At 50.2% G+C, this 60,948-nt stretch overlaps 7 protein-coding genes and 1 long non-coding RNA gene across 10 annotated transcripts; 3 read left to right on the forward strand and 5 right to left on the reverse strand.

Annotated features, from left to right (window-relative positions):
- The first annotated feature begins 7,403 nt into the window (after nt 1-7,403).
- LOC100837587 (malate dehydrogenase [NADP], chloroplastic) lies at nt 7,404-11,597 on the forward strand. The gene is made up of 14 exons (XM_003573165.3): nt 7,404-7,648; nt 7,778-7,886; nt 9,045-9,131; nt 9,195-9,279; nt 9,461-9,642; nt 9,946-10,016; nt 10,101-10,191; nt 10,292-10,366; nt 10,480-10,581; nt 10,670-10,792; nt 10,877-10,945; nt 11,035-11,103; nt 11,196-11,249; nt 11,356-11,597. Exons 1-14 carry the CDS (start codon nt 7,497-7,499, stop codon nt 11,407-11,409), a joined length of 1,323 nt encoding a protein of 440 aa, XP_003573213.1. The 5' UTR covers nt 7,404-7,496; the 3' UTR covers nt 11,410-11,597.
- A 43-nt stretch (nt 11,598-11,640) lies between these two features.
- Nucleotides 11,641-16,154, reverse strand: LOC100837899 (NAC domain-containing protein 53). The gene is made up of 5 exons (XM_003573166.4): nt 15,509-16,154; nt 15,055-15,261; nt 12,962-13,693; nt 12,743-12,866; nt 11,641-12,391 (listed from the first exon to the last, which is right to left on the reverse strand). Exons 1-5 carry the CDS (start codon nt 16,004-16,006, stop codon nt 11,991-11,993), a joined length of 1,962 nt encoding a protein of 653 aa, XP_003573214.1. The 5' UTR covers nt 16,007-16,154; the 3' UTR covers nt 11,641-11,990.
- A 7,901-nt stretch (nt 16,155-24,055) lies between these two features.
- Nucleotides 24,056-25,633, reverse strand: LOC112268506 (protein SENSITIVE TO PROTON RHIZOTOXICITY 2-like). The gene is given in 3 exon segments (XM_024460450.1): nt 24,056-24,388; nt 24,390-25,419; nt 25,505-25,633. Coding segments are annotated over 2 exon segments (870 nt in total). The 5' UTR covers nt 25,164-25,419; nt 25,505-25,633; the 3' UTR covers nt 24,056-24,292.
- LOC104583514 lies at nt 25,448-29,581 on the reverse strand. Of its 2 annotated transcripts, XM_024460452.1 has the most exons (4): nt 29,138-29,581; nt 28,663-28,813; nt 26,753-26,815; nt 25,448-25,665 (listed from the first exon to the last, which is right to left on the reverse strand). In XM_024460452.1, exons 1-4 carry the CDS (start codon nt 29,164-29,166, stop codon nt 25,633-25,635), a joined length of 276 nt encoding a protein of 91 aa, XP_024316220.1. In that variant the 5' UTR covers nt 29,167-29,581; the 3' UTR covers nt 25,448-25,632. The 2 variants fall into 2 exon arrangements, with proteins under 2 accessions (XP_024316220.1, XP_024316219.1); XM_024460451.1 differs by lacking the exons at nt 25,448-25,665; nt 26,753-26,815 and having other exon boundaries at nt 28,572-28,813.
- A 352-nt stretch (nt 29,582-29,933) lies between these two features.
- Nucleotides 29,934-31,776, reverse strand: LOC100828501 (protein SENSITIVE TO PROTON RHIZOTOXICITY 2). Its single transcript, XM_003571216.2, has one exon. It carries the CDS (start codon nt 31,483-31,485, stop codon nt 30,322-30,324), a length of 1,164 nt encoding a protein of 387 aa, XP_003571264.1. The 5' UTR covers nt 31,486-31,776; the 3' UTR covers nt 29,934-30,321.
- Nucleotides 31,777-33,004: 1,228 nt separating this feature from the next.
- On the reverse strand, nt 33,005-34,699 carry LOC100828801 (BAHD acyltransferase DCR). The gene has a single exon (XM_003571217.4). It carries the CDS (start codon nt 34,617-34,619, stop codon nt 33,267-33,269), a length of 1,353 nt encoding a protein of 450 aa, XP_003571265.3. The 5' UTR covers nt 34,620-34,699; the 3' UTR covers nt 33,005-33,266.
- A 6,708-nt stretch (nt 34,700-41,407) lies between these two features.
- LOC100838400 lies at nt 41,408-42,519 on the forward strand. 2 transcript variants are annotated; one of them, XR_002964272.1, is made up of 2 exons: nt 41,408-42,088; nt 42,204-42,519. It is a non-coding gene; the product is annotated as an uncharacterized LOC100838400 (long non-coding RNA). The 2 variants fall into 2 exon arrangements; XR_731324.3 differs by having other exon boundaries at nt 41,409-42,088; nt 42,288-42,519.
- Nucleotides 42,520-46,151: 3,632 nt separating this feature from the next.
- Nucleotides 46,152-47,728, forward strand: LOC104584008 (calponin homology domain-containing protein DDB_G0272472-like). Its single transcript, XM_010238085.1, has 2 exons — nt 46,152-46,799; nt 46,841-47,728. The coding sequence occupies exons 1-2, from the start codon at nt 46,152-46,154 to the stop codon at nt 47,726-47,728; spliced, it is 1,536 nt and encodes a 511-aa protein (XP_010236387.1).
- Nucleotides 47,729-60,948: the final 13,220 nt, after the last annotated feature.

Genomic DNA, 60,948 nt, shown 5'->3' on the forward strand with positions numbered 1-60,948 from the left:
CTGCTAGGTACAGCAACAACGACTCGCCTGGTTTGGGGGCGACGAGGACCGGCGGCGACTTCAGGTACCTTTTCAAGTCCTGGAACGCCGCTTCCGCCTCAGGAGTCTAATTAATTGGACCCTTCTTCTTCATCACCTTGAAGAAAGGCAGGGCTCGCTCGCCCAGCCTTGAGATGAAATGCCCGAGCACCGCAACGCATCCGTTGAGGCGCTGGACGTCCCTAACCTTGCGGGGTGCCTCCATCTTTTCGATCACTTCGATCTTCTGTGGGTTGGCTTCGATTCCCCGGTGAGAGACCAAGAAGCCCAGCAAGTGTCCCGAGTCCACACCGAACGTGCACTTCTCGGGGTTAAGCTTGAGCTTGATCCTGCGAAGGTTGTCAAACGTCTCCTGCAGGTCGCCGACGAGCGAGTCCCTACGCCACGACTTGACGACGATATCGTCCATGTAGGCCTCGATGTTCCTACCTAGCTGGGACCCCAGACATTCGTGTAGGGCGCGCTGAAATGTCGAGTCCGCGTTCTTCAACCCGAAAGGCATGCATGTATAACGGTAGCAGCCAACCGGGGTGATCAACGTTGTTTTCTCCTCATCTTCGACTGCCATCTTGATCTGATGGTAGCCGGAGAAGACATCCAGAAAGCACAAACACTCACAACCCGCTGTAGAATCTACTATTTGGTCGATACGGGGTATAGGGAAGGGGTCCTTTGGACATGCACGGTTAAGATCGGTAAAATCTACACACATGTGCAATTTATTTCCAGCTTTAGCGACTACAACAGGGTTTAATAACTAAGTAGGGTACAACACTTCCCTGATCGCCCCGGCGTTCTTGAGCTTCTCCACTTCCTGCTGGATGAAGTCCTTGCGTTCTTGCGCTTGCAGTCGAACCTTCTACTTGACGGGCCGCACGTCCGGCCGCACCGCCAGCCGATGCTCGATCACCTCCCTAGGGACTCCAGAAAGATCTGACGGCTCCCAAGCGAACACGTCAGAATTCTTTCGGAGCAAGGCGACGAGGGCGCTTTCCTATTTGTCGCCGAGGCTCGCACCGATGGAGACGGTGCGTGCCTCGTTGCCGGCATGCAGGGGCACCTTCTTGACCTTGGTGCCCTCCTCCTTCAGCTTCGTGACCTTGCTCACGCGTGGGCTGGAGCTGGAGCTACCCCCGGCATCCTGCCCGGGAGCAGCTCGCGCCTTTTTCTGTGCGGGTTGTTCACCCGCAAGTGGATCCTCGGTCCCGACAACATCGTAGTCGCCGGGATCCACCACTGCGGAAGTCTTCACGACCTCGCCCACACACCAAGCTGCGTCCTTCAGGTCGCACTTGATGGAGAGAACGTCATAAGTTGATGGCATCTTCATCACGCCGTAGGTGCAATGGGTTGCCGTCATGAACTTGATCAGCGTTGGCCGACCAATGATCCCGTTGTATGGCAACGGGGTGTCAGCCACATCGAAGATGATGTACTCGGTCCGGAACGCTTCCCGGGAACCGAAGGTCACCGGGAGTGTGATTCGCACCATGGGCTGCACCATTCCGGGGTTGATCCCCCGGAACGGGTCGGTGGGCTTCATCTGCTCCAGGGGCAGCTGAAGCTTTTCCACCAGCTTGCCGGACAACCGGTTGAGGCTTGCCCCACTGTCCACTAGTACCTTGGTCACCGTCACGTTGTTAATGATCGGCGACACTACGAGCGGGAGAACCCCTGAACCCAAGGGACGGATCGGGTGATCGTCCGAGTTGAAGGTGATCGGCACGTGCAACCACCTCAACGGCTGTTGCACCTCCACGCTGGGGAGGAGGGCGCAGACCTCACGCGTGAGCCGCTTTACGACGGCGTGAGACGTGACAGCATACGCTCCCCCGTAGATGCAGGCGACGTCGCGAGGCTCCTAGAAGCCGGGCTCGTCGGCGTCGGCGTCGCTATAGACATCCTTGTGCTGCTCAGCACGAGGCTTGTAACGTCCTCGGGGAGGCCGGTCCTTGCCGCCGCGGGCCTGACCGCGACCCCCCGCGGGTTCTCCTTTCTCACCGCCGGCTATGCCCCGGCCTGCTCCGCCGCGGGGGTTGTTCGAGCAGTCACAGGAGAGGTGCCCAATGTCCCCGCAATTGAAGCAAGCCCCGGCAGCGCGGCGCTCCTCGGGGCGCTGCTCGCGCTTCTCCTTGATGGTCTGGAGGGTGTGGCAATCATGCGTGTCGTGGGAGGCATTGGTGTGGATGGGGCAGCACGCGGCCGCTGCCGGCTTGCTACCCTATGCTCCCGCCGACGCCCCCTTCTTTGAGGGCCTTTGGGGAGCCCCCGGCTCCGCGGCAAGCACTTGCTTCCCGCCACGTTTCCGGGAGCTCTTCTTCCCGGAGCCTTCTGGTGGGTTTTTCGCTGCTTTGGCGGCAAGTTCGGGCGCCAGGCGCCCTTCCTCGGTCATCGCGCACTTGTGTGCGAGAGCGTAGAGATCCCTGGTGGTCCGGATCCGGTGCGTGTTGAGCTTTTCACGCATCTTCGGGTCCCGGACGTTGATGGCGTACGTGTTGATGATGGCGGCCGCTTCCGCCTCAGGGATGGAGTAGGAGAGGTTGAAGAAACCTGTTGGTCAAGTCCCGCAACGTCTCCCCCGGTTTCTGCACGACCGTGTGCAGCTCCGCCATGGTTCCCGGGCGCTTGTAACCGCCCTGGAACGCGTTCAGAAACTGCTCGCGCAAGTCAGCCCAGGAGGCTATGGACCCGGCAGGCAGGTTGAGCAACCAGGTCCTCGCTGATCCTTTGAGGACCATCGGGAACTAGTTGGTCCTGACCTTGTCGTCAGCACCGATGGCGTGCATCCCCAACGTGTAGGTCAGGAGAAAGTCCTTGGGGTTCACGGTCCCGTCATACGTCCCGAGCGCCGGTGCTCGGAACTTGCGAGGCCATGTCACCCGGCGCAGCTCGTGAGTGAACGCGGCGCAGCCGTCCTCGGCGCCCATGGGAGCATCTTCCTGCTCCTCTGGGCGCTGGCGTTCTGCTTCACACGGGCGCTGGCGGAGATCTTCCTGCTGGCAGGCGTTCAGGACGCCTCGCGCGTCATCCCACGTAACTGTCGGTGACGAATCTGAGGACCCCACGGGATCCTCGCCTCCTTTCCCTCCCGGCGGGGAGGGTGTTCTCCGTGTCCCGAGACGCGGGGTGCGTCACTGCGTCCCAGGTTCTGCCCCCGGTCCGAACCAGCCAGGGCGCCCTCGCCTTGCGGTTGCTGAGCGGCGAGTGCAAGGAGCGCGTCTAGCTCCGCACTCCATGCTTCATGCGCCGGCGTGCCTTGCGGTGGCTCGTAGCGCACCATGACACGCGCAGCTATAATGGCTTTCGCGGGGGTCTTGGCGGGAGGCTACCGATTCTCCGACCGGCTGCCCTCCGCCCTATCACCCGGTGCCCTCGGATGTGTGGGCGAGACTCTGTCGGCGACGCACGCGACGCGTTGTGCTCGTGACGCAGCTGTCGATGCGCTTCTTCGGCCCGTTAGTGGGCTCGCTGGCCGGCGCGGGCGGCGTTGTGACCACTCGCGCGACTGGCTTCGGCGCTGGGCGCCGCAGGCCCCCTCGGCCGGTTCTCTACCGACGGCCGAGGAGGTGGAAGTGGCAGCTGCAACTGCTGCTGCTGCCATGGAGGGGACCCCTGGTCCCGTTGTGCTTGTGACGCGCGCGCCGCGTCATGGGACCGAGTGCGCATGGCGAGAGTGTCGCGCAAGTCGACCCGGGGCTCGTCTGCCTTCTTGGGCGGTATGGCGAGCTAGTCGTTGAAGAGGTCGCAGGCGAAGAAGCCGGTGTTGACGTCGATGACGCCGGTGGTCAACCGAAGTTTTCTGCACGCCCCCCTATCTGGCACGCCAGATGTCGGAGCACGGTCTCCGGCACCGGGGATGCCGAGCACCCCCTTTTTGGTTCGGTGGAGGGCAAGGTGATCGCTCCGGCGATCGTCGGCGTGGCGATAGACAAGAAGTGTAGACACGAGAGTTTTACCCAGGTTCGGGCCACCCGGAGGTGTGATACCCTACATCCTGCTTCTGGTTGTATTCACAAGTTTGACTGCGTACAGATCATCCGAGGGGTTCCCGGGTTGGCTACTTAGGTGAATGCTATGCTATTTCCTACTCACTCGGGTTCGAACCCTTTGACCGGTGGCATTGGTCCTCCTTTTATAGACAAGGGGATATCACAGGTGCCAATGCATGCAGCGTGACACGTTGCCTAGACGCGTGTCACAGCCACACGGAATACACTTTTGTTCATGCATGCTGGACGCCATGCAGCGCCCGGTCCACTATACACGGTAGAAAAAATAGTTCCTAGGGTAGTCACCCTAGCCTTGCTCAGCAAGGCTAGGCCTGCTGATAAGACTCCGGTCGGTACATTAAATGCACTGCGCCTGCCGTCTTTTCCTGTCTTCACTGTTTTGCGGGTCCCGCCTGCACGCCAGAGCGTGGGTTGCTGGGGTGCGCCCTCCCGGCCCGCGCACCTTCTAGTTGCCAGGAGGCGTCCCTTCAGCTTCCCGGGACTAGGGTTCCCGGGAGCATCTCGTACTTGGCCCTTAGCTTTAACTTCGCCAAAGGTCGTCTCCTTAAGGCAGGCTTCCCGGACTTGCCGCTTCCCGGGTGGCCTCCCTGACAGGGCTTCGTTACTGGCGACTCACGCGTCACGTATCAGTGGGACCCCGTGGGACACTGGTACGACACCTAGTATCTCAAATGGACACGTTCCGGATCAAAGTTTAGCACCGACTCTAATTTGGCCGAATTGTCCGTCCTACTGAGGGACCATGCCTAGCAACTCCGAACAAGTGGTCTAGTCTTGTTTCGCTTGGATGAGTAGTTTTGTTTGGTGTGCTCATCCTAGTACCTCAAATGGACATGTTCTGGATCACAGTTTAGCACCGTAACATCTCAATTTTTCCACTGCATCATGCTTTTGCACCCATGAGCATAATGCCATTTATGCACATTGAGCACTTTTAAACAAAAGTTTTAAAATTTAAAACACTTTGGATAAGACTTTTGCCTTTTAAATCCTACCTTACATCTCTTTGGATTTTCCAAACCCATAGGGTTGAGGCGGTAGAAAGGGGTTTATTGCATTAATAAGCTACCCCATATGTTTGTTTTTCAATTTGGAGTTGAAAATCTATTTTAAGTTAATAGAAATATTGCCATAGAGGCAATTATATAGGCAAAAGTATTTTCAAGTATTTTATTTTGAAGGGAATTTAGTCCCAAGAGTTGAATCATATAAGGATATGATTCTAAAAAAATTCTGGAATTTATTTGGTTTGATTTGGAGTTCAAAATCAAAAGTTATAACGGAAAAACAGAAAAAGAAAAGGAGAAAAGAAAAGAACAAAAAAACGGGGGGAAACAGACCGGCCCGGCCAAATGGGCCGAACCGCCCCAGTCACCCCGTGCGCCCCGCACGACCGACCGACCGGCCCAGCCAGCCGCTCGCGCGCGCGCCCGAACAGGCTGCCAGCCCAGCCAGCCCCATCGGTCGCTGCCCTCGGCCAACGGCCACTGACAGGTGGGGCCAACCTGTCAGTCGTCTTCCACCTCTGACCGCGAATATAGCGCGCGCCCGCCATTATGCCTCGCCTTCAAGACGTGATTTAGAGCCCCATCTTTAAGATCCCCCTCGCGCCACTATAGAAAGCACCCTCCCCTCTCTGTTTCCCCCCGCACCCCCTCACTCCACCCCACGCCCATGCCGAGGAATTGTTCGCCGGAGTAGCCACGGCCGTTGGTCGTCTTTTGCTCACCGTCGTCGACCCAGTGAGACATGGTCTTAACGCCCGTCAATTTCCTTCTCTTCTTTCCTTTGCGCACATTTTGACGCGACTAGTTTCCGTTTTGGTGCACCGAAGCTTCCGGGAGCCGTCCGCCCGAGCTTGTCGGCGCCGCTGCCACCTCCCCGAGGAGCTACGTGTCTCCACCGTCGTCCCCGTGGAGAACCGACCGTGTCATCCCCTTCGCCTCACCGCGCCGCCCTCATCGCTGGTTTTCCTAGAGCCCGAAGGCCACCGGAGCACCCCGCGTGGCACCCGTCCAAGCCACACCGCCGCCGGAGCTCGCCGCCAGAACCCTAGACCGCCGGAGGTGAGCTCGGTGCTTCCTTGGCCGTTGGATCTGGGCCGACAGCCGAGATTAGAAGGTTTTGATCGAAGGGGTATCCTTCGATCTCGGCCGTTCATCGCACTTGAAATGAAATCCGACGGTCACGTTTTAATTAGACCCCGAACCAGTACCGACGAATCAGAGGATGCCACGTGGCATGTAATGAAATGTAAAAATTAATCTCGGACGAATTGAATGGTAAAATTGCAGAAAAACCCCTGTAACTTCAAACGCTCATAAGTTTTGAACCGTTTGGCCGTTTTGGACGAACTACACCTTTTTGGAATCCTCATGGCATGTAGAATCTTTTGGCACAGTTTGTTTTCGGTTTTGAACAACTAGAACAGGACAAATCAACGTATCTTTTGACAAAAATGAATAGATATCTACAATACATATAGTTAGCCCTTCAAGGAGGTGAGGGCTTTCCGAGTTCTTTTTCTTCTTTTTTTGCCAAAATAAATTAAGCTTCTAAGGTAGAAGGAGAATAGAACCGCTGGAGTTGGTCTGAGGAGAGGGTGAGCTACGTGATGCAGGGATGGATCCGGTACACGACCACAGGGAACAAGTAACATGGTGACCGTGACGAACGGGACGGGGCGGGGGACGTAGCGGCGATGAAAGTAAATGGGGACAAACACATTAAGTGGACCCCACTGGAGGGGGTGACGAACGCGGCGGGGCGGGGGTCGTAGTAAATGGGGACAACCACGTGAAGCGGACCCCACTGAAGCGGAACTGGGGCTTGGTGTGGCAAACGGAGGAGATCCTCACCGGCTAGGGGAAGTTCTTTGTATTGTCTCCGTCCCTGTCTTCACGTACCCGTTCAGTCCGAATACTCACGTGTAGTATGTTAGTGGTCAATGTTTAGAATCTTAGCTGCATGGATAACAACTACTGTCTCCGTTTCATAATTATTGTCTTAAACTTGTCCAAAAGTTCTAAAAAGCATCTAGATACATGTAATATTTCAATAAGAATTATGGAAGGGAGGAAGAATTTATGTGTCTTGTTGTTTTGGACCGGAAAATGACAGAAATTCCTTGAAAAAATGGCAGAAATTCCAGAACCAGAGAGATCCATCGATGAAAGACAAGAAGAGCTGCTGATTGGACGCTGACATGGGTGGTGCCAGACAAGCGAGCCGGGCCTACATGTCGTACACGTGTGTACAGCATCATACGGTCGTGCCGTCGCCGTCGCGCCACGTGGCAGCGGTGGCCTCCGTTAAATCCCGCGGGTATAAATTCGCGGGCTAATCCAAACATCCTTGGCGCTCTAAAACAATCTCATCCACTCCCGTCTTCTCCGTCTCCCCTGCCTGCCTATCCACTCCACACTCTCCCGGGCTGCTTCGCCAGCCATGGATCTCTCCTCCTCCCTCGCGACGCCGCAGGCCCTCCGCGGCGGCTCGCTGACGGGGCCTCTCGCCGCCCACGCCGCGCGCCGCCGCTCCGTCCAGCTCCTCCTCCGCCCGCGCCGGCCAACGGCCCGCTGCTCCGTCGACGCCGCCAAGTGAGTGCACCGCCAACCTGTAGGATGATCCTGCGCAGTTCATCTAGCGGGCGGGCCTCGTCCTGTAAGCGCTGCATGCGACGGCCGACGAGTGTAAATCGCGCGGTTCTGTTTTGCAATCCCCCACAGGCAGCAGGTGCAGGGGCCGCCGGCCGCGGTGACGGCGGAGGCGGAGGCGGAGGCGGCGCCAGGCAAGGAGTGCTTCGGGGTCTTCTGCACCACCTACGATCTCAAGGCGGTGAGTCGCCCTCGCTCGCCGCCACGTGTTTGTTGAAATGTTCGGCTTACGTACTCCCTCTGGCTTTGATTGGTGTGGTGCGTGCGTGCGTGCGCGCGGGGCTCTTGGAGAATTCCTCCCCAAGCGTTGCTGGTGCCGGGAGACTGCGATGTTGCGCCTGACCTATCGAATTCGTTTTTTCTCCGAATCGACGGAGAGAAGAAAGAAACTTCTTGGTCCGTGATCGACGTTGCTTCTTGAGGACTCGAATGATCGATCAGTGGATATGGATTGTCGTGGTGGTGTCACGGCAGACGTCATAAGATGGCTTAACATGGGGCCGATGGACGAAGGAGGAACCGGAGGAGTGAGAGCGTGATGTAAACCACGCACGGAGTAAGAACACACGGTGTTTACCCAGGTTCAGAGCCCTCTTGATGAGGTAAAGCTCCTATTCCTACTTTGGTGTATTAACCGAGATACTAAGGGCTACAATGGTGCTCCTTGAGCTGTTTTTTGAGAAAGAAGAAGGAGAAGTCCTAAATGGCTAAGTGAGGAACCCCTCTCACAGGAGGAGTGGAGCTTCTATTTATAGGCCAAAGGTGTCATAGTGACATGTGAACCAAAAGCTAACCCTAGCTACCACCGGGCCCACCAGGACGCCCCATGGTCCCCTCCGGATTGTCCGGGAGGGGACAATGCAGCTTTGTGCTTTTCATACTGCAGGCGGCGCGCACTGTAGCCATGCCCCGGCCTTCGTCATCTGTCCTTATATGGCGCGTCACTGTGCAGTCGCCCGGCACAGCGACGTGAGCAACGACTCTTTTCCGTCATAAAGGGGGCACTGCTTTACTTTGCGCCATGTGATCAGGATAGGACCGTTGGCGCATGCCGGCCTCAGCCGAGATGAGATAACTCGTACTTATTCTGCAATCACATAAGACAAGATAGATATGCCGGCATACCTTTGGTATGCCGGCCTGTTATTAAGTCGGCTCAAAGATGCCGGCGTACTTGCTTACGCCGGCTTTGCTCTTGCTATCCCGGCTAATATGTGTCGTCATGACCCTACCCGGGGTCATCCCCCTGACATGGATTGTTGGATCGATGTGCTCAGTGCTCAGCTACTGCAGAGCTGCTTGTACTAATGTGTGCTTTCTCCTGTCAAACTGAATGCAGGATGAGAAGACCAGGTCCTGGAAGAAACTAGTGAACGTTGCTGTGTCAGGTGCAGCCGGGATGATATCAAATCATCTGCTTTTCAAAGTAAGTAGTAGCATCTTGTAACGCCAAAACATGTTGACCTTTTATCTGACTGGATTTTTGCAGCTTGCCTCCGGTGAGGTTTTTGGACAGGACCAACCAATAGCACTCAAGTTATTGGGCTCCGAAAGATCGTTACAAGCACTAGAAGGTAGCTTCATTAGTCAACTTATTTGCCTTTTACTGACATTTGAGAAGCAACACCAGGTCACGTTAATTAGCTGCATAATTTAAATTCCAATGTTTTACTCCCAGGTATAGATGAATCACTGGGACCGCGCATGTATCTCCCGTCCCTTCTTCCTAATGCTTGCTTATAATCACAACCGCAGGTGTAGCTATGGAACTGGAGGATTCATTGTATCCCTTGTTAAGGGAAGTCAGCATTGGCATAGATCCTTATGTGGTCTTCGAAGATGCAGATTGGGCCCTTCTAATTGGGGCTAAACCCAGAGGCCCTGGAGTGGAGCGAGCTGCCTTACTAGATATCAATGGTCAAATCTTTGCTGAACAGGTTTCCTTCTGCATTCTTTTCCTTATTTCTTTGTCAAGTATACTGTCATAAAATTGTAAGAAATCCTCTCATAATAAGTAATTATTTTTTTGTAGAAAGCATTTCTCAAACTTAACTATCTGATTACTTACATGAAAGATGCACAATTATCTTGTGTAGTCAAGAACAAAAATACTGTGTTATCCCTTAGCATGAATCCTGCCAACAATCTTGAACAACCGCCCAGTATTAACACAAATGTGAGTGCACAAATGATCATGGAATAGTTGTATTGTTATGCACTGAAATTTTGAATTGTCTCAGGGGAAAGCACTTAACGCTGTGGCATCTCGGAATGTGAAAGTCATAGTTGTTGGAAACCCCTGTAACACTAAGTATGGACAGTTTTTGTGGTTGCTAACTGTGTTATTGATTTATCCTATTACCGTGCCTGACTTGTGGGTATATGCTGCATGTAGCGCATTGATTTGCTTGAAAAATGCCCCCAACCTACAAGCAAAGAACTTTCATGCACTGACAAGGTTGGATGAAAATAGAGCCAAGTGCCAGGTACTGCTGTCGAGAATCTTGATTATTTCTGATGCGTTTCTGTTATTTTATTTCACCAAAATGACATACTGAGTTGTCTTCCTCACAATATTTTTTCCAGCTAGCATTAAAAGCAGGTGTTTTTTATGACAAAGTATCGAATATGACTATTTGGGGGAACCATTCAACAACTCAGGTGAAGATCATGATTACAGATAACAAGACTGCTATGTCCATAGTACTTTGAAAGGCCATATCTTTACAGATGCATGTCTTGCTGATTGTTCATACTGATTTCCACTTGAGTAGGTTCCTGATTTCTTGAATGCCAAAATTGATGGGAAGCCAGTAAAAGAAGTCATCAAAGACACAAAGTGGCTAGAAGAAGACTTCACAGTAACTGTTCAAAAGGTACACACTGTTCATCATGTATCTGCAATTTATCCATCATTTAGGACAAATAAGGCAGTGCTAATTATGCAATTTTATGTTTATGCAGCGAGGAGGTGTGCTCATCCAAAAATGGGGCAGATCATCAGCTGCATCAACCGCTGTTTCCATCGTCGATGCTATGAGGTCCCTTGTAACTCCTACACCAGAAGGAGATTGGTTCTCTACAGGGGTAATTTTGCAGAGTATTTTTTGGATTTTTCCGTTGTTGTTTTGTTCGTTCTGTCGTGCCTCTGAAGCAAAAGGCAAATCATAGGTTTATACGACTGGAAACCCCTACGGCATAGCAGAGGACATCGTGTTCAGCATGCCATGCAGATCAAAGGTATAATTTCATACTGAGAAAATCCCCCTTTGTTTTTCTTCATGATACCATGGACACCACTGCAATTGGCACATGACATTTTGGTACAGGGTGATGGCGACTATGAACTAGTTAAAGATGTGGTAATGGACGATTTCCTCTGGGGCCGGATCAAGAAGGTACGAAGTCGTAAGAATTATCATTGACAGTACAGTGATAGATATAACACGTGCAGGTTCAAGTAACCGACCCTGCAATGACATTCTTGCAGAGTGAAGTTGAACTGATCGCTGAGAAAAGATGTGTCGCGCATCTTACAGGCGAGGTAAGCGACCATGAAGAACATTGTCTCGTGTTGCAAAATGCAAGGGTAATGTTGTTCACATGCAACCGAAATGAATTTGATGGAGCGTCTGTTGTTGGCAATGCAGGGTAATGCGTTTTGTGATCTTCCTGGAGACACCATGCTTCCTGGAGAGATGTAGGTGCTTCAACATGAAGACTTTCCGACATGATAAAGGAAGGATAGTTGAGAGAAACGACTGTTTGCAGATTGCAGCAGCTATTTATCTTCTGTATATCTAATAAGGATGCAGCAGACTTTGCTGTACAAAGATGATAATAATATAGAGCAAAATGTGGCGCTAATGACATCTCAAAGCCTTATTCATCAGTCTGCCGTACCATGCAGTGAACATCGGAGTCATTACCACCCATTTAAATTCTGCGACAATCATGTTGCAAACTTGTGAGGATAATATATTTACAGCTAAAAACTGGCCATTGGAACCAGGAACATGAACCGATAATAATGGCAGCATTACTGATTATTAAGCAATTCACGCGTACTAATTACTACTAATACTAATAGCACTGGAGGAATTCATACATACAACACTAGCTCTGGAGCTGCAAAACGGTACTGCCAGTGTTGCAGAACGTTCATGTCATGCAATGCACAATACATTTAGGCCAGCAGCAGGAGGTCCCCAGTTCTCTGCCTCAATACACATACTATTACCTAATGTCATGATATTTATACCAAATACCAGGTAAGGCCGGCACGCTACTTGCCGTAGATGCACAACCCCACCTCGCAGCTCACTAGGAGCATTATTGCCGACAAGAAGAAAAGACAAAAGCCACTCCTCAGCACCGCAGTTATGGTGTTGCAGCCGCCGCAGTGCATGCGGGTTCCAGGCTCAGAGCCTGTGGAGAACAGCAGCTCCATGTCTTCGCCCTTCTGGAAGGACCACTTGTCTTGTCGAGAAGCGACGGTTAGGCTTCCCTTTTCCATGCTGATTACTTCAGTAGACACACTGATGGTGTTAGGGTGTGCTCCAGAAATAGGAGCCAGGGATTTGCGAAGGTTGGGCGGGAACTCTGATGCAAAAGCATTGGGGCCGGTGATGGAATCCAACACCTTTACAAAATGGTTTACAATAGCGCCTCTCCTAGCAGGGGCATCTGTGGAACACAATACCAAAACTTGTCAATAATGTTCATTTACAGATACAGCCATCTAAGTTAACGAGCAGGAAATTAAACACCAGCCATTTGTCACGTTACCCTGATTAAGCAGGACTAAGCTAATTTTTTCTTGAAAAGAGCACAAAACGATCCAATACTCCAATCTTGCTTAATCAGGGTAAGTAAATACAACTGCGAACATTTCCCTCGGAGTAACAAAGATGGATTTTACTGGCACAAGAGGTAATCAAACATGCTCATTGTCTGCAAACCTCAATCAACGCTAAAGAGCAAAACAAGGAAAGCATATAGCTGGCCTATTGTACTTTTCCATAATAATCATATTACCTGGTAAATTACAATTTAACTGACTACCAGCTTCAGGTAACCTAGCAGATGACGGGGCACCAACTACAAAATTAGGTTCTAAAACCTTTTGAGTTGGACTATATGTATAGGTGGTATTGTTGACCTGTAAAAGTAGAAAATTGTGGGTGATCTCCAGTAAACACATCAATGATCTGCAAAAGGTTTCACAAGTTCATCTCGATGTAAATGATCGCATACCTCTTGGCTAAGGACTGGCCCATTAAAAAGATGGGAGCCACTACCAGCTGACTGCTGTCCAGAGCACATCATATCATTAAATAAGTTATCATCAATTGCATCGTAGTATGGCATACCATCATCCACCATGCCAATACCAGATAGATTCGTTACTGGGGAACCAAGAAATCCAGCAGACTGCCCAAAACCATCATTGAACATTGTGGAATCAAAGGGTGCATCATGGAACATCAGAAAATCATCCTCTGGCTGAACTGAATTTGTTAGAGAAGACTGTGGGACATCAGTGATAGTTGAGCCCAAAGGGGAGTCATCTTGCAGTGACTGCAACAACTGTTCCAACTCGTCTGGCTGGAAAATATGTTCACCAGTGATGGGAGGAGCCTCATTGTTAGCCCCATTTACATGCTCGAAGCTGTGAGGTGTTCTCCAGTCTGAACCACCAGAATCATTGCCTAACGGATACCCTAAATCCTTCAGCTCCATGAACGCATTACTGGGGCTAGAACTATTTAAAAGATCTCCACCATTGGCATTAGATAACATATTTCCATTCAGCATTAGGCTATTTTGTTCTCCAGGATCAACATGCTGAAGAAAATTAGAACCAAGATTTGGGTCATTCAAAATGTCCCCTGAATTTCCTTCTGCAACTTCAGAATGGTTGCTATTATTTGAACTGTCAGAAACTGGCAAAGCAACACCACCATTCTCATTTTGACCGCCGCAGTCCTGAAAAAGGGAAGACAGGATGTTAGAACGATATACTAGTGGGGTTAATTACATAAAGAAATGATCAGAGTAAAACGGGAAAAATCACCCATAAAACCTAATTACACACACACAAAGTATGATTTAGTCCTGTAAAGATAAATAGTATGCTCTTATTAGGTAGAACCAATATTTCTTACAAACACTATTATGTTCAAGAAATCATAGTTAAGAAAACATATTTAATCATCTCTGACATGAGGGCCTTGCTCATGTCAAACAGTTAAAGACAAAAAAACAACACAAAAATTCCAACCTTTTAATGCTCATAGACATGAATACTATGGCATTACGACTCTTGTGTGTCGTGATCTCATATGACTTGCTACCTAATCCTGGCAGAAATATGAAGATGTATGTCAAAAAGCCAATGCATGTCAGCATCCTTGCTAGACAGCATGGCATAGAAATTTGTCAATGTAAGTTACAACAAGCTAAACGCCAATGATGAAGGAAGTCGAGCATCCCTGTTCAGAGAAAGATATACACAACAACTCTGAACCAAGGTGACACAGAAGCCATGCTCAGTAATGTTTTGAACCTTGTTTTTCTTGACAAACATGCCAGCAATAGATTAGAGTGAAACTATGCACCATCAATTACCATCCCACAGATTGATGGGAAAATACACAAGTCAAAGATATAACAGATTATGTGATAGCATGATAGCATACATAGTGGCAAGATTGTACAATGTCTTTCCCCTCTGACCACGGCTAATACAAATGCACCCAACAAAAATCCCAATACTAGAAAAGGCAATCCAATTGGGCTACACAAACTCATGTACTAATAGATTATATTCGCCAAAGAAAAATGTGATCGACAAAATAAGGTGATCGGCTGCCTATCAAGCAGTATATAACCAAATACGGTAACAGGACGGTCAGGTTAAAATAAGGTATACAAATATATGGGATCAGTAGTATGTCAAAACTGAAGAATAAAGCTTTTCGTGTTTTTAAGACTGAATAGTGGCATATTTCAACATGTAGGTCAACAGTGTATGACAAAGGCTTCTTGCAATAAAGAAGATGTGTCCTGAACAGCTACATACATGCTCGAGCAAAATATGTACAATAGTATATCCTAACTGTTTGATAGGCTAATCAGTTTAGCAAAACAAGGGAAAACATGGACAATTGTGAGGAAATACATGTGTTCTTATCTTCAGATACAGAAGGCCAACAAATTAGTGCGAACTCAAATTAATCTATGTATAACTCAAACTGATTTTTATGCATTATAGCATCCGATACTCACTAGACACAGTTTCTACTAAAACAGCTGCGAGTAGAAAAACATGCGAGTCGCAGGTATACCTGAATGAGGTCACTCATCTGAAGATATCCTTTCTCCATAGCACCAGGAGCCTCACGCTCAGCATCGACGTCCGCATCTCCTTCCAGTGGCAGCAGACCAACATCATCGGCATCCCACTCCTCCTCAACGAAGGGAGCTCCGTACTGTGCTCCATTCTGTGGACCAGGGCCAGCTTTCTGGAAGATCCGGCATACCACAAATGAATCCTGTATACACACGTTTTGTAAATCAGCGTCTGCATATTGCATTGAAGCATTACTAGCACTAGAACACTAGAACAGAAAACACTGACTAGCAGTAAAACAGAACATTGACTAGCAGTAGAACAGACATTGACACCCCTGGTGACAGAAGATAGGAAACAGCACAATCCCCACTAGCTAGTTAGGGACACAGGTATGGATAAAACTACAAGTCGGCCACCAAACCCACAGGGGGGAGACAAGAACAAACCTGCGGGATCCCGGCGGCGCCGTCGCCCTCAAGGCGATACTCGTGCATGACCCAATTGGTGCGCTCGCCCTTGGGGGCGCGGCCGGAGTGGAAGACGAGTGTCTTCTTCATCCCAGCAACCATGGGGCCATGGCGGACCTCCCTGTCCTTTCCCGTGGTCTTCCAGTACCCGCCGGCGGTGGCGCGGTTGGTGCGGGCGCGGTTGGCGTGCTTGCGGTCGAGGCGGCTGAAGAAGTACCACTGGGAGTCGCGGCTGCGGAGGCGCGACCTGGCGGGGAGGTCCCATGGCTCGAGCTTGTAGAGGTCGACCTCGGCGATGGCGTCCACCTTGAGCGGGCGGCCCAGCACCTTGCGCTTGAGGTAGTAGGAGACGAGCTCCTCGTCGGTGGGGTGGAAGCGGAAGCCCGGGGCGAGCGAGGTGGGGTCGTCCGGCTCGGCCGCCGCCGCCGCCGCCGCTGCCGCCGGGGCGGAGGGGGACGAGGAGGAGGGAAGGGTCATGTACCTCGGCCTGCTAGGGTTCCGGAGGAGAAGGAGGAGAAGAGATTGGATGGGGGATTTGGATTGGGGAAAGTTTAGGATGGAGGAGTCTCCGGCTCCGGGAAGAAGGGATGGCTTGGGCTATAAGAAAGGGCAGGGGCTTTTTCGGAACACATCACGAAACGCCACAAGTAAAAATCGCAATAGAATACTCCCCGCTGGGCTCTTTTACGGCCCAGACCTTCTGTTTCTCTGAAATAGTAAATTCTTTCTTGGTCAGTCAAATCATTCAGCCGTTTTGGACATGAACAAAAAAAATATAACTCGTAAACTTAGAGTCTATTTGATTTGTGCTGGATGAAGCCCAATCAAATGTCGCCCCCCTAATTTGTAAACGGTTTGGCACGAATCTATGTGATATATAGATGTCCGTCTCGACACAGAGGCCGGAGGTATGATACTCTTTGGCTGTGTCGCTCGATATGATGTTGAGATCAATATAAGCTTCCATTTTAAAAAAAAATGTGATATACAGATGGAATTGTTCATGTTGAAAATCAAAATTTTGATAAGGAAGCAAACGAGAGCAAAGTAAAAGACATAAACTGCTCATTTGTGGCATGGCTAGTTTGGGCACCAACCGAACAAATCCTTAGCATGTACTAAAAAATTATGCCCAGCTCCACTAAAAGTCACCACATAGCAAGCCAAGCGTGGTAAGCTCTTCAGCTCGATAGAGTAACACTAGCTTGTCTTGTGAACCCTTTGTTTTTCAGCCCAAGGACCATAACCTCCCCAAGAATGTATTTATACGCCCTCCCGTTTTACGGTAAAAGGCTTGTCAGTTCTTTTTTCAGAATCAAAGGCTTATCAGGTTTTGTGGACACAAGATTTCAACAAGAATTTCACACATATTATGTATTTTTTGAGAAAATACAAGTCATCAATTTCGAGCATTTATATTTTTGGAAACTTGAATCTAGTGACATGCACCTAGACATACATGCATGGTATAATCCCCCAAAACTCTGACACGTTTCCACGGGGGCAGGCAATATGCAATGCAATCACCGATTTGCAAATGCGTAGCTTACGTGGGGTGCAGCCTCGCAATATTATGCCAGTGTATGTACTGTAGACCAAGACAAGACACAGCCTGGTACAGTAGACCAGTGACCCCCGCCAACCAGTAGAGCAGCGCCACGTGGATCGGGAGGGGCGACCGAGTCCACGCGGAAGTTTCCCGTGAGCAGCAGCAGAAGAAGCTCGCGAGCTGGCGCCCCTTGACCGTTGACATTTCAGGTCCATGAGGTGTCTCTGCTCAACCACGACTCCTACTCCTCTCACTGACGCATCGACTGACAGTCTGATCTCTACGTGCCGTCAGATCATTAGCCGGACCTTGCCATTGGTCGGAGAGTATACTTCAGGAAAAAGGAACTAGGGGTCGATCCAAGTGAGAGGATTCAGAGCCAAGTTTTCTCCTCTCAACTAGCTAGAGCTAGCACGTGCAATTGCAAGAGACGCTCCTCGCGAAACAATCTCCCGTCTCATATTAAGATTTTTTTTTAAAATTTGAGATAAGAAGTATGAAACGGAGTGAATAGATAATGTCAGCTCTCGCACATCATTATATTCAGTACATGTATAGCACCCGATGGAGCACTTGTAGACAAAAATTAAAAAAGAGGACTGTTTGTTTGTTTTTTTAGAAAAAATTACATTGGAACATATTGGAGCATATGTGAAATTTACACATATCGATGCTAGATATGTGAGGCTACCCGAGTTTTTTTTTTTGCTCTCCATCATATTTGCATGCTCGCCAAATTAAACACGAGTAGTACATTAGTTTGGCCGATATGATGGAGCATTCGAGCTAGCCTTGTGAATGACGGCAGCAAATTAAGATGAGCTTTGGTTGATTTGCTCCGTCAACTAGCTACGCGTACGGATCAGGCAGACAATTCAACCACACACAGCAAATTAATTAAGCAGAAAGGAGTACCAATTAGTAGTTTCATGGATCGATCCATCTCTCAAGTAGCTAAGCAAGCAGGCACTGTATTAGTTTAGTACGGAGTAGTATTTCATACGGTCAGAAGGATAGCTTAATTAGCTCTGCCGCTCACACACACACCCTGCCTTAATGATTGGAAAGCGATATGGATCAGTATATACTAATACTATACGTGCTAGCTTCCTGCAACGCGACATGCATGTAATATTAATTTGACTGATATGGATCGGGAGCCAACAACAACTTGAAATCGTTTACGTACGTCGCGTGCGTTAGTGCATGAGACAAGTCCAAGTCCAAACATACTATGCATATATGAGCTCATCGATTAGTTCACCATTTCCATGTGGGACAGCATTAATTGATTAACCCAACAGAGACAGACGACACTGATAGAGAAAGAGGAAGAAGGCGATCGAAGGAACTTGATTAGCAGCACGTGGTGATCGATGTGAACGGGGTTTCGGACAAAGAGTTGACAGTGCCATGCAGTGAGACCGGCGATAGGAAATACTCGTTCAACAAGAGATGTCTTGAGTTGTCAAAATTTGGATGTATCTAGACATAACTTAATTTATAGATAAATTCAAATTTAGTCAAAGTTAAGACATTTTTTGTTGGAATTCAAATTTGGTCAAAGTTAAGACATTCTTTATTGGACGTAGGGAGTACTAAAAATATTGATTCATCAACGAAAAATGTCAACAGCTTCGTGGATGTCGTCGCACCAGCCAATCAGCTGTCATTCCATCGATCGCTTTGCCACGACCCAGCCATTTTTCTAGTTCTGTTTAGTTAAACCTATTCGTCAAAGGGTACCTTCCTTCTTTCTCATCCACTTTTCTACCGTCTTCGCCAATTTTAGGAGTATTTATACTTTCATTTGTTGTCTAAGCTAGGTAATTTTGTGACGTCGTTTGACTTGCTCGGTCCAATTTGCTCCACGACTTTGACCCGGCAATTAACTAACACCCACGACACTACCAAGAACAGTTGCTCTATGCTCGGGACGAGTGTGCATATAAATCCCTCTTTTGTTTGAAACTTAGAAGATTAAAATCATACTTTATGTTTTTTTAGAGAGACTTTAATTTTATGTAGTTACTAGAGTATGTCTCAACCAATGCATGATTCAATTGGGCCGGGCAATGCATATATCCTTCCTCCTGTTTATAGGCCCTAAGAGATTCACTGTTGGTGCACTACTTTCCCTGCGCTCCTGCAGGTTTGTTCGGCCCAAGTGTTTTTTTTCTGTGACAGGCCCAACAATTGCTTACAGGCCGCCGGGTGAGGAAAAAGTTCCCGACCGGCCCACCTTCTGGCTCATCTTCAGTTGTTGTTGATTTGTCGTTTTGTCTTTTGAAGCAATCTGATCAGTCTTTTGTTTGCCAGAATCTGATAAGTCTTTTAATTGGTGTTGCATGCACTTACAGAAACGAAATGTATAAAAGTGGTAAAAATATGAAATGTATAAATATGATAGAGAACCTTTCTATGTTTGATCTATTCGTGTGATTTATAATTAATCCTACGTTCCAAAGAGCCTCTAAACTAATCCTATCAATTAGACATGAAATTTTTCCTTTGCGGATGACTCTGCATAAATTGCTAATTAAGTTGATTAGAGATACAAACGGACCGGAGAATGGGCCACTTCTAGGTCAATTCTCAAATCTTCTGTTCAAGTTTGAGCAAACTTGGAATACAAGATTTGAGAATTGAACTACAAGTGGGCCCTTTTCCGGTAACCTCTTTGCATCCGTAAAGTTGATGCACATGCACTGAATTTATAAACAACGGCATGGAGGAACATATAGGGTTTAGGGCATGTGTGGTCACATATGAACATGAAAGTTATAAATTTGGAAAACTCTGCGTAAAAGTAGAGAGACGATAAAATGAATTCTTATATTCTCTCCGTCCCAAAATAAGTGATGTGGTCGCGTCACTAATTTTGGGATGGAGAGAGTAAAACCCATGCTTGTTGTTATACTCTAAAGAGTAAAATACACCACTAGTCCATAAACTCAGCAAAAATGAACACTTTAGTCAATGAATTCGGAAAACGCACACTTAAACTTCTAAATTGGGACTATTGTGTCACTTTAGTCCAAAAACAGTTCGGCGAGGCTTAAACACGCCATGTGGCCGCCACGCTGGCCTCGGCCAGGACCGCGGGCTGCTATTCGATTTTCTTAGGGGTTTTTTTGGCAAAATCACCATGCCCGAGTCGCCCGCGAGGGGCAAGGCGGCCGCGCCGACAGGGATCCTGGGGTCCTGAGAACCACGCCGTTACCGCCGCCGTCTCGCCTAAGGTTGCTATCAAGTCCACAACGCTCAATTTTGACCAGAGGACGCCGATGAAGGGGTCGCCGAAACCGACATGGCGGCCACGTGGCGTGTTTAAGCCTCGCCGAACCTTTTTTTGACTAAAGTGACACAGTAGTCCTAGTTTAGAGGTTTAAGTGTCCGTTTTTTGAGTTCGTGGACTAGAATGTTCATTTTTGCCGAGTTCACGAACTAGTAGTGTATTTTACTCTATTCTAAAACCCATGTACATTATAAGTTCTGAAAGAATACTGTCAATTACTTAAGCACATGCATATTATCCAGACTCCGGAGTATATCCAAGGGAACTCGATCGATGTCCTCTATTATATTAGCTCGGAGTAACAAAACCAAAAGACTCGAGATGCAGCTAATTAAAATGCAGCAGATTACCATGTTGCCAAATGGCCAATTTAAACATATTTGATGCGTCAGAGACCTCGTGTGACCATATACATGTCCGACGCTTCACCTTTGCTGAGCATCAGCAACCGCAAGAACCCGTGATCTTATATCCTTCGAGTAGTTGTCTGGCACTTATTGGTAAAAAGCATCAGAAGATGTTGTGGGTTACACCGCTGACTCTTCTCGCGTGAAAATGCGTCAACGGTCTAGCAACCTATATATATCCCCGTCCTGCCTTATCCTCTACTCAGAAAATAACAATTGCCAGAGCGATTGAAAACCAAAAAAAAAACTCTCGTGAAATTTCCTTGAATCTTTCTTCATGAGTCGTAGTGGATTCACCGATGAAGGGGGTGAATCAATTATGTCGTGGCTTAGGGACTCCGTTTCTTGCACCACCTTCTTCGTCGACCATGACTTAGATCATCTCCTTGAAGATGATCCTGAGTACCTCCTGTGCATTGACGAAGGTAGGATGGTGGAGGTAACTCAAGTGTCAAGGTTGCAAGCCATGGTAGAGGAAGAAAAGAAGGTGAACAACAGATGAGAGGCTCAAACTAGAGTTCGAGCTTGTATTCTAGGATGGGATGATAGAAGATCTCGAAAGAGATCTACAAGAAGTGAAGAAACTGAGTGAAAATCTCAAAGTTCAGTTAGAAGAGCAGTCTAACTTTTTTTTTTGGCTTGTGTTAGCATTGCAACAATATTAGCTGCCGTTTTGATGTGTGTTTATTCTTAGATGTAGCGAGCTTTCAATGAATTAGCAACTACGCATATGTAAAAAAACACAGTTTACAACAATCTCTGACGTGCACAAGAACAAGAAGTCAGTGTAGCAACATAAGAATACTGACGAAGCGACGTAAGGAAGAGTCAGATAATTACCCACGAACACAGTTGACGTGCAGAAACAAGTGTGAGAGAAGTTAGAGACTCCTCTGACGCTTCGGAAGTAAGAAGCGTCAGAACGCGTTCCCGGCCGGAGTACGTGTCAGAAATATCTTGTCGCCGTGTTCTCCTGGATGCTACCTGTGAGACGCTTTATAAGGAGCATCAGAGATAGGTTCCTTCTCTGACATGTTTTATTTTTGCGTCGGCGGTGAACTTGCAGGCGTACAAATTTTGTAGTAGTGCCACATGGCCGTCGATACCTTGAATGCCTGTTGAACTAATTTGTAAAGATTGAATATTAGTTCCCTTTCATGAGGTGAAGTAATTTCTAAAGATTGAAATTATATCCAATCTTTAGAGATTACCAAAATTAATGCTGGAACGGAAATTTATTTGAAGACATAAATGACCCAGAACGAAGGTAGGTGAAATATTTCCTATAAATACATGTGTTATGATAAATCGACCCCCAAGTTAAGAATTAGCCATGTCGCAAGATCATTTTCATTGTGTCATCGATCCTGATATTATCCCTGCTCGTGTCTTCCAGTAAGAATAGCATACTGAATCGCTTTTTCTTTCCATATAAGGATTATGTGCGGTTATATCAAATCAAAAGATCTTTCTTTCGTTTGTGTAGATGGGTTCAAGGAAAACGTGATGATACCAGCACCACGATCCCTCGTAGTGAATCTATTACTTGTATTCCGTGGTGCCACTACGCCGGTGCTCAAGGTTCCTCCTGCAAGGATGGTGCATGTGTGTCGGCACTGCAGGCGGCGTGTGATGGGTTCTACTTGATTAGTTCCTTTGTATCAGATGAGTTGGATACAATAGTGAATGATTAGTGAAGTCCGCTGTTATATCCGTGACAACTAGCTATGATTAAATTCTAGATTTGAAATTATGGTGTCACATTGATGCAACCATTCTTTCAATGAGATTTGACGATTCGGTCTCAGCGAGGTGCCTCGAATATGTTTCAAAGAAATGAGTAATATGATAATGTGAATAAACTAATTTTTCCTTAATAGTTCTCTAACTTATATTTAGAGCAAGAGAGAAAGAATAGAATCTTCAATCAGACTGCCCGCTCTTCTACTTCGGTCTTCTCCCTCATCGCGTAGTAGCTGAGCCTCTGGAGGATTGCTGGTATAAATTCAAATTTGAGTAAAATGTGAAAGCTCCTGCTTGAAAACTGAGCAAATAGTTAAAATGCATGTTGTTCAGAGCATCAGTCTGCCGAATTAGTTGCATGTCGTCTGATTGTCTGAAGGCCAGGAATCCATCCAGAACCCAAAACACTCATTAAGAGCATGGGCTCAATCTCCCACTGCAGTTTCCTGGTAAATGGGCTGAATTACAATATAGGCTAGGCCAGCCTTCAAGACATGCTCGTGACTTCAATCTCCTTGTCTCTCCTCATCATGGATACGGCCTGGACCCAACTCCAATCTTGATTGCTTTTCAAGTGCATAATAATTTTCTTTAAACAAGAGTCACGGACTTGTTATGCTCCAATTTGCTTGCCAACATGTGGAATGTTCATGATGTCTGCGCTGTTTGAATGGGGGTTTATAATTTTGAGGTAAAACCAGGTTCATCCTTCATCTGAAATCAGGATAGCAAGCAAATGTAAACTTACAATTCAGACATTTAAAAAAGGAGGAAATCCTTGTGTTGCTGCAAAATTTTGATCATGGAGCACTATGTTTTATGCTCTTAGATGTTCCAGAAATGAGTACCTAGCATGTCTGTTGTCTTGGTTTTGTCAGGATCTCATATGACCTCAAAGACTAAAATCTGAATCCTCTGTATCTTGTCAATGAGATATTCAGTTTTATGATAAGTTGCCCATGGAAATAAATGTGAACCTGCTCCTGGTTCAACAGAACACATTTTCCAAAAAAAAATCTCGCAATACGAAGCATTAGCAGGGGAATTCCCTGTAAAAAGAAACATTATCAATGGGTAATTTCCGCAATCTGCATTCATTCATCCACAACACTGTCTGATACAGATCTTACACAAGTTCCTCAGATCCTAGCAATGGCATCCGACAAAATCTGCGATCCATTTCTACAAAATTAATTGATACAAACAGAGTTTACAGCGTTAAGCTTTGGAAGTCCCATCCTCCTTATTCAATTGCAATTGCACTGCACACTTACTTAAGCTTGGATGGATCAGCAGGCATTCAGGCATCGTCGTTGTGAATTGTACTCTCTTTCCAATTTTCCATTGTTAGTTGAGTAAAATATGCTTGGAAACTGAGCAAATAGTTATGCATGTTGTTCAGAGCATCAGACTGCCGAACTAGTTCAGTCACTATGTGCATCCTTGTTGCTATCCTCTAAAACTAAAAACCCATGCACAGACTAGCGAATATATGCATCAGTAAATTATAAGATCTGAGAAGATGGCTGTGAATTACTATCAACAATTGCATATTAGTTGGTCCTCCTAAGCACATGCAATTAAGTCTTCATGACAACAGAGATAACTTTACCTGATATGCATAAATCATCAGAGAATTAAAGCCCTAACTAATTTCAATTCCATCACATTATTCCATGCAAGCATGCTGTAATATATACACAGATAAATTGTGGGCAGTACAAGTACTACTACTCACATATATATGCACGATGCTGATCGATCGATCATGTAATGGAGGAGCCGGCGCCGCCGTTGTTGGTGCAGTTTCCGAGCAGCTGTTCGGAGGACGCAGACGAGGATCGATCAATATATTGTACGTTGATCTCTGGCGGCGGCGGCGACGGAGTGGTGGCCAGCGAAGGTGGAGACGTGGCCTGCGAGCTTGTCCTTCCGCGAGAAGGTGGTGCCGCAGGAGCAGAGCCAGCGGCTGTGGCCGCAGTGCTTCTCGTGGGTGCGGAGGTCGGAAAGCACGGAGAAGTGCTTCCGGCCGCAGCGGTTGCAGACGTACATCTTTGGGCAGTGGCTCCGCTTGTAGTGGTTCTTGGCGCAGATCACCGAACTGAGCGGCGTGAACCGCACATGCCGCATGTTCCGTCGGCACCCCTCCTGCGGGCACGAGAACTTGCTGCTGTTGCTCGCCGGCGAGGAGGATGGCATCGAGAGGGGGCTGGCAAGGGCCGCCTTGGACTTGTACTGGTCGCCGTGGGCGCGCGAGTTGGCTTCCCGCTTGAACCCTTTGCCGCACACCTGGCAATAGTCCGTGTACTTGGCCAGCAGCTCCGCCGCGTCCAGCTCGATGATCGTCGTAGCCGTTGTGCTCGTGCCTGATCCCGGCGATGCCGCTTCTTGTTGCACCACGTCCGTTGCCGCTTCTTGTTGCGCCACCGCCACCGCCACCGCCGGTGGCTTGCCAAATGTGCCGTCATCGTCGTAGAAGCCACTGTGCTGCTGCTGCATCATGTCCGCTTCATGGTCCTCCATTGCCTGCAGCTGATGGTCGCTGCAGCCAGCTGTCCTGCACCTGCAGAGCTGCATTGGTGCGGATGTGGTGGCCGCGCCGGCGGCACCGCAGAGGTGCTGGAAGGCGTACATCATGGAGGAGGAGGAGGCGACGATCTCCTGGACGATGGCTCCGGCGTCGGCCACCACCACAGGGTCCACGTCACCGCGGCTGTGGACGACAAGGCCGACGAGCGGGTGCAGCAGCTGCACCTTTTCCCTAGCACCGTCAGGTTATACAGCAGCGTGTGGCAGTGCGCATTGCCGCACCTCAGTATGTTGTTCTGAAGCGACCGCCCCCGTACACGGGTTCGATCTCTGTGCTTTTAGTGCTAGTTCCTGGATTGACTCACTAGCACACACAGTTTCAAGATGTAATATCATAAAACAAAGATCTCAATATTACAGTGCATCATTCAAAATTTAAAAGTACTTACAAATTCGGATAACCTCATGGATTAGCTGGAAATAAAACAATTGTTCAATAGCGGAAAACGGGAGATAGAAGGGCTACATCAACATCATGGTGAGAGCGTGTTGGAATATAGGCCCATAACCTAAAGAATCAGAACGTACTCTTGCTCTTCGTCGGAGCTTCCTGCATCATTAAACGATGCAGCCATTAGGATCAATACATTGAATGTATTAGCAAGATTACTAGGAGTTATATCAGAACCTACCAAGTATATACATTATGTGGCAAGGTGGGGTTCAAGGCTATTTGCATAAAAGCTTAGTTGTTTAATTCTATCATTTTAATCAAATAATTTTATCACTATTGGACATGGGGTAGACACACACCCATGCTCCTATTAAACTAAGGACATTGAGTAAACACATCAATGCTCCTAAACCCAAGTTCAAACCATTTATTTTATTAAGAAATTAGAATGAGTGAGACTTTCCTTACAGCTCTACATCCAGTTGCTCGTAATTGTCCATAACCGGGGACATGGCTAAGTACTTAGTTTTGACGCTCTCGAGAGTTTGTACACATTCCCCACAAAAAACCGACGGGTTAATCCCTTGCTGTCCTCAGGGTAGAGTAGCAACGGCGTCGATTACGAGATTTTCAGAGGTAATTCCCTAAACCACGAGAGAATCACGCTCCCCCTACACATGCTACCTCAGTACAATTCCTCGAGTCTAGGTTCATACAACATACTCTTGTCTCGTCAGAGCCCATTTAGCATTGTGGTTGTACTGGAAGCTCCTAAGTAGGAAACTAGTTCAGTCTCGGTTACCCCAGGTGGTATTCCACATTTGCAATGCAAGCGCTCCCCGAATCCACGGGGAGACGTCCATGGACGATCCCTCCCTGAATCCACGGGAAGTCGACTCAGAGGGGTCCATAGAATGGACCTGACGCCGCATAACCTCAAAATCCTCAAAGCCGCGCACCCAGGATGGTTCATTGAATTAATTGTTTTGCCTTACTCTAATAAAACATTTCATTTCTCCATAGGCATAACAATATCATAATGTAGTAATTTCCCCCACGATACTACCATAGCCTAGCATTCAACTACAATCGATGGCAATTTGGTAGCAAGGTAGTGGCAAGGGTAAACTATACTACCTGGGATTTATAACTAGTATAGAGGTACAATTAATATTCCTAATGCAACTAATAAAACAACTAGTGCATAGTAAAAATACTTGGGAGATGATCAAAGTCAACTTGCCTTGTCCAAGGTTGTGGTAGCTCTCGCACTCTTCGCAACAACAAACCTCACAATCCATACAATCTAAAATAAAAGGAAACACACACACAATAAACATGCTATTCAATACAAAAACATGCTATGATGCAATTGTCATGATGATGCACTCTTAGGTTGGTTCTAAATGCAACATGTTTAGTTTCTGTTTTGAAAAGCTTCACAAAAGAATTGGACAGATTATACAATAATAAAGAGGAATTAATTTGTATGAAACAAAGATGAGCTTTAAATAAAGGCTTATTTGATTTTTGTAAAGCTTGGAGCAAGATTAAACTTGTGTGGCAATATTATTTACCAAAATAATTTCCTCTCTGGTCCTAATGGACAGAGGGTATACTCAAATATTTTTCAACAAGCTAACATGCTCAAAACTAGTTTGAAATAATTCATTTGAATATTAAACCATAATTAAGCATTCTGTAATTTGCTTCTGGTAAAGTTGTTCAAAGTCAAAATTAAACTACGCCAAAAGATTCTACAAGTTGTGAGTATTCCAGAAAGGTATAAAACTTCAAATTTGGTCAAACGGTTAAAAAATTATGATGATTAGAAGTTCCAGGGGCTTTTCTGCAAAGTTACCATTTATTTCGGCCGAGAAATAAGTTTTAATTTTATACGGGACACGTGGCGCTATCTTCCTGGCCGGTACCAGCTCAGTAAGTGTTCTAATCTCAGCCATTCAAATGAGATCCGACGGCAGAGGGGGTTTTGGGGCTTACCGGCAGCGGCGACGGGGAGCGGCGGCACGGCGTTTCCGGCAACTCTTCAGGCTCGGGAAGCAGTGGGGCGGACGCGGCTCGGCGAGGCGAGTTCGGTGGTGGCGGCGGCTTCCCTCAGGAGCGACGGACGTGTCGCCTAGGACGACCGAAGAACAGCGGCCGGCGGTAGAGCTCGGGCAGACGACGACGAGGGGCTGCGGGGCTCCAAAGACAAAACGAATCGCGTCACAAGCTGCGCAAGGAGGAGGGGAGGAGAAAGAAGTGGAAGGCGGCGCGAGGGGCTCACCAGAACGACGGCGGCGGCGCGAAAACGGCGGTGACAGAAGGTGTTCTCCGACGAGAAATTTTGGCGAGGTGCGAGCGCAATCGGGCGAGGGAGTTTGGGGAAAAGAGAGAGGGGGGTATGGGCTTCGGGGTGACGCGCACAGAGTAGGGGATGGGGCTTCGTGCGCGGAGAAATCGCAGCGTGGCGTCGTGAGCGTCGCGGCTGGGGAAAGCGGGCGGCGGTTGGAGGAAGACGGATCTGACAAGTGGGCCCTGCTCGTCAGCGGCTGGAGGCGGTTCGCACGCGGCTGGGCTGGGCCGGCTCGGTCTGCCGCAGGCCGGCTCGGTCGGGCGCGGGGTAAGTGGGCCGGTTCGGCCCATTTGGCGGGGCCGGCCGCGGTTTCTTTTTTTTTTCTTTTCTTTTTTTCTTTTTCTATTTTCTGTTTTTGAATACCAAATTTGATTCAAAGCTCCAAATCAAACCAAATAAATTGCAACTAAATTTGTGAAATCATATTTTCATATGATTCAACTTTTGGGACAAGAATTCCCTCAAAATAAAATATTTTTAAAAAAAATACTTTTACCTATGGATTAGCCTTTAGGGCCTTTTAACTATCAAATTAATTTGTTTTTCAAAACAAATTCAAAAGCCAAAATATGGGATAACTTTATATATGCATTAAACCGTTTTTTATGCCAAAACCCTCATGGGTTAAAATGCAATTAATCAAAAGCAACAAAAAAGGACCAAAATCAAATAAAAACATTTTTGTAATAAGGTTTTCTAGGTTAACTTTGGGGTTTTAAATGTGATTAAATGCCAAGGTGCTATGATGCTTATGAGATGCAATGCATATGAAGAGTTTTGAAAATTTGGGATGTTACATGTTCTACTTCATCAGTGCCGGAAAAGACCAAATGGATCACCCTCAGACATGATATCATCAGAGTATTCTTCATCCATTGGCATATCCTCTTCCCACGGCTCATAGTTGTTCTCTTCCTTGCCCTCTTGCTCAATACTATCCTCATGTGCCTATAAAAGAAATTATATACATAAATGAGTACACAACTGTCCGCGAAAACATATTAATTTTGAAAAATGACAACGATGTTGTACGCATAAAGATTGACGAGTACAAGCTGTCCACGAAAGATATTGATTTTGGCAAATGGCAACGATGTTGTATGCATAAAAATTAAGATGTTGTCCACTGCATACATTAAACATACAAGTCTACATGTGCACCACCACTAGCATATGTATACATCAACATTTCTCAAACCTACTCCAATACAAGCTAACATGGTGTCGACTGCGTACATATAACATACATGATAAATCTCCAAAATATCTGACCTCTTGTTCCATAGCCGTCGTTGAAGCATCAGCACCGCCGGTCCTTGAGCCGGATGCCGACCGAGCGAGGAGGAGCAGGACCCCTGCGTTGCTGTGGCTGCTCGTCGGCGAGGACAATCGCTGGGTTCGCCCTCGAGCGAACCTTGCCGTCGCCTTCTTCGGCCCCACTGCCGGCGCCTTCTTCCCCACCGTCTTCTTCAACTTCACCCGCATTAGCGCCGAGAGGCCTGCGCTCCTTCTTGTCCTTGGCGGCGGGGGGCTTCTCCATGGCGGCGGTCGGCGGCGCAGCCGCGCAGCGGGGGCCGCGGGTTCGTCTACTCAGCGGGTTGGCAAGCTGCGTCGGCGGCGGGGGGTCGCTGGATGGCGAGCCGCGGCGGCCCGGCGAGTTGCGGCGGCGGCGCGGGCTCGGCGACGGGATCGGGGTAGGAGGATGGAGTCGAGGACTGAAGGCCGAAGTGGGCAGAGGAAATCCTAATCGGCCGTAGCCTAGTTCGGCTGGGCCGTTTAACAGTGGCCCAAAACGCATTTCGGCCCGGGAACTCGCGAGCTGGACCGAGCCGAGGCTGGCTCGGCCCGCATGGTGAGACAGCTGTTGCTGGAAGTATGTGCTTGCAGTCTTTGCATCATCGCCCCCCGAGAACATTTGCTACCGGCAGCAGCTAATTGCCCCTCTCTATCCTGGCTGCATTCTCTCTAAAAAAAATTAATCTATCCTGGCTGCAAGCTAGCAACTACATGTAATGTAATCTGCATATGATCTACACGAATTAACGAAGAACTCGATGAAGAAGAATAGTTAATAGCTTGATCGTTTCACTACTACCAACAGTTGCATATTAGTTTCTTTCAAAAAAAAAAATCTTTCAAAAAAACAGTTGCATATTAGTTGGTGCTCCGATCCTCAGCACATGAAATTAAGTCTACATGACAACAGACAACTTTACCTTATGTGCATATTATCAGAGAATGATCCATCACATTAATCCATGCTAGCATGCTGTATCATACCAGCTAGCCCTACTATATCTGCACAAATAATTCGTGGGCACGTTCCCTACCACCGCCACAGGTGTTCGGCGGGGATGCATGCCTCCAAACGGCCTCCAGTAATGGTAATGTCTTTGGCCCGGACGAACCACAACTGGAGGGGGTTCACTAGAGGGGTATTCTGGCATAGCGATCGGTCATGTAATGGAGAAGCCGTCGCCGGCGCTGGTGGTGCAGTTCCCGAGCAGCTGGTCGGAGTTCGCCAACGACGATCGATCGATCTTACATTGCCTGGCGCCTTCTCCGACGACGACAGGGTGGTGTCCGGCGAAGAGGGAGACGTGGCCTGCGAGCTTGTCCTTGCGCGAGAAGGTGGTGCCGCAGGAGCAGAGCCACCGGCGGTCGCCGCAGTGCTTCTCGTGGGTGCGGAGGTCGGAGAGCACGGAGAATTGCTTCCGGCCACAGCGGCTGCAGGCGTACATCTTGGGGCAGTGGCTCCGCCTGTAGTGGTTCTTGGCGCAGATGACCGACTTGAGTGGCGTGAACCGCGCGTGCCGCACGTTCCACCGGCACCCCTCCTGCGGGCACGAGTACTTGCTCGCCGCCATGGCCGCCGGCGAGGAGGAAGCGCCGGAGCTGGAGACGACGGCACTGAGGGCTGCCTTGGACTTGTACTGGTCGCCGTGGGCGCGCATGTGCATGCGCAGGTTGGCGTCGCGCTTGAACCCTTTGCCGCACACCTTGCAGTAGTGCGTGTACTTGGCCAGCAGCTCTGCCGCGTCCAGCTCGATGATCCTCGTCTTCGTCCCCGGCGCCGGCGCCGGCGCTTCTTGTTGCGCTGTCGCCGCCGACGGCTTGCTGCCGCTGGTGCCGTCGTCGTCGTAGAAGCCGCCGTGGGCCCACTGCTGCATGGTAGCTGCTTCGTGGTCCTCCTCCAGTGCCTGCAGCTGCTGGTCGCTGCAGCCGGCTGCTGCTGCTGCCATGCCGGCGGCGTTGTTGCTGGCAGCACGGCCAGCGGCGGCCGCGACGCTGTCCTGTGCCTGCATAGCTGCGTCGCTGACGGCGCAGAGGTGCTGGAAGGCGTACATCATGGAGGACGCGGCGGCGACGATCTCCTGGACGACGGCGCCGGCGTCGGCTGCCACGGCCACGCCGCCGCGGCCGTGGACGGCGAGGCCCACGAGCGGGTGCAGCAACCGCACCTTCTCCCTCAGCACCGACAGGTTGTAAAGCAGCGCCTGGCACTGCGCGTCGCCGCCGCCGGCGAACGCGCCAATGCCGTCGGCGCCGCCGAGGTCGCCATGGTCGAACAGCTGCTGGAAGTATGGGCTTGCTCCGGAATCATCCCCCGCCGAGAACATCTGCTAGCAGCTAACCCTATCTCTCTATCTATTATCTTGGCTGCAACTAGAACTAGATGGATGTAATTTGCATATGATCTCCACGAATTAACGAAGAACTCGCGACGAAGAAGAATAGATCGATGGAGAGGAAGAAGATAGGAGTGGATGTATCGAATGAGATTGAGAATTTGAGATAGGATTATAGGATCCAGCTCAAGGAGAAGAGGAAGGTGGATATATGTGGAAGTCAACTGGCCGGGGTTAAGTCGGGGCCTGATAAGCAACATCCCTACTTGAAGCCTTCCTCGAATGAACCCTGCCCGAAAGGTGACACTACTGCCTCGGCTCTGGCACACCATATTTATATACTACTGTACTTACTACTTCCTCTTTGATTAATTTACACCCTTTTATATGACAATTGATACTAATTTAGTTGTATACTGAGTCAGTACACGGATCCTTGCTACTCCCTCCGATCCTAAATTCTTGTCTCAAATTTGTCCAGATATGAATGTATCTATTCTTAAAAGACGTCTAGATACATGTAATATTTCGAAAACAATTTAGGATCGGAGGGAGTATATTTTACTCCAATCATGGCCCTGACCAAACAGTTTTCTTAGGGACCCTTTTGAGGAAATACACTTGTTTACTCTCTCTTTTAGAACAATATATGCACTTGTTTACTGTGTGAGCTTACTAGCCTAGCATCTGTAACAACTCAGCAAGAATCTGGCAGTATGTCTTGAACATGCTCAGCTTGCACTGGGCTGCAATGCATGTTGTCTGAAGCCAAGGAATCCATCCTAAGTCCAAAGCATATGGGCTTAATCTCCTCTCTTTCCTGCTAAATGGGCTGAATTACAGTATAGACCGGCCTTCAAGACAAATCTGAATGTTGTGTACTCTGTTAATGAAGTACTTCATTTTGATGTTAAGTTGCCCAGGGAAAAAAAATGTGAACCTGCTCCTGGTTCAACAAAACATTTGTAACTAACTGTACGTGTTTGGGCACAAGTGATTAGGCTCCTGGAAAGGCAAAGGGCAAACAAAGAAATTTGCATTTACTTTGACCACAAATGTAGTACTACTGTACGATCTCTTTTAGTTGTTGTATTGTGCTGAAACAAATCCTGGCCATTCATCACCAGGAACAGATGGTTACTGTTGCAAGATCCAAGTCATCCAACCACGAAAGTCATCATCTGGCTGGCCCAATTAAAGCACTGTCAATCACTGTAATGTACTACCAAGCTACACAAACTTAGACACAAAGACCACAACAAACAATAGCAGGGGAATTCCCTGTCAAACGAAAAAAACATTAGCAAGGTAATTTCTCGCAGCCTGCATTCATTCAGTTCCACACCGTCTGATACAGATTCTACATAAGTTGTTCAGATCCTAGCAGTATCATCCGACCAAATCTGCACCCATTTCTACAAAATTTCTGGATAGAGAGACAGAGTTTACATGCGCAGTGCAGTAAAGCTAGACTGAAGCTGAAGCTGCACTTGCGCCATCCTTGACATCTCAAAAATGCAAATAAACTCAAAATAGTCGTAATTCAAGCTGGTGGATTACAAATACTGGTAGAGTACATGAATGCATGACAAATCAAATCAATACTAGGATCATCATAAGCTAGCTTACACAGACTAATCCTCCTTATTCGAGTGGAACAAATATAATAACACCATAGAAAACATCACATGGTACATCTGAATCTGATCGATCCCTGCAACTGCAACTGCACTGCACACTTACTTCTTAAGCTTGAATGAATCATGAGGCATTCAGGCATCGGCGGCGAAGTTGAGGAACTCGGGATCCTCCAGGAGCCTCTTCATGGGCTCCGGCTGCAGCGCGAGCTCGACATCAATGCCGCCTTCTTCTTCCCCGCGTCCGGGATACAGGTACACCATCCCGTCGAACTTGTTGTTCCCGCCGCTACGGACCCGCTCGGGCCTCCCGAACCCGAAGTCCACGCCGTACACCTTGAACCGCGGCGAGCTCCCCACGGCGACGCAGTTGGGCCCGGCGTCGCTGTAGTGGAACAGCTTGGGCGCCGCCTCGTACTCCTCGAGCCGCCGGGTCACCGCGGCGGCGTCGTGCTCGTCGATCGCCTTCTGCAGCATCCCGGCGGCCAGCTGCGGCGGGGAACCCAGGAGCATCCCGGCGGGGATTCCGGTGAAGACGGCCTGGATGAGGTTCCCGAAGTAGGACGCCGGGACGGGCGGGGAGAGCCTGGCGCGGCAATCGGCGAAGACGGCGAAGACTGTGATGTCGGATGGGCCGAGCAAGCGGGCCTTGGACACGGCCCGCCAGACGTGCCCCCCCAGCGACTGGAACGTGGAGAAGGGCTTGGTGGTGCCGGGGAGGAGGGAGGAGTTTGCCTGGGCCTTGATTCGGGCCACGGTGGAGGCCGGGAAGGAGAAGACGCGGGCCACGAGGGGCGGCTTCGGCCCGTTGGGGTCGGTGGCCTCGTGGGCCGCGGCGGAGGGAGGGAGCGTGAGGCGGACCTTGGTGGAGCGGGCCGCGGAGCGGTCGTGGACCGGGAGGGTGGTTGGGGAGGTCAGCCCGCGGCAGAGCTCGGCCCAGGAGGTCATGAAGTGCCACGTGGCGGTCCCGTCGAGCACGGCGTGGTTGAAGGCGCAGCCGACGGCCATGCCGTCGCGGAGCTTGGTGAGCTGGACGGCGAGCAGCGGGCGGCGGAGGCCCTCGAGGTTCATGACGCCGGTGTAGGGGACGAGCCGCTGCATCAGCTCCTCGGCGCAGTCTTCCCCGGCGAGCTCGGCCAACGACACACCCTCGGCGGCCGCCTCAAAGACCTCCGCGCCTTCTTCCCCGTCCACGACCAGCACGCCGCCGCCGTCCTTGTCAACGTCCTGCAGAAGGATGCGGCCGGCGAGAGGGTGGAAGAGGGCGAGCGCGTCAGCGAGGGAGGCGGCCATGCGCGCGGCGGCGTCGTGGAAGTCGACGGCGGAGGGGAGGCGGTAGAGGAGAAGCTTCTGGTTGTAGTAGAAGGTGATGTAAGGGAGGTCGAATGTGGCCAGCGTCGTCGGTTTGCGCTTTGATGGAGCCACCGTCCGACTCCCCGTCACCGTCACCGCCGCCGTGGTGCCATTGCCGGATGCTGCCTCCGCCATTGCTGTTCGATCTACTGTAGTAGTGTGATGAGCAGAAGCTAGCTGAAGAGTGTGAGTGAATGTTGAAGAGAGTGAGGTGGGAGTGATATAAAGGAGGAGAGTGGAGGTGGGCATTGATGGCGGAGGAGGCAGATCGGGCAGGCCTTCATCAATGGCTCTTGAAGAAGGGATGAAGGCGATGGAGTGTGGGCGGTTGGGAGAGGGAGGTGCACATTAATGGCGGCAGGGCCAGCTTGATATATTTGCACCTAATTGAGCGACCACCACCCTCATTCCCAATTATCATATATATCAGTATCACTGCCTTAGCAAACTTTGGAACTATCCTTCTAAATCGACCGATCGAGTTTGTGTGTCTAGTTGTCATGATGAGACCGGGCAGAGACCTAAAATTACTGAAGAATTATACGCTGTTTAATCTAGACGTATATACAGATTGTGTGTGACCAGGAATTAGCTCATGGGCCAATTTGGGTCATCCAATGCGTCATTCTACAAGAGATACCGACCAAATGTCCTATTGTAGTTACTACTAATTATTACTGAATGTCTTGTTCAAACCTACTCGTAGACAGGCCCCAGGCAGTCCAGGCTGCGGCCTGGAGTGTCGAATGTTTTTATTTGTTACTTCTAGTGATTTGAAGATTTGGCATGGTAATTTTTGTGATGGCCTGTGGTTTGATGGATTTCTAGCTCCGCCACTGCTCGTATGTGCCACACTTGTAAACTTCAAATAGTGCAAAATTTTAAAATGTATATGAATCAGCATTCAGGATCCTCAGTCAGGCACGGACTTGTGTTGTTTAATACTCTTGAACTCCATCAGTACGTTTATGGGCCTAGCTCTCTCGGTGGTGCCAAGTGTCTGTTAAATTTCTTGGTGGATCTCAGCTGCCACCTCTCTTTAATTTCCAAGCATCTTAATTCTTTGTGTTAATTTCCAACTGAGCAATTCTTATTTACTGCAAGGTTGTACGTCCTGCACTAGCCTCTAGGTTGCACTCAACTTGCTCCACTAAAACCAGTGCTTTATTTTCTGGCCATTGATCAGTTAATTAATCGGGGCCTTGTGCATAAAAACTGTAAGCAGGCTTCTGATTCTGCAAGTGAAACAAAAAACCTATAGCTACATAGAGGGGAAAAGATCCCCAAGTATTGAAACCCTAAAAGGAATAATTTGCACAACCTTTGAATCTGATTAATTAACACGCTAGCTCATCATCATTGGATTAAGACAAAATATTCCTGCCGGTCCACCGGTTCTTGCACAGTAGAGATGCATGGTAGTACTGTACTCCTACAGAGCAGGATATAAGAGACTAGGTGTACGAACAATCATGGTCATGCAATTATATGTATATGCATCGATTCATCGATCGGTCATGAGTAATTAAGCACGCATATGTTTACAGAATGCACACCGACAGATCAGTCAATAATCTGTCTTCGGCCCCCCTGCATTGGCGAATTAATCCCCAACTGCATCTGCATGCATGTTTGCCTGTGTTCAGCAAGTACTAGTATATACCTGCATGCACAAAGGTAAACATGTTTACCGGAAGCTAGCTCGATGGTGCTTTCGTTTTTGGAGCAGCAGATATCTAATCGATGCCAACGACCAACCTAGATAAGCAAGTACTGATCCACTGCATATACAATGTTAAAGCTCTTCGAGATTAATTTTACGTACCGGTCGATGATGCATATCGTATGATTCTATTTTCAGGTATATGAATGGGAATTAAGAAGGTAGATAGGCTAGGCAGCAATGAATTGGATTGAACCTCTGAGCGGGTGAGAACGGTCTGGATCTGTCGGAGCGTTCTCATATCGATCGGTCCATGGATCCTTAAATTTGATTTGGGACACCGTCACCAGCTCAGCTCATCCTCGTATTTGCGAGCAAGCAGAGTGTCGATCGACCGACATGTGAAATGGGAAGACAATGGCGACCGATCGACCAATTAAGATGAAGCATATACTTTTTCCGTCTAACAAAGTATTTCTCAAATTTGACTAAATTTAAATGCGTCTACATATATGCTAAGTCATGTTTAGGTACATCCAAATTTTAAACTTCAAACATTTTTGTCGGACGGAGGAAGTAGTCAAACCCTGCACGGTATGGTAATGTATTGCGCTTTGTACTGCTATGCAGGTGAAAGGGAAAACTTGCTCCTGTATGAGTTTTGATGAATGATGACAACATGTTTGAGGAACTAATGAGTTACACGAGTGTTTCAGGTTTTAATTCCTCCGAAGAGTTGGTCTAACCAGCATCGATGACTCTTAAAATTGAAGTACAGGTACTGGCTTGAATTATGAAAAACTCAGTGAAGAACGGTGAAAAACATGAAGCGTAGCATTCTTCATAGGTCTTTCCGTAGTTGTTTTCTTCACTTGAGTATAGGAACGCCGTATTATTAAGGGGGGTTTGAAGTGTGGAGCTGGTTCAGGTGAAACCTATTCTTCATGTTCAGTTTGGATGAAAACCATTTAATGTGAGTGTTTTTCGTCGGAGTGAAGAATGAAGCATTTCAGGCTTCACAGAAACTTTCCCGTGAAGTCTTCACTCTGATTTCAAATGTGTTTGAAAATCTGTCGCTTTCGTGCTTGACCACCTAATCTAACCGTTGTGAGACAAAGTGATAAAGTTTGAGCTGGAGTCTCAGGGATCATTTTATCCAACGGGTCACAATGGCTAGATCAGCCGTGGCCAAGGCTATATAAGACGACCCACCCCGAAGGAGTTCGGTGGTGAACCCCAGTGAGTTGTTTTGAAGAACACCTGATAAAACCCTTAGATCTGAACTGAGCGTGAAGAATGGGATCCCCCCTCTAGCCGAACAATTGAAGCTTGTTACTGTTGGTGATTAGCATCACCTAGACGGCTAGGAGTCAGTGTTGAAGAGCAATCAAAAATTGTGATTTGCCATCAACCAGTCTGTGAAGGTCTGGAGATCACCTCAAGATCTACCATGAGTAACTGGGCGAGACTTTGGTCTTAACTCAGGAGGATTGGGTGGACTTGTGTGTCCGCGAGTCTTGTGTGATTAAGTCCTCTCAACGGAGACGTATGATTGTGCCAACAATCTGAACTTCGGAAAACAAATCCCTGTCTTCAGTCCTGGTGATTTTGTTTTTCAACTTTTACTCTCTGTTGAAATATAACTGATTCATTGTGTTCTGTCTTCATTGCTGCTGCTATAAACTTGTTCATCTTTCTTTTTTCCGCTGCAACTCTAAAATTGCTAAGTGTAATTCCTGTTGTTGAAGTACTGTGACTGTCCTCAGTCTTCAGTCTTCATTTTGAAGAAAGTTTTAAACTCGTCACATTCACCCCCCCCCCCTCTGTGACATACTCGATCTTTCACTTGGTATCAGAGCGAGGCTTCCTTGTTTTGGTTCAACCACCTGAGGAAGAAGTATGTCTAAGGAAGAGAAGTTACATGTTCTTAGCAGTACCAATTATGCTTTTTGGAAAAATCGCATTAAGACTCACATCATATCTACTGACCCTTGTGTTTGGGAAGCAGTCACAAACGGCTTTGTTGTTCCTCAGGGACCCATCTCTAGATATGATCCTATTTCTCTAAAGAAGTATCAAGCAAATGCCAAAGCTTGTCATATCATCTGCTCAACTGTCAGTGATGCTGAGTTCAACAAAATCAGTAACCTGGTTGATGCAAAGAAGATTTGGGATTTTCTCGCCGGAGTCCATGAAGGTACAACCACTGTCAAAGATTTTAAAGTTACTCGCCTCATCAGTCAGTTTGACAGACTTATGCTTGAGCCCAATGAAACTATTTCTTCACTCTACGATCGCATGAGCACCATCGTGAATGAGCTGAATACTCTTGATGATCACAATATCACTAACTTGATGCAAAACAGAAGGTTTCTTCGAGCTCTCCCCATGGAGTACACCATTGTCTGTGAGTTGATCAAGCATAGGCCAGACTTCAAGGAGTTGACTCCCACCTGGGTTCTTGGAAGAATTGTGTATGAACTTGACCAAGAAGAAAAGAGGTTGATCCATGGTTCGAGATCCAGTTCGAAGAAGAATAACATTGCACTCAAGGCTAAGAAATCATCCAAGAAGATTGTCTATTCCAGTGAATAATCTGAAGACTCATCTTCGTCTGATGAAGAGTCCAGTTCCAATGACGAGCTTGCTCTTTTTGTGAAGAGGTTCAATAAGAAGTTTGGAAATAAGTTTGGAAACAAACTGAAGCACCAAGGTGAATCCAGCTCCTCAAAGTTTCGGAAATCTGCTCATCGGAAGAAATCTGATATGGCCAAGAGAGCTTGCTTCAACTGTGGCAAGAAAGGTCACTTCATTGCTGAGTGTCCCGAGAAAACTGATGAAGACAAGGAGAACAAAGGATTCAAGAAGCACTCTCACAAGAAGAGCCATGACCGTCACAAGAAGAAGGATTGGAAAAAGGACTCTGCTTAAGAAGGGGAAGTACTACTCTAGAGCACATGTTGGTGAATGGAACTCAGATTCTTCATCATCTGAAGAATCATTTGACTCTGAGTCTGAAGACGGTGTCGCCGGATTGGCCATAGAGAAGACTTCACTGTTTGACTCTGCAGATTCATCTGAAGATGTCTCCGGAGACGATCGCTCCTCACCATCATGCTTCATGGCAAAATTCTCTAAGGTATCATCTCCTAGTGAAGAAGTAAACTCTACTGATAATGATGAAACTGATAACGAAGAATCTGAACCCATGACATATGAAAGACTTCAGTTCATCGTTGAGAAGCAAAAATACCTGCTTATCACTGAGATTAAGAAGAACACTAACTTGGCTAATGAACTCAAAAGACTCAAGTCTAAGTTTCGGGCCATGGAAGAGGCTCATAAGGATCTGAAGAAAACTCATGCTGAGATTAGTCTTAACTATGTTTCGATCAAACTCGAGCATGATAATCTGAAGATTTCTCATGAGGACCTCAAAACTGAGAATCTTAATCTCAATGTTAAGCTAGTCAACTTACCTCAACACGGTGATTCTCTGAAGCATGCTCTAAATGCATTTCTTCATTAAACAACATTCTTCAAATCACTACTTCACATGCTGTGACTCAAACTGGTTTCCCTGATTCACCTGATATTGCTTTTAGCTTTACTACTATTGGTGAATCTTGCACTGCTGTCACTAACCCTTCACCTAGTGATCTCTCACTGGCTGAAGAAAATGCTAAGTTGAAGAAGCAGATTGAGGCTGGTATCCTAAAGTGTCACCAAGGGACTGAAACCTTGAACTGGATTCTTGATCTTCAAATTCCTCGTCGATGCAAGGATGGTATCGGTGTTGAGAGAAAGCACAATGTTAATGGTGATGCTTGGCTCCTTGAGCAATACCCCCTTACAAAGTTTGTCCAAGGAAGAGGGAAGTATACTGAGGTTCCTTCATTTGTGGGAAATCTAAATCCCCGCAAGGATGCTTCAAAGCATCCCAATACTTCACGTGTTTACCCGATATTCCATGTTAATGATTCTTACATTCTGAAGATGGACAAGGATAATAAAGTGAGACCTAATTTCACTGGAACCATAATGCGTGGAGAACATGCAAAACCTCAAATTTGGGTGCCAAAATATGTCATTACTTTTTTCGGTGATGCCTTGTGTTCTTCAAGTTCTACTAACGTGCAGGAACCCACGAAGACATGGGTGCCTAAACGAGCCTAACTTTCTTCGTAGGCATATGCATCCGGAGGAAGAGAATGGGTCATGGACTCCGGATGTACGAATCACATGACCGGTGAGAAAAAAATGTTTAGCTCTTTAGAACTTGGTCCTCAACATCATGAGAACATTACTTTTGGTGACAATGGTAAGGGAATGGTAATTGGTCTCGGCAAAGTTGCTATTTCTAAGGAAAATGACATGTCTATCAATGAAGTACTTCTTGTTGAATCACTTGGATATAATCTTCTATCTGTTGCTCAACTATGTGATCATGGACTAATCGTTTGCTTCACAAGACGATATGTGTATGTTACTTTAGAAAAGGATAACTCTTTTGTCTTCAGAGGGCGAAGAAAGGGAAATATCTATCTTGTAAATTTTGAGGACTCCTCATACTCACCTCCTACGTGTCTAGTTGCAAAATCCTCACTAGGGTGGCTCTGGCATAGAAGACTCGGTCATGTGGGCATGAAGAATTTGAGCAAACTTGTCAAAAGCGACCACATCCGAGGCTTGAAGAACGTTTCTTTTGAAAAAGATCATTTATGCAGTGCGTGCCAAGCTGGGAAGCAAATCGGAGCGTCTCATCCCGTGAAGAACGTCATGTCTACTTTAAGACCTCTCGAGCTGCTTCACATGGATCTTTTTGGTCCTACAACTTACATGAGTATAGGAGGTAACTCGTATGGATTTGTGATTGTTGATGATTATTCACGTTTCACTTGGGTGTTCTTTTTGGATGATAAGAGCACAGTAGTTGAGATCTTCAAGAAATTTGCATGAAAAGCCCAAAATGAGTTTGAAGTATCCATCAAGGGCGTGTGAAGTGACAATGGAACAGAATTCAAGAACCTGATGATGGCAGAATTCAAACTCGCTTACGTGTTTCAAATTTTTGTGAGCATTTCTTTTTTGTGTCTTCAGTTCAGCCAAAGACGACGGATGAAGTATTATCGGATCACTACAACAAAATAGACGTGTAGGGATGTTTTAATTTGGACGCTTTTATTTTCGTCTCTACGTGGATAATCATACGGTGTGTAGGGACGTTCCTTGAGACGCGTACAAAATCATCGCACGTCCACCCCTGCTGCAGCCACCCTTTGCCTTTATCTCCAATTTCTTTAATAAGAAATCTCATCTCTAATTGCTCGACCATCTCTCTCCCTGGGAAAAACCTAGCGCCGCCATCTACCGCTGGCTCCGTCCTCCCTTCCATCCATGATCCACCGGCGCAGCTCCTCGCTCTCCCGGGCCACGGCCTACGTCTCTGATCCCGTCGCCTGCTGCCTGCCTCTTTTCCCCGGCGTGGATGGCTTCGCGCTGTGAGATCCAACTTCCTGAAGGCCGTCTTCAACAGCGAACTTGTGTGTTGCCTAGCGGAAGAGTGAAGAAGATCCTAGCGGTCGTAGACCTCTCTCCACACCCCCATACAATCTTCCGTAGTACCTGGACTAATTCGTGTGTGGAAGGTAATCTGACTTTTTTTTGTTTCTGTTCTTTCAATGCCCGCTTGTAATTAGTAAGAAGTACTACTTCTATGTAGTTTTCTGAACTCCCATCTCTCTATCGACCACTATGGACTCAATTTTGAATTGATCTTACAGATTACTTTCTCTGTTATTTCTTCTAAATTATCAATCCTCACATCTGCAAGGTGCTTGATAATATGCCTCTGTGATATTACCCTCCTGAAGCAAGATGGCAAATGTTCTTGATTAATATTTCCTCTTGTATTTTCCATGAACTGAACAATCGTATGAAGGTGCGTTTTTTCATGTAATTAAAATTATTATGCTCACGTGTTCTGATAGGAATCTGAATTAAACTAGCAGATGTATTATCTCACCAAATGAAACTTTGCTCTTGTCGCCTGATAGACAGCACCATATGTCAATAGTTATTTACTGGAATTTTTATATACCCAGTGAGTTAATTTATTAGTCATTTGTCATCCTTTGCAGAATTTTTCTGGGCGAGGATTTTGTCTAAGAAGCACAATCAAGGCTATAGGAAATTCAGAGAAACGGAGAAGACATGGGAGCTGATGTACAGTTATCTGCATGTAGAAACTACGAAGTTTCAACTAGTTAGAATTTTTTTCTAGTGTGCATACATGTTGTACCACTCAGCTGTAAATATACTATCATCACTATTGGTAATATAATGTATAATGTTATAGCCCCTTCCGTGTGATGCATTTGTTTCTTCAGATTTGTTATTTGTGACGGCACAAAATTCTTTACATATCTGACAAAATTTTGATCACAACATTGTTATAAATAAATCCTTTTTGTGTAGTTCTTTGGCACGCAATAGAGTGACTCAACATCGATAGAGCGATGTGTAAAGTGAATCTACCAATACGTCTCTGTTGTTGTAGAGACGCTCTTAAAACGTCTCATTTAAAGTAGACATGCTTTCATAGACACACTTTTAAAACGTCTCATTTTCAACTAGGCACGCTTCCTATGCGTCTCTATGGAGTTTGACACGGTGCCAGAGAAGACGCTCCTAGGACGCTTTACAAAATCGACTCTACGAGGAGATAGAGATGATTTATAGTGTCTTTAGCTCCTAAACTGAACGTCACTACAGGGCTTTTTTGTTGTAGTGAATTTCAAGAGAAATCAAGTCTGGACCCTTGTGGAAAGGCCAAGGCAAAATGTCATCGGTACCAAGTGGGTCTTCAGAAATAAGCAAGATGAAGACGGAATCGTCGAGAGGAACAAAGCACGTCTTGTTGCACAGGGCTTCACTCAGGTTGAAGATTTGGATTTCAGTGAAACCTATGCCCCTGTTGCACGTCTTGAATCCATTAGAATTCTTCTTGCATATGCTAATCATCATGACATAACTTTATATCAAATGGATGTGAAAAGTGCATTCTTAAATGGTGAAATTGAAGAACTTGTTTATGTTGAACAACTTCCTGGTTTTGAAGATCCAGAACATCCTAATCATGTCTATAAACTTGATAAGGCACTCTACAACTTGAAGCAAGCACCTCGAGCCTGATATGAATGCCTCAGAAAGTTCTTGGTCAAAAAGGGTTTCAAAATTGGTAAAATTGATCCAACACTTTTTACAAAGAAAGTCAATGATGATCTCTTTGTGTATCAAATATATGTGGACGATATTGTGTTTGGTTCCACTAACACTAATTTCAGCGAAGAATTTGAAAAGATGATGACGGAGAAGTTTGAGATGTCTATGATGGGAGAATTGAAGTTTTTCCTTAGTCTTCAAATCAAGCAAATGAAGAATGAATTCTTCATCTCTCAAACGAAGTACATCAGGGACATGTTGAAAAAATTTGGGATGGAATCTGCTAAGAAAATTAAAACTCCAATGCCCACAAATGGTCATCTAGACCTCAACAAAACCGGTAAACCTGTAGATCAAAAGGTTTTTCGTTTCATGATTGGCTCATTGCTTTATCTTTGTGCATCTAGGCCAGATATCATGTTGAGTGTTTGCATGTGTGCAAGGTTTCAAGCAGATCCTCAAGACTGTCATCTCATGGCTATGAAAAAAATCCTCAGATATTTAGTTTACACCCCATTCTTCGGTCTCTGGTATCCAAAAAGAGCTTCTATTGATCTTGTTGGCTATTCTGACTCAGATTATGCCGGTTGCTAGGTTGATAGAAAATCCACTTCTGACACTTGCCAATTCCTCGGAAGGTCCTTAGCGAGTTGGTATTCAAAGAAGCATAACTCCGTTGCTTTGTCGACGGCTGAAGCAGAATATGTTTCAGCAGGCAGCTATTGTGCCCAACTTCTTTGGATGAGACAAACTCTCAAAGACTTCGGTATCTCAGTGGATGCCGTTCATCTTCTATGTGACAATGAGAGTGCCACAAAGATTGCCAACAATCCCGTCCAACATTCTCGCACGAAGCACATTGATATTCGACACCATTTCCTCAAAGATCATGTGTCCAAAGGAGAAATTTGCCTAAACCATGTGAGGACAGACAAACAACTCGAATATCTTCACCAAACCACTCGACAAAATCAGATTCTGTGAGCTGAGTAGTGAATTAAACATCTTGGATTCCCAGAATGTCTCTTGAAGACTTGCATACTTGTGAATACTCTTGCATTCATGCTTACTTCACCTGCATTGTCTTCAGTTTCTCTATTCCTTAGTTTGTGTTATCTGTTCTTCGTTTTCGTTTGTCTTCAGTAGGTTTAGAAGCCTGTTGTTTGCCTCTTTCTTCAAATTCATCTGCGCAGTTGTTCTTCACTGCTGTTGCCTCTTACTGCCAGATGAAAATGAAACTTAAGGACATCTTAGAACCTATCTATCTTATATATTTCTTGTCTGTACACAAAGTCTGTTCATCGTAATTCGGGTATCATCGAAATCCTTGTCGGTGATGCAAGAATTTTCATTTTTCAAAAATGAGTTTTGTTTTCGGTAAAACAGTCAGTCTTCAAAGTTCTGAAGAATCCAATTTTAACGGAATCTCCGTTTTAGCCGTAGTCTTCACGAAACTTTCCAAACGGTAAAATCTTATCCCTAAAGAAATTTAAACCGTACGGGAAATCCTAACGGAAATTTTGAGATAAAAAGATACTGGTAAGATCCACCTTTTTCACCTCCCTATATAAGGACAACTACCCCTCCTCGGAAAAATCACCTCTACCCCAAAATCCACCGCTCTCACGCCCGGAAGCTCTCGCGATCTCTTCTCTTCGCCGCGAACGCTCGGACGCATTCCTCAAGCCCGGATCTTCAGCGTCGCCACTGATCTTCGTTGATTCAAGTCAGGAATTCCAGGCAAGCGTCGTTTTTCTCTTCTTAGATCGATTCCGCGTAGCAAACTCATCTAAATATCCCCGTTTGCTGCAGTAGATTGACCGCTCTCGCCGAGTTAGGGCTTTGCGGTTAGGGTTTTGGTGATTCCGCTGTTCTTGACAAAGCTCCTCCTAGGTGTCACCATGTCTGACTTGACCCACTCCGGCAATGATTCAGAGAGAGAGGGACAGTACCTGTTTGACTCAACGCCTGAGCCCTCACCACCTGTTTCCCCCAACGTTAACATTGAGGACTCAGATGAAGAGGTTGAAGAACCTGTGCCTCTGAAAGTGACACCCTCTTCCGGTGTGCGCCTGAAGTATGCTATCAACTCCCCACGGCTTGGTGAAGTATTGCCCAGTTGTGGAAAGAAAGTGGCGTCGAAGCCCAAGGCAGAGAAGAAAGAGAAAGTCAAGAAGTTTAAGGATGTGCCTGCTCCCACTGCTGAAGAGATCTTCATTTTCTATTCTTCAGAAGACGATGTGCAAGGGGAGATCAGGATGAAGAGGAAACACCGTCTCCAGCAGATCATCCGCAAGCACTCTCATGTGCTCGCAGCTGAGATTCGGAGAAGGACCAAAGAAGCAGAGAATGCTAACATGTATTTTCCGGCTTCCAAAGTGGGAAACTTCAAGATTGCCCGCAAGGAAGGCGGACCTCACCGTGAGGAATTCAACAGAAAAGCTTTGAAGATCATCAGAGATATTAACTATGTTGACATCTCAAAGAAGCCTAAGTCCAAGAAAGTTTCAGATGCTGAAGATAGTGACATGTTCCTGTCTGAACCTATCATTGAACTGCGAGGTCCTGCAAGAGCATCCAGGCTCAGAGGTTCTTCACTGCCTCCTCCCGTGCCTCGTAACAAACCCAGTGAAGACACTAAGGGCAAGGCAAAGATGACTTAGAAACGGAAAAACTCTGAAGACGCAGAGAAACAGTTCAAGAAAGATCTGAAGAAAGCTAAGAGAACCACTGCTGTCGGATCCGGTTCCTCATCGAAGGATGATGTGAATGCTGCCGCAATGGCTTCTAAAGAAATTCCGTATCCTCCTGAAGTCGTTCACATTGATATAGTTCTTCTTACTGCATTCAATGAAGAAACGCTCCCTGATTCCCTCATGAGCCATGTTGAAGGTCTGATCGTTGCCAAGACTCAGGCTGAAGAATGGGAGCAGAACCGCAGTTTGTGTGTTGCCAAGAGATTGGAAGAAGAAGATCGTGCAGAAAAGAAACGTGTTGAGAAGGAGAAGGCCGAAGCTTCCTTGAAAGAAAAGGAAGAGAAGAAAGCTGCTGAACTGCAGATGAAGAAGGCTGAGAAGGAAGCAGAGGAGAAAAAAACGGCTGACCTCATCGCCCTGAAGAAAGAAAAGGAAATTGCCTTGAAGACTCAAGCTGAGCTTGAGAAGAAGAAAAAGAAGGCTCTGCTCGCTAAGCAGATGAAACAAACAGCCGAAAGCATGAAGGCTGATAAGGCTAAAAGTAATGCCAGGAAGAAAGCCGCCGAAAAATTGCCTGAAGTACAGGGCGGAAATGAAGAAGTCGATCGGGAGAAGACTGAATATGAGACGAGGGATGCAGCTCGTGAGATCCGTCGTGAAATTGGTCTCAAGGCCAGAAATGATCCAGCTGCCCCCTCTGACACTGAAGAAAGTCAGGATTTACCTCAGACTGTCCATCAAAGAAGATCACAATGACTCGCCAGGCGTCTTAGATTGCTGAAGTGAAGATAACTGCCAAGGAGTTTGGTCTGAGGATCAAAATTCCTGCTGGAAGAAGTACCTCCACTTCATCATCTGTGGCAGTTTCTCAGAAGAAGAAAGCTATTGACACCCTTGTGCCAGATACATCCAATGTCAAGCTTACTTCACTTTTTGTGGAACAGGAACAAGCTGCTTCATCTCCCATAGTTATGTCTGAGCACACTGCTCAGCAGGAAGAAGGAGATGAGGTGCTGGGGAAAAACCAAGAAGACATCACCCGTCCTGAAGAACCCCCCACCAGCAGCTCGTTGCCTCGCACTGAATCAGTTGATGCCTCTGCTGAAGAAGGAAGGACTTGTGACTTCGAAGCTGAAGCCACTCGTGATTTGAATGTCAATGACGTAGAAACTGATGAAGATGCCCCAGTGCCCACGCCGGAAGTCCGTATGAAGAGAGCTGTTGAGAAGAAGAGTGTTGCACCGTCCGACCCATCCGAACCGTCCGACCCAAGTTCCTCGAGTGATGAGGAGGAGGAAGAAGAGAAGAAGGAAGAAGAGAAAGAACCCACACAAGAGTCTGATGATCTGATGGAGATTGATCGTCTGCCGGAAGATCTGCTGAAGACTGCACCGAAAAAGAAACGATCCGGAATTGTTAATGATCGTGAAGACAGGAGACTCTCACGGATGCTCGTGAGATCTCAAGCTATGTCTGAAGACAACCGTGAGTTGTTGTCTCCCAAGCCCATGATGCCTATATCCTCTGACCGAGAGAAGGTTTACTTCAAAGCCCTGAAGAACGCTGAGCTTCGCCTCGTGAGGCTGAACAACGGGCTGAAGTACAAAGAGGAGAGATCAGCTGAAGACCGGAGGTTTTGGTCTTTTGAGCAGCAAAATTAATATGCGCAGATTCTTCTGCCAAGGACTCACTTCTCTAAGATGAAGTATCTCAATGATGATTGGTTCGCATACAATCGTCAAAGTGGTGTCATGCCTGCAGCAAATGATCTCAATGATCTGCATCTGCTGAAGTTTGTAGAGACCTGCCAGAACTGGAATGATGAGCTGATTCTTCAGTTCTATGCTACTTTCGGCAGAAAGGTCTGCAAATTTGAAGACAACTCAAAGGGCTACAACATCTATTGGATGATTGATGGTGATAGGCACAGTTGCACCTCCAGGCACTTTAAGGAGTTTCCTGGTCTCGCTGAGTTCAATGGCCAGCCCAAGATCCATGAAGAACAGGCTGTCTCAGATGAAGAAATCACTATTCTTTATGAAGAAGGATTCTCTGGCGCCTTTGGAGGACTGTCTGGGTTAAACCATGAAGTGAAAATCCTCAATGATATTCTCCGTTTCACTCTCTCTCCCAAGCAAGGCAGCTCCAGTGAAATTGCCGGTCTTCACCGCAATCTGCTGCTTGCAGTCTACAAGGGTGAGAAAAAAGATTATGGAGATTATATTCTTCAGACCATAACCCATGCCTCAGCCGACCGTGTGCGTGCTCTGCCCTATGCATCTCAGATCATGAAGATAATCTTGCAGTTGTCAGAGAAGCGTTTTGAGTTGGAGCATCAGCACAAGTACTTCTCGCTGAAGCCTCAAGACCCTGAGCCGTCTGTGCTTCCTCTTACTTCGGTGTCTGATCGCCCGTCAAAGGAGTCTTCACAGCCCATTATGTCACAACCGCAGTTGAAGCAATCACTTCGTCCATCTGATTCTCAGTATGATACCAGCTTCGGCACGGATGGTTCCTTGAAGAATCTTGTTGTGAAGCTCTCCCGCAAGATTGACGATCAGCAGGATCTCCTTGAGAAGCAGGCCGCTGTTTTGAAGAATCAGCAAGTACTGCTCAAGAAGCTGGTGTCCCGCGAGGAGAAGACCAGTGGCTTAATTCAAGACTTCCTCATCAAGCACTACCCTGACGTTCTGAAGCCTGAAGACAGTGACGCTACTCAAAGCCAGTAGTTTTCAACCTTTTTGGCGTCTTGATGCCAAAGGAGGAGAAGGAGTCAGGGGGAGGTTTCGCTTTATTTGTTGCAGGGGGAGTTTTGCTTTTATCTGGTTCTTCGTCGTCATAAAACTTTAGTCGTATCGTTCGTGGTTGAAAACTGCCTCTTGCATGAGGATTCTGCAATGCCTGTAATAAATTTAATCTTCATGCATTTTCGTTCCTCACGCATTGCATGTTTACTTCAATACTTGCTGGGGCTGCATCTGTTTATTTCAATTTATGAGCATGTATGAATTTTTATTATTTCTGCTCTAACCTTGCACACGATGCGCACCCTTGCTTCTGAAGAATATCAAGATTTCCTCACACTCCTAAAGCTCTTTGCACTTGCATTCAAACGCAATCTAAATAGTGCATATCTTCAGGGGGGGTCTTCAAATAACTCAGAAGCTAAAACCTTCACATTTAATTTTTCCCATCTTTGAAGCTTTAACCAGTGTTGTCATCAAACACCAAAAAGGGAAAGATTGAAAGGGAAACCTTGCCCCTATATGAGTTTTGATGAATGATGACAACATGTTTGAGAAACTAATGAGTTACACGGAATGTTTCAGGTTTTAGTTCCTCAGAAGAGTTGGTCTAACCAGCATCGATGACCCCTAAAATTGAAGTACAGGTACTGGCTTGAAGTATGAAGAACTCAGTGAAGAACGGTGAAGAACATGAAGCGTAGCATTCTTCATAGGTCTTTCCGTAGTTGTTTTCTTCACTTGAGTATAGGAACGCCGTACTATTAAGGGGGGTTTGAAGTGTGGAGCTGGTTCAGGTGAAACCTATTCTTCATGTTCAGCTTGGACGAAAACCATTTTCTGTGAGTGTTTTTCGTCGGAGTGAAGAATGAAGCATTTCAGGCTTCACAGAAACTTCTACGTGAAGTCTTCACTCTGATTTCAAATGTGTTTGAAAATCTGTCGCTTTCGTGGTTGACCACCTAATCTAACCGTTGTGAGACAAAGTGATAAAGTGTGAGCTGGAGTCTCAGCGATCACTTTATCCAACGGGTCACAACGGCTAGATCAGCCGTGGCCAAGGCTATATAGACGACCCACCCCGAAGGAGTTCGGTGGTGAATCCCAGTGAGTTGTTTTCAAGAACACCTGATAAAACCCTTAGAGCTGAACTGAGCGTGAAGAATGGGATCTCCTCTCTAGCCGAGCACTTGAAGCTTGTTACTCTTGGTGATTGGCATCACCTAGACGGCTAGGTGTCGCACCAGTGGCACCCGGGGTACCACCGCTGCGCGACGCGCGGGCCCTACTCCCGGGTTCCCGGGAAGGTCTCGTCCCGGGGAGCGCCTATGAGCTCCCCGGCAAGCTACCAGCCCGAAAGGGGCTAGCGGGGCTTCGAAGAATACTCCCGCCTAGGCACCTCCTGAGAAGCCGCTTCCCAGGAGGGGGTTCCCGGGTGCATTTGGCTCGGGTGCTTCCCGGGGTCGACTTGCTGGGACTGGAGGTTCCCGGGCGCATGGCGGGCGCGGGACGTGCGGTCCCACCAAGGCAAGGAGTAAGGCGCACGGCTCAGTAAACGAGCCGACCAACGGGTAGTTACCCGTCCGATCCAAGTAAGAGTGGTTGTCTAATCCTACCCTAGGGTCTTAGGCCCCTAGCAGCAGAGGTGGCACCCATGCACGCCACCAGCTCACCGCGGGGAGTTGCATGCCTCCCCGTTGGACACTTCTAGCTCATGCACCATGCCGACGGTCAAAGGGGTTAGTCAGTTAGTTGGTTCGGACGAAGCTCGCTCGACAGACGCTTAGTGGCTCCAGTAGGCAGCCAGCAGAGAGCGGCGAGGAGTACCTAGCCACTGAGAGAAAGCCCGGGAGCTTGCCCGGCAACTTGTAAACATTTGGTCCGTAATCACTATCAGCTCAGACGGGCAGGACGTAGGGTTTTACACCTCCGGATGGCCCGAACCTGGGTAAAAAACGTGCGTGCATCTGCTCTTGGACTAGTGCGTACCCCTAGCACTTCGTCTCGCCGGCCCCTAGGGCCTCATCGGCCGAGCCGGCAATCACCGGGTCTCCGCCCCAGACGCCCCTACCGAACCTAAAAGGGGGACGTGGCCGCACGCCCCCGGTGTCGGAGCACCGAGCGATGACATCGGGCGTGCCAGGTAGGGGGCGTGGGAGTGGACAACGCCGGAGATCGCCGGCAGCAGAGTTTCCATCGGTGTCGGCTTCGCTCTCCTTCGCCGACGAGTCTAGTCACCATGCCCCCCAAGCGGGCTGGTGACTCACGCATAGACCCGCGTGAGGCCCCAGCGGCGCACACGCGGTCGCGTGACGTGCGACCCGAGTCGGGGGCTCAGGAGAACCCCGAGCCCTCGAGGGTGCAGCAAACGCAGCTGCCTCCGCCGCCTCCTCGGCCGTCGACCGACAATCGGCCGAGGGGACCGGCTGCCCCCAGTGCCGGGGGCAGTCGGGCGAGCACGCACGGTGTCGCCCAGGCTAGCCAACGGGTTGAGTCGCGGCCCGAGGACGCCCTGCGGCAGCGGCATCAGGAGCACGCCGCGTCGCGGGCAAACCCTTGGGGGTTCACACCCTGCACACCCGGAGGCGTCCGGGGCCAAGGCGGGCAGCAGCCGTTCAGGAAACCGGCTACCCCCCGTGCGAACCCCGACTGAAGCCATCGTCGCCGCGCGCGTCATGGTGCGGTACGAGCCGCAGCAGGGCACGCCGGCGCACAAGATGTGGGGTGAGGAGTTGGAAGCGCTTCTCGTCCTGGCCGCCCAGCAGCCGCAAGGCGAGGGCGTCCCGGTGGGCTCCGGCCACGGGCAGAACCCGGAGCGCGGAGACACGCCACCCGCCTCACGACGGGGGGAGAACCCTCCCCCTCCTCAGCAAGGTCAAGGAGACGGGGGCCCGGAGGGGTCCTCGAACTCATCACCCACCGTTCCAGGGGGGGATGCGCGTGGCATCTTGAATGCCCGCCAGCAGGAGGATCTGCGCCAGCGCTTGGAGCCCCGGCGCAGGCGCGAGGTGGAGCGCCAGCGCCCACAGGAGCAGGAAGACGCTCCCATGGGCCCCGAGGACAGCTGCACCGCGTTCACGCGCGAGCTACGGCGGGTGATGTGGCCTCGTAAGTTCCAAGCGCCTGCGCTCGGTACGTACGACGGGACCGCTAACCCCAAGGATTTTCTCCTGACCTACACGTTGGGCATGCATGCCATCAGCGCCGACGACAAGGTCAGGGCGAACTAGTTCCCGATGGTCCTGAAAGGATCAGCGCGAACCTGGTTGCTCAACCTGCCCGCTTGGTCCGTCGCCACTTGAACAGACCTGCGCAAGCAGTTCGTGAGCGCGTTCCAGGGCGGTTATAAGCGCCCAGGAACCATTCCATCCTCTCCTATTCCATCCCGGAGAGACGTTGCGGGCCTTCGTCAACCGCTTCTCCAACCTCTCCTATTCCATCTCGGAGGCGGAGGCGGCCGCCATTATCAACACCTTCACCATCAACGTCCGCGATCCCAAGATGCGCGAGAAGCTGAGCACGCATCGGATCCGGACGACGCAGGACTTGTACGCCCTGGCGCACAAATGTGCCATGGCCGAGGAAGGGCGCCTAGCGCCCGAGCTGCGAGCCCTGGCAAGGGCTCGCAGAAGCAGGGTTCCCGCAAGCGCAGCGGGAAACAAGTCCTCGCTGCAGACTCGGGGGCTCCTGCCGCGAGGCCCGCGAAGAAGGCCTCGCCGGGTGGAGAGTCTGGCGGGAAGCAGGGCGACGCGCCCCGCTGCCCCATCCACAGCAACTCCACCCACGACGCGCAGAATTGCCGCGTTCTGCAGGGGATCAAGCAGCGGCGGGAGCAGCGCCACGAGGAGCGCCGCACCGCCGGCGCCTGCTTCAATTGTGGCGACATCGGGCATCTCTCCCGAGATTGCCCGAATGACCCCAGAGCGGGGCTGAGGCCAGCCGGCGGTGGTGCCGGTAGGGGTGAACCCCAAGGGGGGCACGGCCAACCCCGCGCTGGGCGGGAACGCCCTCCTCGGGGACGCGACAGGGCGCGCGCTGAGGAGCAGCGCGAGTCCGACTATACCGGCGGCGACGAACCGGGCTTCTAGGAGCCTCGTGGCGTCGCCTGCATCCATGGGGGAGCTTACGCTCTCCCGTCCCACGCCGCGGTGAAGCGCCTCACCCGCGACGTGTGCGCGCTGTTGCCGGATGCGGAGCCGCAACAGCCGCTGAGGTGGTCGCACGTGCCGATCACCTTCAGCGCCGACGACCACCCAGCGCGACAGTTGGGTTCCGGGGTAATACCCTTCGTCGTCTCGCCGATCATTAGCAATATGACGGTGACCAAGGTGCTGGTGGATAACAGAGCGGGGCTTAACCTCCTGTCTGCCAGGCTGGTGGAAAAGCTCCAGCTGCCGATGGAGCAGCTGAAACCCACCTAACCATTCCGAGGGGTGAACCCCGGGATCATGCGCCCGCTGGGACGCATCACGCTACCAGTCACCTTCGGGTCCCGGAAAGCGTTCAGGACCGAGCACATAGTGTTCGACGTGGCGCATACTCCGTTGCCCTACAACGGGATCCTTGGTCGGCCAGCGCTGATCAAGTTTATCGCGGCTACGCATTGCGCCTATGGCGTGATGAAGATGCCGTCCGTCTATGGAGTCCTCTCCATCAGGTGCGACCTCAAAGACGCGGCTTGGTGCGTTGGCGAGGTCGTTCGGGCCGCTGCTGCAGCTGACGTTGGCGACGAGGATGCTGTCGAGGACGACGGCTTGCCGGGCAGTGTCCCGGCAACGAAGAAGGCCCGCGCTACCCCGCAAGGGCTTGTCGGGGGAGGCGCAGGCTCGAGCTCGTGCCCCGGCAAGGGGCAGGGGCTCCGGGAGGAGGCCGCCAAAGTGAAGAAGCTGCCCCTCCAAGCCGGTGACAAGGACCGCACCGTTACCGTCGGTGCGAACCTGGCCGCCGAATAGGAAAGCGCCCTCATTACCTTCCTCCGGGATAACGCCGACGTGTTCGCCTAGCAACCGTCGGACCTTCCCGGAGTCCCCAGCGAGGTGATTGAGCATCGGCTCGCCGTGCGCCCGGATGCGCACCCCGTCAAGCAGAAGATCCGGCGGCACGCACAAGAGCGGAAAGATTTCATCAAGCAAGAGGTGGGCAAACTCAAGGCTGCCGGGGCAATCAGGAAAGTTTTGTACCCCACTTGGCTGGCTAACCCTGTAGTAGTGCCTAAAGCAAGGAATAAGCTTAACATGTGCATAGATTTTACCGATCTTAATCGTGCATGCCCCAAGGATCCCTTCCCTGTGCCCCGTATCGACCAGATAGTTGATTCTACCGCTGGTTGTGACTTGCTGAGTTTTCTGGATGCTTTCTCCGGCTACCATCAAATCAAGATGGCGGTCGAGGATGCGGAAAAGATAGCATTTATCACCCCGGTTGGCTGCTATTGCTATACATGCATGCCTTTCGGGTTGAAGAACGCGGGCTCCACATTCCAGCACCCCTTGCGCGAATGTTTGGGGCCCTAGCTCAGCCGCAACACGGAGGCCTACATGGACGACATCGTCATCAAATCGAAGCGTGGGGACTCGCTGGTTGATGACATGCGGGAGACGTTCGACAACCTTCGCAGGATCAAGCTCAAGCTGAACCCTGATAAGTGCACCTTCGGTGTCAACTCCGGGCAGCTTCTGGGTTTCTTGGTTTCACACCGGGGGATACAGGCCAACCCGACCAAAATAGAAGCCCTCGAGAAGATGGAGGCCCCCCGCAAGGTGAAAGATGTCCAGCGCCTCAACGGCTATGTTGCCGCGCTGGGACGTTTCATCTCCAGGCTGGGCGAGCGTGCCTTAGCTTTCTTCCGGGTAATGAAGAAGAAGGGTTCAGTCGACTGGACTCCCGAGGCCAAGGCGGCGTTCCAGGAACTCAAGCAGTACCTGAGGTCGCCGCCCATCCTTGTCACCCCCAGGCTGGGCGAGCCGCTGCTACTCTACCTAGTGGTGACTGACCAGGTGGTCAGCTCGGTGCTGGTTGCCGAGAGGGAGGAAGACGTCCTGGGGACTGGGGCTGCGGGGCAGGGGGCGGAGCGGCCTCCGGCAACCGCCTCAGACCCGCGGACCGCCCCCGAGTCGGCAACCTCCGCGCCACGGAAGCGGTTGGTGCAGCACCCGATGTACTTCGTTAGTACGGTGCTAGGCGACGCGTGAACAAGGTACCCGCAAGTATAGAAGCTCCTTCTGGGGATTCTCCTTGTGTCCCGCAAGCTGCGCCACTACTTACTGGCGCACCGCGTCACGGTGGTGTCCGGGTTCTGCCTTGAGCGAGCCCTCGCCAACCGTCAAGCCACCGGGAGGGTGGCTGAATGGAGGATGGAGTTGTCGGAGTTCGACCTCCACTTCGCCAACTCCAAAAGCATTAAGAGCACGGCCCTGGCGGACTTCGTTGCGGAATGGACGTCCACGGGCGTAGAAGAAAGTGAGCCAGAGACCAGCCTGCCTGGCAAGCTGGACGAGGACCACTGGGTCCTCTATTTCAACGGTGCGTTCAGTCTTCACGGAGCAGGCGCTGGGGTCGTCATCGAGTCACCGACAGGGGACCAGTTGAGGTTCGCTGTTCAACTCAACTTCGCTAACTCCACCAACAACACGGTGGAATACGAGGGCCTGCTTGCCGGGTTGCGGGCAGCGGTCGCCCTCGACATTAAGCGCCTGGTTGTTCGCGGCGATTCCCAGCTCGTGATCAACCAGGTGAACAAGGACTACGACTGCCCTCAAATGGCGTCGTACGTGGGGGAGGTCCGCAAGCTAGAACGAAAGTTCAAAGGCTTGCGCTTCGAGCACGTCAAGCGGAAGGATAACTTCATTGTTGATGAGCTGGCCAAGATGGCAGCAGAGCGCCGGAAGCTTCCGACGGGGGTGTTCTGTCAGAAGCAAGTGGCTCCTTCAGTCGCCCCCTAGCCGGTTGCCGGGGACGCCTCTCCGGCAACCGAAGGGACCCCTGCAGCAGCGGGGGTCCATGCCGCTGATATGGCGGCATGTGTTGGCAGGGAGATTCCCTCCTGGGCGGAAGAAATCGCCCGCTATTTGAAAGGGGTGGCTCTCCCGGAACATGACGTCGCCGCGGAGCGTGTAGCACGGCAAGCCAAGATGTACGCTGTGGTAGATGGTAACATCTACCGCAGGCGTGCGAACGGTGTCAAACTCATCTGCGTGCCGCAGGAAAAAGGGTGCGCACTGTTGGAAGACATACATCGAGGCACATGTTCACACCATGTGGCCTCCTGGGCTCTAGCCGGCAAGGCGTTTCGGCATGGTTTCTACTGGCCCACGGCCCTGGCCGATGCGGAACGACTTGTGAGGACGTGCGAGGCGTGCCAGTTCCACTCAAAGAAGAGCAACCAACCAGCACAGGCCCTGCATATCATCCCGTCCTCATGGCCGTTCGCGGTCTGGGGGCTCGACATCGTCGGCAAGCTACCAAGGGCGGTTGGCGGTTACGAATATTTATTCGTGGCCATCAACAAGTTCTCCAAGTGAGTGGAGGTGGAGCCAGTACGGAAGGTGACCGCCCAGGCGGCCATCAAGTTCTTCAGAAGCATTGTGTGCCGGTTTGGCGTGCCTAACAGCATTATCACCGACAATGGCACGCAATTCACGAGCGCGGCGTTTCAAGCCTACTGCGAAGACATGGGCACTAAGCTGCGCTTCGCGTCCGTTGCTCACCCAAGGAGCAACGGACAGGCGGAGCGAGCCAACGCAGAGGTACTGCGGGGGCTCAAGACGAGAACCTTTGACAAGCTCAAAGGCCACGGGAAGCACTGGATTGAAGAACTCCAGCCCGTGCTGTGGTCCATCCGGACCACACCTAGTCGGGCAACGGGCGAAACTCCTTTCGCCCTTGTCTACGGAGCAGAAGCGGGGCTGCCCCTTGAGCTCAAGTACGGATCTCCCCGAGTACGCGCGTACGGCGACACCAGCCAACACGAGCAAAGGGTCAATGATCTAAATTTCATCGAAGAGCTTCGATGTCGGGCTGCTGTGCGAGCCGCGCGCTACCAGCAGGGACTCCGTCGTTTTCACGACAAACGAGTCCGTCCCTGGGGGCTCGAGAACGGAGACCTTGTCCTACGCCGAATACAAGGAACGAAGGCCAGGAACAAGTTGACTCCGAAATGGGAGGGCCCCTTCCGGGTAGTGCAGGTGACCAGGCCGGGGGCCGTCCGCCTGGAAACCGAAGACGGCTTTGCCAGTGCCCAATAGCTGGAATATTGAGCACTTGCGCAAGTTCTACCCGTGAAGCGGCGGAGCCCGGCCCTCAGGTGATGCCTCCGATGCATACCTCTCGAACTAGTGTAACCGCGTCCCTGCCGTGGCCCTCGAGCAGTTTTGCTCCCGGGCAACAAGGGCTGTCACATCCCTTGGGACGAGTTCCCCAGAAAAAACCAGGTCTCCCCAGTTGCGGGGGCTGTCACTGGGAGGCTATAACTTCCTCGCCACCCGTGCCCGCTGTTCGGGGTGGGGCGCAGCTGGCGGCGAGGACGTTATAGCCGTCTTGCGGCTGCTCCCGGGGCGAAGTCCTCCTAAGCCAGGGTTCCTCCCTAAAAGCCAGGGTCCATCCCTGAAGGCGAGGGTTGCCGCGTGAGCGTGGTGGTGGCATCGTCGTCAGCGGTTGCCGCTGGTGGTGATCCTGCCCCCGCGCTGCTGCCACATCCCTCAGAGATCATTTCCCTTGAACAAGTACCCAAGGTGGGTTCCTACCAAGGCAATGCCCCGTCTGCACTCTACCGCCGAGCGTCACGAGGCATTGGACCGAACGGAAAAGCTAAGTGTCTGAACATGAACGCTGAATTCCCTAAGAGCTGAACGAAACTGAGCACTGTCTTGCTGGGTGCGGCCCCAGATCCTGCGCATAGCCGAAGTGTTAAAAGGGACGCTTGCGGGGGGAGTGCGCTCCCCGTGTGGCTTCGCGGGCCCGTCCCGGAGGGGCACGGCTTGGAGTAGTTACCCCGCAAGTGGAGTGGCTCCCCGCTACCGCTTGGCCCCAGGTCGGCACCACGGGTCCATCCCGGGTCCCTGGTCTGGTCAAGGGTGAGGCGCGCGCGAGTCCCCCACAACACAAGGCAAAATAAGCAAAGGCTAAAAGGGCCACCCCGCTAGACAGCATCAGGAACAACGAACTTGTCGAAAAGTTTACTTGACTAAGAGTTAACGCTGCTTCGCCAAGTGTGGTCCCGGAACCTGCACGTGGCCGGGGTGTGAGGAGGACGCTTGCGGGGGGAGTGCGCTCCCCGTGTGGCTCCCAGGTCCGTCCCGGGAGGGCATGGCTTGGAGTAGTTACCCCGCAAGTGGAGTGGCTCGCCGCCTACCGCTTGGCCCCGGGTCGGCACCACGGGTCCGTCCCGGGTCCCTGGTCAGGTCAAGGGTGGGGCGTGCGAGTCCCCAGCAACACAAGGCGTAACACGCGAAGGCTAAGGGAACCACCCCGCAAGGCAACCTCGGGAATAAGGGACAAAAATTGAGCAAATTAACAAGCTTGATTGACTAAGTGTCGAATGATTACATGGACTAATCAAAAGGTGATCGTTCAAACAGCGCTAAGTGCCATACTTGCAGGGAAAGTAAACAAAAGAAGGTGCAGTGGAAGCAACGAGCACGGCTGGGGGCTGCGGCAACTAGTTGTCGCCGTCTTCGGCCGGGGGGTCGGCGGGGAGATCAGGCTCCGACTTAATCTGCATCCGCTCGACGACCTCGTCGACGAACTCGTGCACTGCTTGGGTGTGCGTGGGCTCGTCCTCGCTGTCGAACCAAGCGTCCAGCAGGGACTCGAAGGGAAACTCCAGGTCCCGGAGGTGAATCCGCGGGAGGATTGTCCCGGCAACCTCCGGAGCGCAGTTGGCGACTTCGTTGGCGCCGTACTTGGCGATCCAGACGTTGAGCGCCCCGAGCTTCCCCACCAAGTAAGAGAAGAAGGGGATCAGCGTCGTGACGTCCGTGCCGTCCACCTCCGCCGCCTGCAGCTCAAACTTGGGCAGCGGGTCGTGCAGCGACTGGGCGATCTTCGTCAGCTTCTCCGTCTAGATCTGCTGCTGCCCGATCAGCGTGCCGTGATGGAGTCGGGCGTCGTGCGCAGCCTTCTTGGCCTCTCTGACGCGGCCCTCCAGCCTCGCAAGCTCTGCGGCCTTGGCCGCATTGTCCTCGCCGGCCTTGACGAGCTCCTCCCGGACGGTGGCCAGCCCGACCTCGAGCCCGGCCGCTCTGTCTTTGGCGGAGTTGAGCTCGGCCTCGTGCCGAGCCACCGCCCTCGCCGCATCCTCAGCAGCCTTGGCCTGCACCTCTAGCATGATGCGGAGGCCTTGGATTTCGCCGTGGTAATTGGCAATCAGTTCGCTCTTCTCGTCCAGCCGCGTCTGGGCCGTTGCAAGCACTTCGGCGTGCTCCTTCCGGGCCGCCTCGAGGGTGGCCGCCATCGAGTCCAGCTTCCCCTGAAGCTGCGCGCACTGGGCCTCCAGCTCCCGGTGGAACTTGGCCTCTGAGACCATCGGCTCTCGGGCGGCTTCCAGGGCGTGCCGAGCCAGCCGCGCCTCCTCTTCGGCGAGGCGCGCCTCCTCGCGCAGCCGGGAGAGTTCACGCCACTCTCTCTCCACGGCCTCCCGCACCTCGCCGAGTTGATTCTTGGCAGCGGTGTGGTGCTCCCTCACCTCGTTGAAGGAGGTGACGAAGGCCAATTGCTGGTCCCGGACGGCGTCCAGGAACCGGTGCCCCCGCTCAAAGACGTTCGGATCCCAGGTAAGGGGGTTCCAAGCGACCCCGGCGAGGGTGCTGAGGTCGGTACCAGGGAAAGCCGCCGAGGACGATGAAGCCCCCGCCGCCGCTGTGGGGCTGTGCGTGGGGTCGCTGGCCTGCTCCCGGGGGCCTTCCTGTCCCTCCCCGGCAACTCCCCTTGCGCCTGCACCCAGGGGCCCCGGGGCTGGGGAAGCCTCCCTGCTTCCGGCGGGGGTTGCCCCTGCTAGGCGGCAGGTAAGCCTGCGCCAGCCATCACGGCGGCAGTGGTGCCCCCTGCTGCCGCTGAGTCCGCCGCAGCGGGACTGGATGTGCGAGCCAGTTCCGGCTCCACCTCTGCCCCCACGGCCTCGACGACCGGGTCAAGATCCACCACGGCCGCGGCCGTTCCGGGCATGGGCGCACTTGTGTCTGCAACAATGAGAAGCGTGAGGATCGGCAAAGGATGCGCCTTCAAAGGCGGACAAGAGCGACCAGGGCGGTTACCTTGTGCGGCCGTCGGGCTTGCCGAGGCAGCCTCCTCTGCTTCGCCTGCGCCGGCGGGAGCATCCACAAGGATTGCCGCGGGCGAGCTGCCGCCCACTACAGAAAGGAGGTACGTTCATGAGACTAGCTAACAGAAATTGCAGTTGCAGAGAATTAACGAAGACATACCCGGTGCCGGCCCTGCCTCCGTTGGGGCTGGGTCGCCAAGGGACATGCCCGTGCCGCTGCGGACCCCGCGTCAGCGGGGTCGGCGGCGCCGCCGGCATCGGCGCGCGTCCTCTTGCTTGGTGTGCCAGGCGGGGAATCGCTCCTCGCCCTCTTGCTAGCACCCGCCGGCGAGGAGGACTTCGGGGGGTTGCGCCGGAGCGCGAAACCCCGGAAGACCCCACGAGCGGGCGGCGCCGTGGGTGCCCGCGGCGTCGTCATGACCCGGAGAACTCCGGGTGTCGACGGCAAGGCTGCCGCGGCGCCGGGAGCCAAACTCTCGGAGGCCCCCGCTACCGGGGCGAAGGCCGTTGCCGGGGCACCGGTGACCCCCGCAGGCGCTGGCGCTGCCGGGGTACCGGCGGGCACCCCGGGACCGGTTTCCGCCGCGGTGCTGGTGGCCGCCGTCAAAGCAGGGGCCGCCGCCGAGGCACCCGCGGCCCCTGTTGCCGCTGATGCCGTCGAGGTACCGACGGGCGCCCCAGAAGTGGCCGCCGCCGCCAGGTTGGGGGCCGCTGCCGGGGCGGACGTCGCCGTTGAGGAGATGGCTGCGGCCGCTGCGAACGCCCTCGATCTTCTCGCGATCAAGGGCGCGCTGTCACTGCTTTCCTCGTCGTCGTCCTCCACGGCGACGACTTCCGGGGACGCAGCCACCTGGCCCGCCTCGTCGTCCAGCGACCGGAG

The sequence above is a fragment of the Brachypodium distachyon genome, chromosome 3 (genome assembly GCF_000005505.3).
Source record: "Brachypodium distachyon strain Bd21 chromosome 3, Brachypodium_distachyon_v3.0, whole genome shotgun sequence".
NCBI lineage: Eukaryota > Viridiplantae > Streptophyta > Magnoliopsida > Poales > Poaceae > Brachypodium > Brachypodium distachyon.

What these genes read in the sequence shown, in the direction of transcription:
- LOC100837587 (XM_003573165.3), top strand. Translation starts at nt 7,497, where the DNA reads ATGGATCTCTCCTCCTCCCTCGCGACGCCGCAGGCCCTCCGCGGCGGC. An exon ending in CCACCTACGATCTCAAGGCG is followed by an intron (nt 7,887 to 9,044) that starts GTGAGTCGCCCT and finishes AACTGAATGCAG; the next exon opens with GATGAGAAGACCAGGTCCTG. An exon ending in GGAACCATTCAACAACTCAG is followed by an intron (nt 10,367 to 10,479) that starts GTGAAGATCATG and finishes CCACTTGAGTAG; the next exon opens with GTTCCTGATTTCTTGAATGC.
- LOC100837899 (XM_003573166.4), bottom strand. Translation starts at nt 16,006, where the DNA reads ATGACCCTTCCCTCCTCCTCGTCCCCCTCCGCCCCGGCGGCAGCGGCG. An exon ending in GGCCAGTCCTTAGCCAAGAG is followed by an intron (nt 12,867 to 12,961) that starts GTATGCGATCAT and finishes CTACTTTTACAG; the next exon opens with GTCAACAATACCACCTATAC. An exon ending in GTTAAATTGTAATTTACCAG is followed by an intron (nt 12,392 to 12,742) that starts GTAATATGATTA and finishes TGTGTTCCACAG; the next exon opens with ATGCCCCTGCTAGGAGAGGC.
- LOC104583514 (XM_024460451.1), bottom strand. Translation starts at nt 29,350, where the DNA reads ATGCGGGTGAAGTTGAAGAAGACGGTGGGGAAGAAGGCGCCGGCAGTG. An exon ending in CGACGGCTATGGAACAAGAG is followed by an intron (nt 28,814 to 29,137) that starts GTCAGATATTTT and finishes TTTCTTTTATAG; the next exon opens with GCACATGAGGATAGTATTGA.
- LOC100828501 (XM_003571216.2), bottom strand. Translation starts at nt 31,485, where the DNA reads ATGTTCTCGGCGGGGGATGATTCCGGAGCAAGCCCATACTTCCAGCAG.
- LOC100828801 (XM_003571217.4), bottom strand. Translation starts at nt 34,619, where the DNA reads ATGGCGGAGGCAGCATCCGGCAATGGCACCACGGCGGCGGTGACGGTG.
- LOC104584008 (XM_010238085.1), top strand. Translation starts at nt 46,152, where the DNA reads ATGGCTTCTAAAGAAATTCCGTATCCTCCTGAAGTCGTTCACATTGAT. An exon ending in GTCAGGATTTACCTCAGACT is followed by an intron (nt 46,800 to 46,840) that starts GTCCATCAAAGA and finishes CAGGCGTCTTAG; the next exon opens with ATTGCTGAAGTGAAGATAAC.